Genomic DNA, 72,089 nt, shown 5'->3' on the forward strand with positions numbered 1-72,089 from the left:
TTCATAACTTTTATGCTTTCTAGCCATGAATCTGAGGCTTTATATGTCCAACATCAAAACTATTACTTCTTTTATGTTTCTTTTCTAATTCTAAAGCTTATCTTCTTCATCAGTTTAATAATAGGGTGCAAATGAGTTTGCCTTATGTTTATCTTTGGTGAGCATGCTCAGAAATATCCTTTGGTCTTTATTGTTGTCTGCAAAATTTTCAAGTAAAGTTTCTTAATATATATAATTCTCTCCTCTCCCTCTCATCTCTGTCTTTTAAGTATTGAAATTATATAGAAAATTTCTTGATATTTTCCCATGTTTCATTGAGATGTCAGGCATATTTGTTCTATCTTTTCTATATATTCTTCAATTTGGTCATTTCTATTCATGTATTCCTCAACTTACTGATTTCTTCTGAACAGTTCAATCTGTTGTTTGCTTATTATGTACAATGATTGGAAATACATCATGTTGCTTTATTTGTAAGAACAATTATGATTCAGGGTATTACACTACACTCTAAAGTTGTCAAATCAATTATGCTTATATAAAATATCACCTATTACTTAATATATATATATATATACATATATATATATATATATATATATATATATATATATTCTAGACTAGTGAAGTTTAATGCCAAGTAATTTTACCACATCCTATTCTAAGGGCAAACTCATGTTTAGATTAGTCTTTCTTAATATTATTGTCAAGAATGCTGTCCATACTCAAAGTTAGAGTAGTTTCTAGGCAAGTGGTTTTGACAGCATTTACACATGTACAGTAAAGAGTAAGAAACTGCTGTCTATACACTGCTTATGCCACATATTTCTAAACATTGTGATGTTAATGTTTCACTAGTGAATGAGGCATAATCTTTAGGAAATATCTAAATAAATAAACATACACAAAGAAATAAATTAGGAAAATGGTACTATTCATAATTGCCTTATAAAAGATCTCTGGACAAATCTAACAAAGGAAGTGAAAGACTTGCACAGTGAAAACTTTAAGATACTGAAGAATGAAATTAAAGAAGACACCAATAGATGGAAAAATTCCTATGATTATGGATTTATGAAAGTAATACTTGAAAATGGTCTTCCTACCAATGAAAAGTACAGAATGAGTGAAACATCTGCCAATTCATTCTTTGACCAAAATCAAATTTAGCCTACACTTTGCATTACTCTCTTAACTTTCTTTCCTCCTCCCTCTTGTGATCACTCTCTCTCTCTCTCTCTCTCTCTCTCTCTCTCTCTCTCTCTCTCTCTCTCTCTCTCCCTCCCTCCCTCCCTCCCTCCCTCCCTCCCTCCCTCCCTCCCTTCCTTCCTTCCTTCCTTCCTTCCTTCCTTCCTTCCTCCCTCTTTCTGTCTCCCCTTTCTTCCCATCATTTCTCTTCTTCCTATGTAAATTATTGATTAAAGGCATTGTCATATTTTTATCATTTGAGTCTAGATTTGTTTCTGATTTCATCAGGCTGGTGCTGTTTGCCATGCTCCTCTGTCCTCTGCACTGTTTATTCACTGTTAGTTAGATCAGAAACTTCTTCAGATATTTGATACTAAAGAATAGTTTGAGAAAAGTGGCATTGACTAATTTGCTGTGCTCCCTCCACATTTGCTGTGGATATTTCTCAGCTACATGTTCTTTATCTGGCATACTCTCCAGATTCTTTCCCTCCAGTAAAAGTGATATAACTCTAAGGGCTCCTGAATTCAATTCAGAAGCTAGAACAGGTAACACTGTGGATACTAATTATTTGTATTGTTATTTCACCGGAAGTTACCATGAGAGAATTTTGTTTGTTTTTGTGTGGCAACAAATGTGATGACTATACCAGTTTCTAAAGGCTGTGATGTTTCTCTATAATCTAATATATTATATGAAAATTTAAACCTTCAGGTAGAGAAAACACTAATAGAAATGATGAAGCCATGAAGCACACATAGCTAAAAATAGATTTATGCCATGAAGAAACATTGATCTCAAGATGGACCTTCTAGTTTGATTTTCCTCTGAATAAAACAAATACATTTGGAAAAGTTACATTGTGTTGTCAAGTCTGAGAAACAAGGCTTTGGATCATGTACTTTGTGTAAATTACTGACACGAGTGAAATTGATGTTGGTTGCTCCTAACATTTTCTTCTATTATTGGCAAAGTCTGTATCTATTTGAACAACACCACCTCAGTCACAGACTACTCACTCACCCTGGCTCTCCATCATTGGACTGTGACAGCCATCTGTGCAATAAATCATATTTCAGGCTTTTTGCTTATTCCTGTCTTGATATAAAAATCTATGTACTTATTCATGAATTTCTTTCTCCTCCCATAAGACCATAAGACCACATGTTAAGGCTCAGGATGACTTAGAAGCGGCTTACAAACTCTAAAGTTATCAGAGAATATTTTTTCTTTCTCCCCAATGGAGCTTACCTAGTAATGTCATTAAACCATACATATAGTCAGTATTGTTAAGATGCTGGTGAATTCCATTTGAGCTTACACAGTTTGTATTCAAAATTTAAATTTTGCTTTTTCTCACTCACTTGATCTGAAAAGGATGAGAGGAAAAACTTCAAAGTGTTCATAGGGAGCTTCTTTGGCTATTACATTAGGGATATCTGATTAACATCTGCTAAGGTCTACATGTTTCAACTGGGATGTATATACAAATTCCACATGAATAAGTCATTTTCATATTGACTTATTCCTAGACAAGTATGGCTATGTCTAGGAAATGGTTTAGGCCAAAGCTCATATATTTTTCCAATTGATGTTCCCTTTGGCATGCCTACATGCCTTTCCCAATGTGTATGATAAAGATGAGAGAATGTGATGTCTTGTGACTAAGTCATACCAAATATAAACTGCAATGTTTTTTCCTGGAAAGGAAATTTATAACCATCATCTTACATAGTAGAAATTTTAAGAGAAGAATAGTTTAGACAGAGGAGGGGTATAGAAAACATAGAAAGAGAATAGAAATCCTTACCTTCATCTAAAGTTACTTTTCATTAATAAGCCAACAGATCAAAACATATATATATATATATAGTTAGAAATTTACTGGCACTGAAATGGCATCTAAAGTATGGAAAGCACTGGATAATTGGATTTAAGTCTTTTAGTTCTGTGTACATCTGGAGATCCCAGGGATTGCATGGACTGCTGAGAATAAGTTTGGATAACTGGAGGAAAAAACAGTGAGTTATGACCCAACTGAAATAATGCAACTGTCATGAATATGCCTTACATTTCCTGGTGTTTGAAGACTCCAAACATTTTGAAGTACATAAAACTAGCATAGAGTTTTATGTATGTTAATCATAAATGATAAAATGATTTTAAACCTGAGTCTACCAGACAGTAAAATTTTCCACTTGGTAATTCATGGTTAATTGCAACAGAGAGGGCATTGTTTATTTCTAGCAGAGAAGCTATGTGTGTGTATGAGAAATTGGGTGTGAGGGAGAGAGAGGAATGGTACAAAAGTGTTAAATGATTGGACGGTAATACTTGAAAGCTATTCCCAAGCAAGGATCCATTCTCACAAAAGTACCTTTTCTTACACTGAAATAGCTTAAAATAAAGCAGTACCTTTGCCCTTTGAGGCTTATCGTGCAGTTTTGTGTTAAGATGCCTGTGGGTGCCAATAAATAGAGGCTGGCAGGACCCTTGAAACCCAGGCAGATCTGTATAATGACAGAACACGAGACCAGGTAATATTCAACATAATCATTTAAATGACACTTTCTATTATCTACCTTTTGGGTCTATTTAAGAAACTTATTCCTTTGAGGAAACAGGTATTGAGTCACAAATGAAAAAAAAGAGGTAGAGTCTGATTTTTTAGTGATTATTACAATTGATTGCAATGAGATATAAGGCAGTATTATTTTTAAATCAATTGTGCTGACCATCAACAGCAAAGGAAAAAGTATCAGTATGTATTCATCTATATCTGATATTGAATCTTAATTAATTTTAAATGTATTTATATTAGATCTTCATATTTCCATTCAAAAATCATAGTAAATTATGTTTCTACCATAGAGAGAATTTTGTAACTGTTTAAAAACTGTTTCACATTTTGTTTCTTTCAATGTCTAATTTTAGTGATAAACATTTTAACAATGTATTGATTGATAAGTTTACGAAAATACTAATATAAATTTGATATTATTTTAATTTCCAGCATTACATAGTTTATGGTATAAACTTTCATAAAATTTAATGAGCTCATAAATAAGCACTTTAGACAGCAAATTCTCCAAAGATACCATTCTATTCTGTATGTTATTGGAGAAACCTATGAGCAACTCCTAAACAGAAAATCCGATCTGTCCCACTGACTGTCTTAGGAAAAAGGTTGTTTTGTAGATCTAGGATCCAATGAATCTTTTACATTCTCCAAAGAAAGAGTTTGAGTTTTGAGAAAATATGCATGCAATGCCTTTTAAGCTTTCTGCATGTGCTATAAATATACAAACCAGGATCAAACATACATGGTGAGTTTTTAAATTTATCAGTACTCATTATGGCCCAATAACTTTTTATTGAAACAATTACTGCAAGAAAATTCTAACAACATTGCAAAAATGTTATTTCATAATCTAGGAAAATACTGAAAATCATAAGACTCAGGGAGCTCGATATAAATGGGGTGCTATGGAAAATTTTAAATTAATTTTGAGTTCCCCTTCTCATCTCAGAAATGGTAGACTAACTTTCCCAGTGTTAACCTATATTTCTTAAGAAAGTTTTACTCTCTCCCATCACTTCCTTTCTCCTTCCTTTCCTCAACTTTTAATTTTATTTTATTTCACCTTGCTGGATGGTTTAAAGAGCCAGAGTCTAATACAGCAATAGTCATATCTGAACACATCTGCATACTAGCTATTGACCCAGGGCAAACTATTCAACCATTCAATATGTGTGATGTCAAATTGTGACTTTTGAGCGTAACTAACTTAGATGTCATTGTCACCAGCAAAAAAGAAAATAATATGGGGGAAGACGTTACTAAGGCACAGAACCCTGAATTTTGTTGAATCTCTGACCACATTTGAGAAATTCTCATAAAGGATGTGCCTCGAGGTAGAAAGTCTCCATTTATCTCTTCAAATCAGTGGATAGACACAGAAAAGTCTATGCCTGTCCTCTCTGCTGAATTCCATAGAAGATCTTTGAAAACAACTTCCAGCAATGTAAACTCACAATAGCTATGAAATTGCTGTTTTTTCACCTATGGGTCCATGTAACTGAAATTCATCTTAATTCTTTTTTTTCCTGAATGTACAGTCAGATGCTGAATCTGATAATTCTTGTCTTCCTATTTTTCCTTAATACCTAAAGGATGGCCTATCATAATTATTGATCTAAAAGACTGTTTTTCACAATACTGGTACAGGAAAATGATAGGGGAAAATTTGCATTTACTGTACCAACTCTTAATAATTCACAGCGAGTTAGGAGATATCAGTGGAGAGTTTTGCCACAGGAATGCTAAATAATCCTACTTTGTGTCAACACTTTCTACAGCAACCTTTGGAAATAATTCATAAGAAATGTTCACAATCTCTTGTTTATCATTACATGGATGACATTCTTATATCAGATTCCAATAAAGAAAATTTGGAACTTATGTTTGAAATGGTGAAGGAAGTTTTGCCTCATTGGGGATTACAGATTGCCCCAGAAAAGATACAAAGAGGAGATTCTATTAACTATTTAGGTTACAAGATAGACTTACAAAGAATCAGACCTCAAAAGGTACAAATTAGGAGAGATTGTTATCAAACTCTTAATTCTCTTCAGAAATTATTAAGGGAAATTTCTCAATTACAGACAATTATTTGTATAGAAGGGCATGACTTAAAGCATTTAAAATGGCCCTTAAAGGTGATAAGGACCTAAACACTCAGAGAATATTATCTGCTGAGGTAGAAAAAGAGTTACAATGGGTAGAAAACAGAATATTGAATGCACATGTAGATCGGGAAAACCTTAATTTAGACAGTATTCTGGTTATCTTGCCATCCAGAGAATACCCTCTGGGATTCTGATGCAGAGGGAAGACACTATATTGGAATGGATATTTCTGCCACTTAAACAGAATAAAAAGTTGAAGACATATACAGAAAATATTTCTGATTTGATTTTAAAGGGAAAATTAAGACTTTGTCAACTGACTGGAAAAGATCCAGCAGAAATTATACTACCTTTAACTAATGAGGAAATTTCCTCCTGTGGAAGGATAATGAATATTGGCAAATAGCTCTTACTGACTTTTTGGGAACAATTAGCAACAACTATCCCAAAACTGACAGAATTAAATTCATAAAAAAGACAGTCTGGATTCTTCCACATATTGTAAGAAAAACTCCCATTTCTGGAGGTCTTACCTTCTACACTGATGCTAACAAATCAGGTAAGTCTGGTTATAAAGCAGGTGAGATAAGTAAAGAAGTTCAAAGTCCATATACATCTGTACAGAAGGCAGAATTATATGCAATTCTCATGGTACTTATGGATTTTTACAGAACCTCTTAATATAGTTAGTGATTCTCAATATTCAGAGAGAGTTGTGTTACACATTGAGACTGCAGAATTCGTTCCTGATAATACAGAATTAACTTCTCTGTTTTTACAATTACAGGAAACAATCAGAAACAGAAGTAATCCTATATATATTACACGTACCAGATCCCATACGGGTCTGCCAGGCCCACTAGCACAAGGCAATGACAAGATTGATTGTTTATTAATTGGAAGTATGCTAGAAACCTCAGAATTTCATAAGAAACATCATATAAATAGCAAAGGTTTGAAAAAAGACTTCTCCATCACTTGGCAACAAGCCAAGGAGATAGTGAGAAACTGTCCTACTTACTCCTTTTATAATCAAACTTCATTGCCAGCAGGTTGTAATCCTAAGGGCATTCGGAGAAATGAGATTTGGCAGATGGATGTCTTTCACTTTGCAGAGTTTGGAAATTTGAAATATGTGCATCATACTATAGACACATTCTCAGGGTTCCAATGGGCTACTGCTCTTAACTCCGATAAAGCTGATTCTGTTATTACACACCTGCTAGAGGTGATGGCAGTTATGGGTATACCTGCACAAATAAAAACTGACAATGCTCCAGCATATGTCTCCACAAAATTAGAACAATTTTTCAAATATTATAACACAAAGCATGTTACCGGTATACCACACAATCCTACAGGACAAGCAGTGGTTGAGCAATCTAATAGAACACTTAAGGAGATGCTCAACAAACAAGCTTGGAAGACTAAAGCCCCCAAACATAGGTTGCATAAGGCTTTATTAACACTGAACTTTCTTAATGCCAATGAGAAAGGACAAACAGCTGCAGAAAGACACTGGACTATGGAAAAGACTGCTGAACTCAATCAGCCAGTATACTTCAAAGATGTACTACCCTTTGTATGGAAACCAGGACATGTGTTACATTGGGGTAGGTGTTTTGCATTGGTTTCTACAGGAGAAGAAAAACTTTGGATACCATCAAAGTTGATCAAGATTCGAGTGGAAAAGGAAAAACCTCTCGACGAGGAAAAATGACAGATATTCTATGAGAGCAAATCTCATAAACTAAATAGAAACCTCCCAAAGGAAAGGGAAGTGTTTTGCTTTCATTATCACAGGAAAACTCATCTCCAGAAGGCAAAGGACACTGCATGGTTAGATGCTTAAGAAGAAAAGGTACCTATAACCATCAAAGAAAAGGAACGTGCCATATGGTAAACTTTACAGCTGTCTCTCAGAGAACTCTATTTCTCTTTATTTCCTAGTCCCTATTCAATTAAACCATTGCTGTATTTAGAGGTGGATTTGGCTTTCCTCCTCTAAAATCCAAGCACATTATTTAACTAAACTTTAGAGTTTCTGTATTGTATCAAGAAGCCAATTGATGTAATACAGAATAAAAGAATCTGGGGACTGTCTTTGTCTTTTCTTGGATCTTTCTTTCAAGGTGTACACCCTCTCATAATCGTTATTCTCCGATGGTTGCCTTTCCAAGTATGTGTACATCGCAAGCAAACATTTCTGCTAACTGTTTATGTTTGAGTCCCAATGAAGCCAATGAAGACCTGCCTGACAGAAATCTCTGGACACCCTGGAAAGAAAATGGGCCAAACCTCCTCGCCTGCACTGGATCCAACTTGCTCCATTTCAACTAACACTCCTGCCAGAGCTTCGGGTACTGACTTCAACCAAGTTGAGGAGTTCAAGCGAGATCTTCAATCAAGCAAATCCCATCTAACATGGACTGGATACAATTCATTCAAGACTTTTACTATACTAACATTTTCTTCCTACAGGACCCCACAAGGCTATCGTCATCCCATTTCAGCAGGAAATAACTTGGAGGATGCTACACCCCCTTTCCCCATTGTTGTCATTTAGGATAGTGTATATACCTAATTAGGGATAGCTTCCTATTGTTTATGGTTGGGATTGAAAGGAGGTGTTCAGGCTTGGACACCTCTTTCAGATGACTTTAGGATTTAGTTAAAATAGATAGTTAGGATGTGACATAAGCAGATTGTTGTATCTTCTTATATTTCACCTTTATGATTGTTAATTTTGGATACTTTACACTGTTAAGTTTTAATCTTCCTTTAGACTAAAAGTGGAATTGTAGGGGAACCTGTAGCCACACTTGCTTAGGGACTGGCTACAGGTCTGCCTGACCACACCTGCGAGGGCGTGGTCAGGGTGATGTAGAATGAGAGGTTCAGGGCTTTGTTTCAGTTTCGTTTTCCCTTTTCGGCTTGAGTACAGACTGCTACCACACTGGCTGGCTAGGTCGCTCTGTAAGTAAGACTTTTCCCTATTAAATACCCTTATATTTCTACTTGGCTCCATATTGGTAATTTCCCACTTTACTTCCTGGACCCATGAATTGTGCAATTGTGTGTTACTTAATTTCCATGAGTTTGTAGGTTTTCTGTAGTTTGTGTTGTTGTTGAATTCTAATTTTAAAGCATAGTGGTCTTATAAGACACAGGGGGTTATTTCAATTTTTTTGTACCTGTTGAGGTTTGCTATGTTGCCAAGTATGTGGTCAGTTTTAGAGAAGGTTCCATGTGGTGCTGAGAAGAAGGTAAATTGTTTTGTATTTGGATGCAATGTTCTATAGATATCTGTTAAATCCAATTGTGCCATAACTTCTATTAGTTCTTTTGTTTCTTTGTTAAGTTTCTGTCTGGTGTTCCTGTCCAGTGGTGAGAGTGGGGTGTTGAAATCTCCCACTATAAGTGTGTGCAGTTTTATGTGTGATTTGAGTTTTAGTAATGTTTCTTTTAGACACTTGGATGCCTTTGTATTTGGGGCATAAATGTTCAGAATTTAGACTTCTTCCTGATGGATTTCTCCTGTGGTGAGTAGGAGTGACCTTCTTAATCTCTTTTGACTGATTTTGGTTTAAAGTCCAATTTGGTAGATATTAGGATTTCTACCCCCACTTGTTTCTTGGGTCCATTTGATTGGAAGATCTTTCCCCAACCCTTAATTGTTAGGTACCTTCTGTTTTGAAGTTGAGGTGAGTTTCTTGTATGCAGCAGAGGGAAGGATTCTGTCTTCTTATCCATTCTGCTAATCTGTGTCTTTTTATAGGGGAGGCAAGACCATTAATGATGTTGTATATTGATGACCATTGATTATTGTTCATTCTTGTTTGTTTTTGATTTGGTGATGGTGGCGAGTTTATGTGTGGCATTCTATCCCTTTTTCCTTTTGGCTGTTTGTAAAGTAGGTTTATCTATTGCTTATACTTTTCTGGTTGTAATTAACTTCCTTGGGTTGCAGTTTTCCTTCCAGAACTTTCTGTAGGGCTGGATTGGTGGATATGTATTGTTTGAATCTGGTTTTGTCATGGAATATCTTGTTTTCTCCATCTATAATGATTGAAAGATTTGCTGGGTCTCTTAGTGTAGGTGTTCGGATCCTGCTGCCGAACTCCTACATTCACTATTGAATTTACCCTCCTAACACCTACCAAAAATAAGACTCTAGTTAAGTCACTGGGAAATAAATTCCTTCCTCCTCTGCCCCCACTACCAAGACAGCCTTAATGGCTTTATTTGCTTAGTACATTTGTTTTCTAGAGAAAACAAATGGCCTCAAACTGCCTCCTTGTAGGTGGAGAATTCCTATCCCGCAGACACTGTCAAATAAACACACTGAGGCTTATATTAATTGTAAATGTTCTGCCACTACCTCAAGTTTATTACTAAAAAGCACTTTTTTTAAGTTAACTGGTATTCCTTATTTACTCTGTGCCATGTGTCAGTACCTCATGCTCCCTCTGTGCTTGCCTGGTGACTCCTCTGACTCCACCCTTCCTCAACCCATCATTCTGAGTTTGGCTTTCACCCTAACCATATCCTATTCAGCTCTTGACCAGTCAGCTTCTCTATTAAACCAATCACAATGATATATAGTCACACGTTATACAGAAGGATTATTCCACAACACTTCCTCAACTTCACTTTTCCATGTAATCACTCCATGAATAGGCAGCAATGGACAATCGATAGTATAGCATATACTAGAGCATCCTCCATCTCTGTTTATACTTCTGATAGACATTGATGATGACAGAGTTGTTAGAATTGTCAGTACTGAACAAAAAATCAGTAATATCTGGTAAAGGAGGAGAAAATGTTGCATTTCAGATGGATAAGTGGGAAGAATTCTCTATAGCAGATATTTGAGCTGAGTTGCAATCTGAATCGGAAGGGGCTGACTATGAGAAGGCCGGCCAGATGTCAGAGATTTCAGTACAGAAGATGTGAAAAAACAAGCTCTGAATTGGACCATCTTCAACATACATTGCGTACTCAAGCAGGAACTTTACTTCTGGCTTTTGCTCAACATTTTTTTTAACATTATCATCACTGATTGTGTGATTACATCACTGATTCTGGTGAATGCATCACTGATTGTGATGACTGCATCACTGATTTGGGTGATTACATCATTGATTGTGGTGATTACGTCACTGATTTTGGTGATTACACCACTGATTGTGTTGATTACATTACTGATTGTGATGCTCCATCACTGATTACTATCACTAATACTTTTCTCACCTTGACATCCACATTAACACTCATTATTTGCATCTAGATTAAAATGCAATTCTCATGTTTTCTTTTCCTCCCTGTCATGTGGGGTGAACACCTTCTTGGGACTCTAACTATATTCTATTATTTTATATGACTATCTTCTATAAGTAAGGTATCATTTATATTATTAACACATATCCTTATAAACTATGTTTTCTGAGGACCAAGATAAGCAATTAAAAACTGCCAAGAGAGGGAGAATTAGTCTTCTCTAGAGAAGAGCCTCCTAAATGGTTATCCAATCCCAAGTTGTCAGCCCTAAAAAAAAAAATTAAAGCTATCTTAAATGGGCTAATGAGTTTAATTTATATATTCATATATTCACATATATAAGTATCAGTAATATTAGAGAATAAAAGACTGCAAATTTGAAAATAAGTGGGGGTGGGACATGGCAGGGGTTTGAGGGAGGAGGGAAGTTATGGATTATAGTTTAATTAAAAATTAATTCATTAATTTCTCAGGATATTTTTGCATTGCAGAGAAGCAGGGCCATTCCCAATTAATTTTTGCCAGGTGTGGAAGAGAGCTACATCTTTAACTGAAAAGCCGTATAAATGTGTGTCTGCAGTTCATCCTCTTTCACTTGAGTGACTCCTCTGGTACACTCTGATGTTCTACAATCTTGTCTGCTGTATAGTTTACTTTTCCATATTGATTCATGTACTTATGAAAAGATATTGTCTCCCACTTTATTATACATTTTAAAACAAATTAAACAAAGGCAGATGAGTCCCTCAGATATTTTACATTTTAAATTATAATACATTTGACACATAAAACTGAAATACAGCTGTCTGTTCTTAGCAGTTTAGGCTAACAATGTTAGGTATATTTAGAGAAAATATGCAGTTACACTGATTTATATATTTGGCAAGAAATCTTTTCTGAGTGATCAATAAATTTCAATTCATGAAAAAATAATGGTTATGGGGGCACTATTTATTATAGGTAATTTTAAGATGTATAGCTGATTTCAAGGAGGTCCACTTCCACCTAGCAGCTAATCAGAGGACTGTAACTATATTGTGACCATGGCATATGGGTCTTCACAGAAACAATAAATTTATTCAAATTTCACAAGGCAATATTTTGAACTGTTAACTGGGCATTTCCAGACAGGAAATACCTTCAACAGTCTCTTCTTGAAGAGCAGGTTTTAGTGCTGTTTTTATGTCATTTTAAGACATTTAGCAAACATGCCTATCTTTATATGATACATTTCTTTCACAAAGCTATTTTAAATCAAGCCAAGTACTGTCTGCTCTGCCTGAGGAGGAATTGCATCAGAATACATATGTTCTTGCTGTACAGTGCCTGTGATGCTGAAGAGGGCTCTTTTTAGTGTATGCTTAAGTACCTAACTATGGAGTCAATGAAAGCACTGATTTTTTGATTGTACCCCAAATAATTGAATTGGTAAGTACAAAGAAAGCAGATTAACCCATTTTTTTCACTCATAAACACATTCTTGGTACTGATTTTGTTTTATATTTATGTGTATGTACATAAATACATACACGTATGTCAATTTATATTAGAGTAAAAAATAAATGATTTGTTTCTAACAAAAGAATTCGTTCAGAAAAACAAGTGAACAACTTTCTCCTACAGGGTGTGTGGTGCAATATCTTGAACACAAAAAGTTACACAAAATATTTGTAGAACTTGTGTAAAACATTTGTTTATAAGCACACACTGTAATGTATTGAGGTATAGTGCACATAGATTGTCAGCTTCTAGTAGAATATGTTCAGTTTGCTCTGCAAACTGCTGTTTGTATTCTGGCTGCTCCCTTTGACTCTGAAGCACCACTTTCTTACTTGCATTATTAGTCTTGTTTCTCTATCATTCGGACATATTGAATGAGTTTCTCATTTTAAAATATTTTGTAATGTTATATACTTTATTTTATTATATGAGCATTCTGCTTGTGTGTATGTATGTATGTATGTATGTATGTATGTATGTATGTATGTGTACTATGTGCATTCCGACTGACAGTGGAGGTCAGAAAAGGCATGTGATCTCCTGGAACTGGAGTTATAGATGATTGTGAGCCACCGTATGTATGCTGGGAACTGAGCCCAGGTCATCTACATGGGCAATTAGTAATTTTAGCTTCTCAGCCATCTCTTCAGCCCCCAAATATTTTCATTTTTATTAAATGGTCATACTGTTTCTCAGTATTTGTTGTTGCTCATGCCACCCTCTGCTACCAACTCCACCCTCTTGGTTGTTTCCAAGGGCAGTCATCTAGCTATTCCCTATGGCAGCCTAAACATCAGGTCTTTCAGGCATCCTGTCTTTATTTCTATGCCAAAATAAAAATGAAGTCTACTTCATGTGTGAATCCAGCCACATACTTAAACCTATAATAGTATAGACATACCATATTATTATGTATGCATATTTTTGTATTTATTGTGCCCAATGTGCTATACAATTCTGAAGTAGGGTAATAAAATATTTTCTATGTTTCTAGCAATACCTTAGATCTTGGCTTGTAATATCCATCCAATAAGTAATTTTGAAAGAATAAATGAATTAAACAAGTGTAACTTAGACAAGAGTGTCTTTTCTCATGTAGTGCATCCCTGGTACCTAAAACATTGCTTAGAGTTCTGACTAATGCTCAAAACCTTTTTGTTTTTAGATGTATAGTGTTTGGAACTCAGTGAGTGTTTGTTTGAGTGACTAACCCAATCTTTACGAAATTCATTACATTACAATTTTTGTTTATAATAATAAAAGATATTCATGGTATACACAAATGGTCAGAAAGTGGATGATGGGGATGGGAAAAAGATGAGCAAAATGGAAACAAGATTAATAAAAATGTTCTACAAATAAATAATGTTTTTAGAGAACACTTATATAAGAGCATGATATCCCATTCTCTCAGATTTTGCATATGGTCATTTGTTCCAATGAAAATTAAAGAGGGAGGGATAATGTAGAGTGCTATTTGGGACAATTTTCAAATTGCAAGTCATATAGAAACCATCTTTTTAAGACATTATACTCAATCTAATACTTTCAATTTGTGTCTCATCAATTGATTTTCATCCACATAAATCATGCAGTAATTCTTATATCCATATAAGCAATTTTACACTTTTGGAGTTCCTATAAGCACCATTTAACATGTGAGTCCAAATAATAATTTATACTTATTGTTAAATCCCTTATTCCTGTCAGCTCTCATCTCTCTCTGATCACTATCACCCTCCTCTCCTCCCATCAGTGCTTTTCCCAGATTCATGACTTGTGATTTTATTCTGTGACCTATTTAGTTTAACCAGACCCATCTATACAACCCTTGTATCAGAAATACACATTGAAACTTTATTGGATCACAGATGGATACATAATTGATGTCTGTAACTATGACTTTTCCAGGACCTGACTGTAACAAATAGCATTCTGGTATAAATGCAATTAAGTACATAGCTTTAAAACAACAGTTAAATTTAGTTCTGTAAACCATCTTTGGAAAACTATGCTCGAGACTTTGTGATGACCGAAATAAATCTCATTCCCATTACAAGGTCAGAGTACTAATCAAATTGGAATAATACAATGACTATGGCATAGATTACATTACTATTGATTGGCAATAAAATAGCAAGTGCACTTTAACAACATTATTTTTTATAAGAATATTTAAAAGTCAACTTAAAACAAGTTGAGTGGAAAAAAGACCACAAATATATCTGTATCCCATTTGCTGGTAGAGGTAATCCCTTACTAACCCAAAAGGAAGACAGTATGGCTTCAGAGGTTTTAGAGTAAGTTCTGGGTGTCACCATGGGGATGAAGAATAGCACCCCTGGTTCAGCACCTTAGCTGAACAGACATTGTATTCCTCTTGGGAATATATCTGAGCTCATTGGGGAATGAGCTCTAATAACTTTCTCTATGGTAAATAGTTTCTCCTTTGGTAATAACTGGTCCTTGTTCCTCAAGTTCCAGCTACCTCTAGGACCATCCATCTGGCATTCAACCAGCATAATTTCCTTCCAATGCAGATCCTATGGCTAAGGATGGCTGCCTACCTTGTCATCCTTGATAAGAATACTTATTGAATCAATTTTTCATAGAGGCAATAACTGCTGCATAAGTTTTGTACCACACATTGAGGATTACTTATCACTACTGTATCTACCCAAGTAAGTTCTATAATTTTTTTTAGGAAAAGAGGACTAGGTTAATCACATCTCTGAATGCACAAGAAAATCAACACACACATGTTATAAATTTTGTGAAAATATCTTAAACGTTGACACAAGAATTTATAGAAATAATGTTTAGCACCCAAACACTAACCTCTGAGCAGTAGTTGGAAAACAACAACAACAACAAAACAAACATACAAAAAGAGCACATTCAATATACTCTTCAGCATTTTATATGAAAATAAGTTCTTAAAAACTTATTTCAGCATAATATGTTCATCATAATATTATAAATACCTATGTAAGACATAGAATAAAGGATTACCAGCCTACAATCCACAATGCCAAGAAGCTAGTAAACAAGGAGGACACTAAGAGAGACATACAAGCTCCCCTGGAGAAGGGAAAGGGACAAGATATCCTGAGCAAATTGGGGCCATGGGAGGAGGGGAGAGGGAACTAGGAGAATGAGAAGGGGAGAAGAGGAGAGGTGAGGAAGACATGATGGGCAGGGAGGTTGAGTCGGGGGAAGAATAGATGAAAACAAGAAAGGAGATACCATAATAGAGGGAGACATTTTAGGTTTAAAGAGAAATCAAGCACTAGGGAAATGTCTGGAGATCTACAAAGATGACACCAACTAACAATCTAAGCAACAGAGGAGAGGATACCTTAAATGCCCTCCCCTGATAATAAGATTGATGACTTACCTATAAGCCATCTTATAGCCTTCATCCAGCAGCTGGTGGAAGTAGAAGCAGACACCCACAGCTAATCACTGAACTGAACTGAAATCCAGTTGCAGAGAAGGACGAGTGATGAGAAGGGGTCCAGACCAGGCTGGTGAAACCCAGAAAAACAGCTGACCTGAACAAAGGGGAGCACTTGGTCCCCAGACTGAAAGCTGGGAAACCAGCATGGGACTGATCTAGACCCCAGGAATGTGGGTGTCATTGAGGAGAACTTGGAAATCTATGGGGTCTCCTGTAGTATATCAGTACTTATCCCTAGCATAGGTGTGGATTTGGGAGCCCATTCCACATAGAGGGATACTCCCTGAGCCAAGACACACAGACGGCAGTGGGTCTAGGCCCTATCCCAAAGGATATGATACACTCTGATGACACCCTATGGAAGGCCTTACCATCCAGGGGGGAGCAGAAAGGATATGTGATAGGTAGGGTTTTAGTTGGGGGAAGGTATGGGAGGAGAGGAGGGAGAGGGAACTGGGATTGGCATGTAAAACAATCTTATTTCCAATTCAAATTAAAAAATCTGCAACAAAAAAGTATTCAGCATAATATTATAAATACCTGTGTAAGTCAATAAATACAGCTATACTTAGCATTATAGTCTTTTAAATCAACATTAATGACTAAAATTCTAAGCAAATGACTAGTTGGACCTGTGTTGTTCTTTGGGGTTAGGGTATGCAAAAGTAGCACAAACACTCACATTGTCATCCAGAGGACAGATGGATTATGTGGCTGCAGTCCCAGCACAGTTTTCAGTAATTTTCACAACTTTTACTCTCATGTCTCAAAGTCAACTAACTACCCTTGAAATCTGCTGTTGTCCTATGATGTGGAATCATGGGGTTTTGAGCTAGGGAATAGCAGCAGTGAAATCCAATAAGAACAAAAACAAGAATTTACACTCAATGACATCCAAGACAGCAAGTAACACTGCCCCAGTAAAGTGAGCTAGTTGACTGGGAATAAACTTGTACACCATTCTGGAGGCAGCAGATCAAGGTACAGGAAGAAACAAAGGAAGGTGACCCCAGGATCTTTGGCACTTAGTGCTGTGACCCCAGGATCTTTGGCACTTAGTGCTGTGACCCCACACCTTAGAAAAGATCATCCATTAAAAACCACTTAAGTGCAGGATCCTTGAGTATCTGACTTTTGGTGAATCAGTTAGGTCAGAAGCAAACAGATTATCATAAAGGAAGACACTATATAGATAAATATAAAAACAGTAAATAAAGCAAACAATGGACATGTATTAATAGCTATTTAATTTAGGACTGCTGTTTATATATATTGCAGATGGGAAATTCAGCTTCAGTCTTAAGTTCAAATCTTATCTCTGTCATTGATATTCATATTCCCTTGCCCAAGTTTTGTGGTGGGGATTGAATCAAGGGCCTTGTACATGGAATCATAAGTAAGCACTTTAGTACTAAGATACATTCTTTATTTCATTTCTTGATTTTTAAAGTAGGGAAAAAAAGAATATCTAACTCACATTGGACTTGTAAAGATAAAATGAAGTGATGACCACTATTATGCAAATTAAGGAAAGCCAATATACGGATATTTATAACCGGTCATCATGCAGACAATAAGACACTATGGAGTACTTGGCTTTAAATGGGGCATCTATACAACACTCTTCCCTACCGCCAGGGCTCAGCACTGCATGCAGAATATCATGCAGAAAGAATGTAATTGACAATGGTAGAAGAGGACTGCTAGAAAAATTTGACAGATGTTATAAGGCTGTTGTAGACATGGACTCACAGTATCAGAAAATATGTACAATATTAGTATGGATGAGGGAGGGTCTTACGAAGCTCCACACCTAGCTGAAATGTTATTGATAATTGATGGCTGCTAGGGAAGGAAGAATGGCAGTTTTCTCCAGGGGTATATCTCCTGTCTATGCTCCAGTGGATGGCCCTGCAAATACTGGCATCAGTAAGTGGACTCAGTGGGCTTGAGAAGAGAACATGAATTTGGGAGAGGGAGTACTTCAGGGAAGGAGGGGCACATGGCAGTGGATGTGACAAAAATACATTATATGCTATATGAAATCGTGAAACAATAAATTTTAAAGGAAGGAAAAAATCAGCAAATATTGATTAAAGGTAAAAATAAGAAGACAGTTCAGCAATTAGGATCACTTGTTGCTCTTGCAGATAATGTAGGTTCAATTTCTATTGTGGCTCACAACTGTCCATAACTTCAATTCCAGGGAATCTGATGCTCTTTCTTTTCTCTGTCCTCTCAGGTCGCCAGGAATGCATGTGGTACACATAAATAAAATTATAAATATAAAATAAGTAAATTTAAAAATAAAATAAAAGGTAAAAGTAAAAACAAACAAAACAACAGAAAATAGAAAAGCAATTTGCAGCATGACATGGAAGTTTCATTCCCAGAGCAAAGCCAAAGTTCAGCTCTCTTACTACAACTAGTCAGGACCTGTCCCTAGCTACAGATCTCGTGAGTAACCAATGCTAATTTGAGAGCACTAAATTGAGATAATGCTTGGATAGTGAGGACACTGCTTGGGTGGGGGTTCAGAAAAGTTACAGGACAAGGAGAAACACCAGAAAATCTGTCACATTGAGTTTTATCCTCCAGAAGACAAAGGAATGGAGATTATAATGAATTTACAATTTCATTAGGTTTCAGGAGACCTGAGAGATACACATGTTGCACTCATAATATGACAAATTTTAACAATTACAGAAACCTGTCAACTTCATCTGTTATATAAAATAAGGTAACTGAACTTACTAACATAATTTTTTTAATAAACTTAGTTTTAACCATCAAATAGTCTTCCATTTTATTTTCAAGGTTTGGCTCCTGATAGGCATTCAATTCAGATGTTACAACATGTGTTTGTGGAGAGAAATTATACTTACACAAAAATCTGTTTCCATCAGTATAACAGAGAAATGAAGGGCAACATAGTGCCACCCATACAATCTGTATTTTTAAGTGTAAAGCTTAATATTGTTCTGAAATTAGAGTGACTCCCCCAGAAGGACAGAAGTAAATGCTATGTGAACATGTAATTCCCAGTGTGCCGCAAGGCTTCGGGGTCAATCCTGGGGAAGCAAGGTCTCCCTGTTGTCATTTTAAATAGCATTTCCACACTATGTAGGTCTAACCTTTGAAGATTTATGTATTTGATAAAAATGAGAAAATAGACTTTAGAGTACAAGTTCTATTTTTACTTCACGAGAATAGAGCAGACACATATTAAACAGTCATTAACCTGTATCTATGCTTTAGAATTTCTAAAAATGGCCTCCATTTACTCTCCTTCACTTGATTCTGAATGTCCTCTGCTGAGCAATGCTTATTTGGCTTTGATATTTATTATCAAACTCAAAGGCACACACTTTTTAACTTTTCATAAGCATTTTGAATAGCTCTCAACCAAACAGAAAAGGTTACAATACATGAACAAAGTAAGCTAAGATGGGACCAGGGGAAGCCAGCTGTTCCACAACAGGAGGTCAGAACCCTGCCTTCAAGTGGAAGACAAACTTTAGAAATGGCATAATCTTTGGACTTTCGGCTGCCAAAGATGAAGTTGTTTCTTTTCTCCATTTGAAAGGCAGGTCACTGAATTTTGTGATCTTTCCCTTGGAACACCTCACAAGATCAAGGCTTCCAAGAATAGATATTATAATTCTCCAGCCATGGATCACTCCTGTCTTCTAGGGGAATACATTTTTTGGTGAACAATTATCATCACTTATATTATAGAGTGGGAAAAGTTGTAGGTTGACTAGGGCAGACATTGAGAGCCACTGCCTGACTCCAGACTGGCTGGAAACCCTAATTCAAATACCAGGAGTAATTTAGATTATGAGAAATGTCAGCAAGTTCAGCTTCAGCCTCAGAGAAGATATTATAGAAGTACCTCTCTTGTGCAGCACTTCTGACTATCACAAAATGTACTCCTTGCCAAGAAAGCAGTTTCAGAAACAAGATCCTCCTTAAATCATTTTATACTGTATTTGTTCATCTGAGACTGGAAGCTAGTTTGTCAGGAACACTTTCGGTTGCATGTGACTTGAGCATCTGATCACTGGAAGCCACTCCATAGCATCCATTCAGGCCTAGGAGGGAATCTACTTCCCTTTTTTTTTTTTTTTTTTTTTTTTTTGGTCTTTTACCATCCTAGATCATTCTGCCTTCATAGACCCTATCCATTCTGCCTCCTGAGACTTCATGTTATCACAGCCATTGATAACCCCTTGCAAATGAAAATTTAATGTTTTTCCAAAGAAATTTCCCTGGGGAAACAAAATATTCTTAAGGATCCTTTGCATATATACTATGGATTATAGTTTAGTGTTTTTATGAGACTTTTCTAGTTTTTGTGCCTTCTCTTTTTTATTTATTCTTTAATTACTACTCATATCTACATATCCATTCCCCCTTGCTCTCCCATATTCCCCACCAATCCTCCCACCCAACCCTCAACTCTTCCCCAGGGATAGTGACGGGGGACCTTCAAAGTCCGTCATATCATTTGGGGGAGGGCCTAGGCCCTCCTTGCTGTATCTGGGCTGCAATAGTATCCCTCCATAGGGAATGGGCACCCAGAATCCATTTGTGCTCTAGGGATAAAGACTGGCTCTATTGTTAGATGTACCATATACTGTCTTGGCCTCTTAGCAGGCACCCTCATTCAGAGGGCTTGGTTTGGTCCAATGCTGTTTCCCCAGCTTTATGACTAGGATCTCCATGTTATCAGTAGGTCAGGTCCACTGTTTCTGCTGGGCTCTCCAGCCCTATCTTGGCTCCTTTGCTCATCCCTCCTCTCTCTCCACAACTGGATTCCAGTAGTATACTTCAGTGCTTAGGTGTGGGTGCCTGTTTCTGCTTCCAAAACTGCTGTATGAAGGCTCTCGGAATGGTAACCAAGGTAGGCGTCAATCTCATTATAGGGGAAGGGCATCAATGGCATTTTCTCCACCACTACCTGGTTTCTTAGTTGGGGTCATCCCTGTGAATCACCTCACATTTTCCCTGTGTCAAACCTCTCTCCATACCAGTACTGTCTCCTTCTATCAAGGCGTCTCCTTTCTTGACTTGCTCTATTCCTCCCCTGTCTCAGTCCTCTTGTTCTCCTCCCCCTCCCCCTTTTCCCTTCCCACTTCCTTCCTCTCCCCATCCCCGGGCTCCCACTTTGTTCAGGGGTTCTTGTCCCCATCCCCTTCATGAAGGGACTATGCAATCTTCTCTTGGGGTCCTCCTTGTTTACTATCTCCTCTAGCAGTGTGGATTGTAGACTGGTAATCCTTTGCTCTATATCTAAAAATTGAAAACAAGTGAGTACATATCATGTTTATCTTTTTGTGATTGAGTTACCTCATTCAGGATGGTTTCTTCTAGTTCCATCCATTTGCTTTCGAATTTCAAGATTCATTGCTTTTTGTCCCCCCGCCCCCGCTGAGTAATGGAGTTTCCATTGTGTATATGTACCACATTTTCTCTATCCGTTCTTCAGTTGAGGGGCATCTAGGTTGCTTTCAGGTTCTGGCTATTACAAATAATGCTGCTATGAACATAGTTGAACATATGACCCTATTGTATGAGTGTGCATTTTTTGGATATATGCACAAGAGAGAAACTGCTGGATCTTGAAGTAGACTGATTCCCATTTTCTTGAGAAACCACCATACTGATTTCCAAAGTGGTTGTACAAGTTTACACTCCAACCAGCAATGGAGGAGAGTTCCTCTTTCTCCACATCCTCTCCACCATAGATTGTCATTGGTATTATTGATTTTAGACATTCTGAAAGGAGTAAGATGTTATCTAAGAATGGTTTTGAATTACATTTCTCTGATGGCTAAGGATGTTTAGCACTTTCTCAAGTTTCTTTTAGCCGTTTTGGATTCCTCTGTTTAGAATTCTCTATTTAATTTTGCACTACTACTTTTAATTGCATTGTTTGGTGTTTTGGTGGCTAGCTTCTTGAGTTGATTGTATATTTTGGAGATCAGGCCTCTGTCCGATGTGGGGTTGGTGAATATCTTTTCCCGGTCTGTGGGCTGGTGTTTTGTCTTGCTGACTGTGTCCTTTGCCTTACAGAAGCTTCTCAGTTTCAAGAGGTCCCACTTATTAATTGTGGATCTCAGTGTTTGTGCTACTGGTGTTATGTTCAGAAAGCAGTCTCCTGTACCAATTTGTTCCAGGGTATACCACCTACCTTCTCTTCTAGGAGGTTCAGTGTGGCTGAATGTATGCTGAAGTCTTTGATCCATTTGGACTTAAGTTTTGTGCATGGCCATAAATATGGATCTAACTGCAATCTTCTACATGTCTGAATCCAGTTATGCCAACACCGTTTGTTGAAGATGCTTTCTTGTCAGTTTGTTTTATCCTATTCCAATGTGTTAGCATTTGTTTTAACTTATTATATTATTACCCCCTAGAAGCCTGTTTATTTTCTAATGAGAAACAGAAAGTGGTTGGAAGCCCCTGGTAATAGAGCTGCAATCAATTATGATCTTCCATGCAGCTGCTGGGAATCAAACCTAGCTCTTCTGGAAAATCCAGTGCTCTTAAACACTGAGCAATTGCCAAATAGTGGTGGCTCAAGCCTTTAATGCCAGTACTCAGGCAGCAGAGGTGAGCAGCTCTCTGTGAACTCAAGGCCAGCTTGGTTTACAGAGCTAGCTCCAGGAAAGTCTCCAAAGCTACACAGAGAAAGCCTGTCTTGAAAAACAACAACAACAACAACAACAACACAACAAAACATCCCCAAAGAAACAAGAAAGCAAACACAAAAACCAAAAAACAAACAGAACAAAACAAAAACCACTAAACATTTCTCCAGTTTCAAGTAGTATTGTTTTACTTATCCTGTTTCTAGTAGACTGTTGTATCTGAACATTATAAAAACAACATAAAAACTAACCTTATTTTACTAACTGCTGGCCTAAAACCACTGATCAACACAGATACTCTGGTGATCAACAGAGAAAGAACAAAATAAAATCAGGATGTGAGTTAGTTTCCAGAGTTTAATACTTGGAATAATGGTTTAAATAATAAAAAAAAGGAATTTTAATGAAACCATTGTGGGACTCCAAGGAGGAAAAAGAGCATTGAACTCCTAGCTCCTGATTAACTGAGACACAACCTCTGTTATGTCACCTGCTCTCCAAATCAGCACATTTTTTCATCTCTCCTCCAACAGCAGCTCTCCAGAGAGGGTGGGGCATGTCACCAGCCACATCAGAGCACAGCAAAAGCATTTTTTCAGTTTCCTCTTTACATAGTTAGGCGTTGCCATGCTACTTTCAAATGTTATTTTTGTTCCTATACAAAATACAAACACTACGGATTTTGGAAGAGTTTTCTTTGCACACAATTCAGTTCAGTACACTCATTGGCTTAGCATATTGAGTTCTTGACGTTAAGAAGAGGCTAAGTTGAATCTCATTTTCTTCTATGTTGCCAAGCTACTGAAAAGTAAACAACAAAATAAATTGGAGAAACAGTGGTTGACTGGCCATCAAACAAATGCATAAACCCCAATTAGTTGTTTCCTATTGCCTGAAAATGAAGTTTAATCTTTATAACCACACTTATGGTTATATAAAGAATCAAGAAGAGGATTAATTATTTTTATGAGGTGCTTTTCAGACACTCCATTCAGCAGGCTCTGAAGTCTGTTATGGAAACTTTGCAACCACAATTTGAGATGGACCACTTATTTCTCTTGGTAAAGGAATTCACTCCAAGTATATATATTGAAGTTTTATAGTGAATATAAAAATTGAGTGGCTTAACAATTAAATCCAATGAATAATAAAATCCATTCTTGATAAAATAAATGCACAGTGTTATTATGTTCGTATTACAGTCTTTTATTTCTGAGAATTGCCTTACTTTTTTTTTTTTTACTTCACTTTCTTCTATAGTGGGAGCAGTGATGCTTTTATTGTTTGATCTTATCCTGCCACACACACAATGTTTCCCAAGGATGGATCTCCGACTCATATTAGTTCTTTTTCCAGAAGGTTGAAGCCAAGCAATCTTTACTGCATGTCCCCGAAGAAGACAGGAAAACATGGGATCTTGGAATTTGTTAGAACCATGCTTTTAAACCACACGGACCTGATACATGGAAGAAAAGGGAGGTAGTGTAAGATGAAGAGATTTCCTAAAATTCTAAAGTGTACATTTACTTTCTTCTTGATATCCCACTGAATTGCATAAAACTAGCATAGTATACTGAAATTTATTTTCTATCTAAATTCTTTGAGGCTTTATTTATGTTTTCTGAAACCAGAAGAATTCTCACTAGTGCTTACTGTGATTCCACTGAATATTTGGAAATAAATAAGGACCAACATCTACCTATGGAAGGGAATATTCTCTCATCTTTTACCTCAGTATTTCTAAGAGATTTTTATTATTAAAAGATACTATGCTATTTAAAAATTTAAAAACTTACTTGAACAAAGTTACAGTATCTATTTATTTGTTTAGCATGTGCTTTCTAGATAATTATTTCTTGTGTTTCAGAGGTATCCTCGTGGTACCAGTTGTCTTCCATTACAAAATATTGACAATAAAAGCCATCTGTATGTGTGAGTCTGAGACAGTATAGAATAAACCATTTTCAACCTTAATTTCACCATTTTGTTCAATTTGTCCCAACAGAGTTCATGTCTAGAGATCAGGACCAAAATTTATTTTTCAGACTCTATCCACACCCATTATAATATGTTGTATTTTATCAAAGACAACAGGAGAGAGGAAACAATATAGAAATGGCTCAAAAAATTCTTAACCTTGAAGTACATTCCAGCCACTCTCCCCAAGGCATCATACTTGTGAGGCCCTGGAGAATCACCTCAAACACATGGCTGCACAGCTGACTGAGGAGGGTACATTTGAGCTTGAGACTCTTGATTTACTTCCCTCCAGTGCGTGAGTTTCAAAAGGACACAAGGCTGCTTATCTTCACTATGCTCAACCCCAGATTGAGGGTGCTGCTTCTATTTTATGGTGACTCTAATAAGATGGTTTCAGTACCTGTGCCATGGAAACTAAGCAGTTGTTCACTTGCAATCTGTTCTAGTCCCATCCGTATGAGCCTTCTGAGCAATCAACAAGATATCAACAATTCTATGTCTACTATTTCTGCTTCCAACTAAGTCTAGTTTAGAGTATAATTAAGAAGAAAAGGCTAATTTAGTGATGTTGTGAGTTTTGAAACTGAATCTGAAACTGCAGTATGTATGGAAAGGGAAAGTGGCAGATGATGTATTTTGTGGGTATAAATTTTGTTTTTGACAATCTCATGGTGGAACGGGCCACACAGTCTCTCATACAGAAGATGGCTCGAGAGAATGGAAGGTACTACAGTTCCTGCAAAGATGCCAATGTGTGCTGAGTTTCGGGGTTTCCCAAAGCAAGAATTGTAAAATCCACTGAAAGCCTCTAATGATTCCTTTTAAAACATGTTATAAATGAAGAGTTCTTGGGAAACAAAACTGAAAATAAAATAAAAATAGTTTTACAGAATATAGTGTAAACACATGCCTATGATTCTCATAATTATATGTAGTGAATTACATTGCTGATGTACTTTAAGATATGCATGCCAGATAATGATATTAATGTAATAAAGATGCTTCTCTAAGTGAAAAAAATGACAAGAAGTTTATATATTAGAAAAATCAAAGGGATTATATGTTCAAGCTTGACATTACTATTCTTTTTTTTTCTTTTATTAGTTCAAATTAGGAACAAGCTTGTTTCACATGTCAATCCCTTCTCCTTCTCCCCCCTTCCCCCCAACATCCCACCTGCCCCTAGCCATTGCTCCTCCACTCCCCAGGCAGGGTAAGGCCCTCAAAAGGGGCTCGACAAAGTCTACCACATCATCCTGGGCCAGGCCTAGGCCCTTCCCCATGTTTGACATTACTATTCTAATAGAACTTTATTTTATTTAGGTTGTTATACATAAATTTCAGATGTAAATAAGGAAGAGAGAGAAAGACTGGCACAGATAGATGATAGATACATAGATAGATACATAGATAGACACATAGATACATATGTAAATACATAGATGGAAGATTATACAGACAGACATAGAATATGGGCAGGTTCACAGAAAACTAGTCAAAATGCAATATATGTCTTTTTAAATTTTTACCACAGAGTCTGAAGCATAAAGCTTACTAGTTACTTAGTCACCTAGCAAATTATTTAAAAGCAGAAAATGTTTTAATAACATTTGGAAACCAAAAGGGAGGCATTTATGGAAATCAAATTACTTTTGGCAAATATACCCTCAACCTTTACTGGATTTTGATATTAGCATATCAACAGAAACCACTTCAGACTGATAAAAAAAGAACCCTAAAGTCTTCCTTTTCTTTCCTATTATGTTTATAAAAATGAGACATTAGATGATTTACATTTTTATTGTGCCTTTCTTTTTTCCCCCTAGTTTTACTTCCCTTTTCTCATAAAACTGTGAGTTGTTTTTCTGGTCTTCCAAGAATAGTCATTACAAGCCTTATGTTACTTTTAAATATTGTCAAACATTTAATGTAAGCTAGCATGTAACCGGGAAGCAAATACACTGGCTCATATTGGTGACTAGAGGTTGTTATAGTTTACAAAACATGAACTATGTTAAAAGGCAGTAATAATATTTTACATAGATAACCTCCATTGGTTATTTTGAATCTTAGAAGAAAAAAAGAATGAATGGTGATGATGAATATGAGTATTTATCTATAATATGATAGTTTCAAAATACCCATAAACAGTGCATTTACATGGATGAATAGAAGACCCAGAGGATTAATTGCTTGCTCCCCAAGTGTAGATACTGAGTTTGATTCTGCAGAACCCAAGCAGACACATGTGCATTAGTATGCTTGAGAACATTATGCTTCAACAGCTACACAGGAGTCTGGGCAGGAGAATCTCTAGAAGCTTGGAGCCAGTTAGCCTTAAAACAAACTGTCTCCAAAAAGATGGAATCTATGGGAACTGAAACTGAAGTTGTACTCTGATTTTCATGTGTGCTGTAATATACTCATATAAACACACACACACACACACACACACACACACACACACACACACACACACACACACTGAATGTGTGTGATTAAAATACAAGCTGGTATTTCCAGTAAAGGAAAGATGGGGTGGCCACAGTCAAGTTACAATAGGTAGACACTGAGAACTCGAGCTTCATATTTTGTTTATCTCACACCAGTTGGTTATCTTGCCCTATAAATCTGCATCCTAATTCCAAATGTCTATTTTGCTTAGATACTGTCATCTTGTTACAAACACTCTTCAGAATCCCTTTCTCACTTTCAGTCTACATTCTACTTGTCCGTCATTTTAGCACAATTACAAACAGAATAGGTATATACTAGCCTTTAATTTATTTTATTTTTAATTCTTTTATGTTGCATTTTTATTTGAATTAGAAACAAGATTGTTTTACATGTCAATCCCAGTTCTCTCTCCCTCCCCTCCTCCCCTACAACTACCTCCCTCAACTAAAACCCTACCTATCATATATCCTTTCTCCTCCCCCTGGAGGGTGAGGCCTTCTATAGGGTGTCATCAGAGTCTATCGTGTCCTTTGGGATAGGGCCTAGGCCTACCCCTGTGTGTCTTGGCTCAGGGAGTATTCCTCTATGTGGATTGGGCTCCCAAAGTCTACACCTATGCTAGGAATAAGTACTGAACTACTACAGGAGGTCCTGTAGATTTCCGAGGTTTCCTCACTGAAACCAACCAACTATCTATAATCCAACCTGCTTAAAACATTATGCCATGTAATGACAATTCTAAATGTTGTACTTTTCTCCACTATGTGCAAAGTCGATGTTATAGCCAGAGTTTCAAAGAAATTTCTATCATTTTGGATTTATTTTGTAATTATTTAGTGAATACCAACTCTCTTTCATATGAACTAACTACCATCTCTCAACTAATCTTATTGTACCATGAGAGTGTGGAACAGATTTATTGTAAAATGCTTAGTCTACAATTTTGCTTTCACCTGAAATATTTTTCTCCATTTTTTTAAAATTTAAATTAGAAACAAGAATGTTTTACATGTCAATCCCAGTTCCCTCTCCTTCCCCTTCTCCCCTGCCCCCTCTCACTAACACCCTACCATACACTTTCTGCTCCCCAGGGAGAGTGAGGCCTTCCTTAGAGGTTCTTTGGAGTTTATATGCACACACACACACCATTTAACTGGAAATACCAGCTTGTATTTTAATCACACATGCATGGTGTGTGTGTGTGTGTGTGTGTGTGTGTGTGTGTGTGTGTGTGTGTGTGTGTGTTTATATGAGTACATACTCATATAAACTTTGGGATTAGGTCCTAGGCATTCCCCATGTGTGTCTACTTTCATCAGCTGCTGGATGAAGGCTATAGGGTGGCATATAAGTTAGTCATCCTTGACCATTCATTCAGTAAGTGATGGAAGTACAAACAGGCACCCATAGCTAAACACTGGACTGAACTGGAATCCAGTTGCAGAGAGGAAAGAGTGAAAAGCAAAGGGATCAACACCAGGCTGGAGAGACCCACAGAAACAGCTGACCTGAACAAGGGGGAGCTCATGGATCCCAGACTGATACCTGGGAAATGAACATAGGACTGTTCCAGACCCCCCTGAACATGGGTGTCTGTTAGGATGTAAGCAATGTATGGGACCTCTGGCAGTTTATCAGTATTTATCCCTAATATAGGAATGAACTTCAGGAGCCCATTCCACATAGAGGGATAGTTTCTCAGCCTAGACATATATGGGAGGCCCTGTTCCAAATGATTTGACAGAGTTTGTAGATCCCCCATTGAAGACCTCCCCCTCCCTGGGGAGCAGAAAGGGGATGGAAATAGATTTTAGTGGGGATAGGGAAGGAGAGGAGGAAAAGGGAACTGGGATTTACATGTAAAACAAGGTCATTTCTAATTGAAATAAAAAAATAGAAAAAAAGTCCTGACAACAGAGAAATCAGAGAAAACAAATCATAAAATTCTGTATTTCTCCATCATATTTTACAAAGTAGGTCAACATTTTATCATGTTGAACCTTAGATTAATTTTGTATATTTGATATGAATACATTATAGGGAATCATAAAGGAAGTTAAAATTCTAGAGGAAAGGAATGAGTGTCTTGCTATAAACCAGTCGGGTTTCATCTGATCCTTATATGATGGAATACCAGCGTTTCCTTAGGGATATTATTAGTTATAATAGGATTGGTTTTTATTGGTTTTTCAAAGAATTGGAATGGATTTGACTTTTAAGAAAGCCTGAGAAGCAGTGAGTGTGTCATCTAGAACAGATTCCCATGCATACCTTCTCATGTCACAGATTACTAGAGTAAAGAATTTCAGCATCTCAGCCCTCAGGTACTTTGCACAGCAAAGCAAAAGGAAGACAGGAGAAGCCTCAGTCTTGTGTCCCAGAATGCTGATCAAGCCTGTGAGCAGTGAGGTAGACTTTTGGTTACAAGACACAGATGCTTTCTTTTGATTTGCAGATCAAAAGAAAAAACACATTTTTAACATCAGGAGAAAACTTCTGATGATGTTTGGAACACACAGAATCTAAGAGCCCTCACAGATTATTAGATGAAAAAGAGAGTCCATTCCTTAGGGTGAGATCCGGTGTTCAGTGGCAATAGGGCCACGATATAATCCTGGTATGTGAGCTAGCTTGTTGGAACCCATTCCCTGTGGTGGGATGCCATGCTTAGCATTAAAGTATGGGAGAGGGATCTGGCCTTGCCCCAACCTATTGTGCCAGACTATAATGATCCTCATAGCAGTCCTTAGCCATAAGGAGGAATAAACTGGGTATGAGCTAGGGAAAGGGCCAGGGAGGTAAAGGGGAGCAGGGAGAAGGGTAGGAGGAAACCATAGTGAGAAGCCAAAGTGAAAACTGGAAGACATGAAAGCTCTTAAATGTTTGCTGTAAGCATGATAGATGCTCATAGAACAGAATGTTTTAGATGTTTTATTTTCTAACAAATTTCCAGAATTTAATTTACACACACACACACACACACACACACACACACACACACACACAATACAGTAAAGTAATTCCTTTATTCATCTGAATGTTAGCAATGCCTTCAAGATGATGAAGTACCTACTGCTACAACCTCCTGATTTTCACATACTCCTGATTTTTTCACATAAAGAGCCAAGGTCTATGTTAATATGAGCTCAATATGAGCTCAAATTTCATCATATACTTCTTTAAATGTTATTTTCAGTCTAGTGGTTCTCAACCCATATAGGATGGAATGAACTGCTTCCATTATGAAGGAAGTGTAGCAATAGTTGAGACATAATGGCAAGACTCATACACAGCAAGTGAAAGCCTTCTGTATCTTAAATGAATGTGGGTAATACTTTGTATGTTCTAAAACAGTGGTTTTCCACCTGTGGGTCATGACCCATTTGGGGGGTCACTTATCAGATATCTTGTATATCAAATATTTACTATATTATTCACAACAATAGCAACATTACAGATATGAAATAATAACAAAATAATTTTATGGTTGAGGGCCACCACAGCCTAGGGAACTATATTAAAGGGTCACAGCATTAGGAAGGATGAAAACCACTGCATTCTTCCTTTCTAAAGTATCTACTCTTCTTTTTATATAGAATTACACATTTTTTAGCTTATATAAATCCTTATTCACCTTTATCTCCCATTTGCTTATGATAATTCTCATGACACCAGGCTTTTTTTAACTTTTTATATTTTTATTTTAGAAGAATTTACACATCAATCCCCTCTTTCCCTCACCCTTCCATCCTCCCATGATCCCCACAGATTCCCCCCAACCCACTCCACAAGGATAGTGAGGCCCTCCAAAAAGGACCATCAAAATCCTTCAGATCATTTGGGGGAAGTCCTGGGCCCAATTTCTTGTATCTGCACTGTAATAGTATCCCTCCATAGAGAATGGGCTCCCAAAGTCCATTTGTGCTCTAGGGGTAAACACTGGACACCAAGGTTTGTTAAAAAAATGTAAAGCCAATATTAGCAACATGTCTTCTTTAGAATGAATGGCTGGATGGATATAGGGGCTCTGTTTTATTAAGGACCTTTCAAATGAGACAGGATTGTTCTGTTGTTGTTACTTATGCTTGTAACTTATGTTGCTTATGTTTCTGAAGCCCTCACACAATTAAGAATCTTGATCAAGATGTGCTCTGATTATAGCACTGACTAAATTCAAGGCAAAAAATAACTTTTACTAGATTTTAATCTCTAGGGGGAGCTGGGTTGTCTATTTTATTTGATACTCTTAGTGCAAATGATAGCAAGGAAATTGGTGTTGTCATGATTTCACACTTATAAATCATTTTTAGAGAAGAGTTCTCTAGAAAAGATCCATCTACCCTTCATATAGGTCTGATAAACACTGTTTCAGGTGATTTAAAACATCTTATAAGGGAATAGACAACAAAACCCAGTCCCATTCGTGTTCCTTTAGGAAAGAGGTTGGATTTTCTGTATTTGATAGTATGTCCCTGTTGTCTTCCCTACAGCTTTATACCACTCAGCTGAGACTCTTTCCTAGCTTGCACAGCCAGTAAGTACATCATTTCTTGCTAAATGTTTTTCAGAATCTCCATATAGCCCCAGGGTCTATAGCTTTCACAATAATGAAATTTAAATGTGAGTTTCTTTTCACAGCCTGATGATTAGGGGAAAAAATGTACTCTAGAAGGTACACTCTTCTAAATCATACTTCTACAAAAAGAGCATATCACAAAAACAAAGAAGCAAACAAATAACATGTCTCAAAAGTACTCGGGAAGCTTTATTTCATACCAAAAAGTCTGCTGTGAATCGATCTTTCCTAGAAATGGCTGCATAAAAAAGACTAGAACAATGGTAATACAAAAGACTTGTTAAAGTGAAGGGGGATTTCAAAAAGTCTCATCCCTAGACAAAGAACTACAGGCAACTAATGACTGCTGGGAGAGGGAGAATTGGACTCTTCTAGGGATGAGACCCCTGAGATTTCTTATTGATTGTCAAATACAGAGTGGCAAGACTTTAAACTATACATACCCAGTTATCATTTTAAAAATGCTTACATTCTAACTGGGTTAGGAAGACAGCCATATAAAGAACTTAGTTAAATTTCATTATAAAATTTCATTCCAGTTAATGGCCATTATTGTAAAAGTATCATTTGTATTTTCATTAGAACATCATGGTAACATTAAGCTCTTTTAGATGAATTTGATGTTGGAGATGGCTTGTACCATATAGTGATGACATATTTGTGATGTGACCACATTATGAAACATGAAGCAACTTGAACTATTAATGTCCATTCTTAATAATTGTTTTCAGGTGCATATTTTAAGATTATATATAGTGAGTTTCTCTGCAACCTCAAGATTTGGATTCCCAGTGATCTATATTAAAATCACCATCGAAGGTATAGGGTTTGTTGGTACTTTGTTGGTACCTAGTTTGTTAGCACCACCATAACCAGGCAATAAACTTGACAGTTTAACAAGGAGAAAGGTGTTGCTGCTTCATTATTCTTATTTTTGGAGTTCTAACACAAGGTGTTATCAAGTACTTGTGGGAAATCCAGTCTAATCTTGTAGAAGTTTCTGGAGTTGGAGTCGTTACTTTTTATATTTCTTGTCTTATTGTAGTAGCACTCAGACATGTGACCCCAGCTTTCCCTGGTCTTGTGTGTGAGCATTGCGTATTTAGAAGAACATAGTTCTATTGAATTACACTCGATCCCCACAATCTCATGTTACTATAACTACATTTGCAATATAATTACTCAAGTAAGGATGCATCTTGAGATACTGATGATTAGGTCTGTAACTTACAAATTCAACCCACAGCATTTATTGCATGTTACTTTCTTGCCTTTTGTTAGCCCCATTACTACCCAAGTCATGAAGAGAGTAATGTTCTCACTTTAGAGAACAAAAAAGAAAAAGAAAAAAAAAAGGGACTTCAGTGGATTAAGATATCACCCAGAGTTCCTGGGCAGTGGTGGCACACACCTTTAATTCTAGCACTCGGGAGGCAGAGGCAGATAGACCTCTGTGAATTCTAGTTCAGCCTGTTCTAAAAAGAGAGTTCTAGGACAGCTATGGCTGTTACACAGAGTAACCCTGACTGGAAAAGCAAACAAACAAACAGAAAAAGAAAAAAAAGAAATTACCCAGAGTCACTGAAGTGACAAATGGAAGATCCATTTGTCCAGCTGGATCCAAATCCCATGTCCTTAGAATGACATTTTGTTAACTTCTCTAAAAATACTACTTTCAAACAAGTTTCAGGTGACATGTATCTGAAGGTAACAATACTTATCCTCAAGAAGTCAGTATTCATAATGCAAGCACAGTAGGGAAATATAAACTGATATGAGCAATAGGAGGAGGGAAAGTAATAGGGTAGTGAGATGGTAAGCAGACACTTAAAAGGCAGGATTGCTATGTATCCCTCCAAGCTTTCGCTGACGACTTCTCTGTTGCTCTGGGATACACAGTAAATGAAAAGTAATATCCAAAGTTGGTTTTTCAAAGTCATCATTCACAAAGCCTGTTGTAACAGAGACAGTCTCCCAAATGATCACTGTTCATAAGACTTCCTCTATCCACACAACTTTTCCATCACCCTTTTTAAAACTTCTAGGACCATATAATTTATTTTTTGAGAATTAAGTATGGGGAGATAGGTAACACTGTAGAAACTTTCTAAGCAGTAACTTTTATTGCCAGCATGTAATATTCAGGTATTTCGCAAATGTATAACTTTGATCTCTCTATAGTTCTCATTATTCACATACAAAGTTGACTTTGGTCATGGAGGAACAGGGATTTTCTGGCAACATATCACTTAGTATTACATTAGTTTTCTCAATATTGCTTCTCATCTTTTACTTATCAAGGTTCCAAAGTGTAAGCTAGTTCAGAAGTACACCCTCATGCTTGTGGTTAGGAATCATCAAGAAAACCTGCTTCCTGGACCTATGGCCAAAATTACTGGGGAAAAATGGTTCAACTACTTGCTCTAACAACTACTTTGTTCTTGGAACTAAACTAGACCACATAGTTTACTTATTAAAACTAATGGCTTACTACTCAAGATTCACCCAAACTGTATGCCCATTCATGATAGTCAAAAGCTTTTCTATTGTAACTTCAGTCCAATCCTAGAGGTAAAATTATGTCCCCTTTGTGAACATAATGCTCAAGATACAGAGAAATTAAAAGCAAAATTAACTTTGGCACTATGTGAATAAATCCCGCAGATTTAAAAAGTCATGTTTATTATTTCGTGTTAAACTGTTCCTTTGATACAATATTGAAGCAGTAATTTACTACCTGGGTGACATATAATTTAATACTCTGCAAAAAAATCTACAAAGGAAAACAACAAATTATCACCATTGTGTATTTCATTATACCTTAAAAATAAGGATTGCATTTTCAACATTTTTATTGTCACTCGTTTTGTGGTGAGGTTGTTTTCTCTTTGTTGGCAAAGACTGGGTGGCATTCATTTGTTGCCTTTCACTGAAGAGACCTGGAAATAGGGACATGGCATATTGTCATATGTATTTGTTGAAAGCATGAATGAGTGAGTGGGTGTGTGAGTGAGTGAATGAATGAGTGGAGGGTCCTGAAAATTAAATGATATAGTTCATTGTTTAAAAAGAACACACTGTTCCACTGCATTCATTGTTAAATACTCATGTTTCTCATAATGATGCCTGTACTCCCTTGTCTTTTTGATCATATAATGCCCTTCTGTTACTGCCCATATTCCTTAAGCAGAAAACTAGCTTTCAACAGGCAGTCAAAAGAACAAACACAGCAGTAGTGATGGGTCATCACTCCTAGTTGAGAGTTTAGGGGGATAAAATAACCCAAGTTAATTTGCAAATAGAGTTAAATGGAACAGCAAATTCATTATCAGTCTAACTATATTTGTGGACAAATGTGTCATTTACCATAATGTTCATGGGAACACACAGTACAGCACAGGATATGGGTTGCAGCACTGAAGAGTGGGATACTTGGGAGAAATTAGAAATGTCATGCATCTCAGTAAGAAAGCAGCCAGAAACAGTTTCCAATTGTTCTAATAACTGAAAGTGATGCAGACTTTTGTCCCATACTTTGCTGTTCACTGATAGATTTTTTTTTTTATTGAGTCTAACCTCAGAAAGCCAGTACCATTGTTAAACTGCTCCAATTTCTATTCACCCCATTCTGCTTCCTTCCCTGTATACCAGCACTGGGGTGGGACTCTAGTATTTCTAAGGGCCTGTAAAACACTTTCTTGCTTAGTAGACCAGGAGCACAAACACTGGTACTTTTGTCTCTCTTGAGTTGAATGAGGAGACCAGAAACTTCCTCAACCCTTTAGTTAAACTTTTAAATTGGTCGTGCCAGGCTGTGCTGTGGAGTCTTTAAGTAAATGGGTGGTCTTGCTGACATGTGCTGTTAAAACAGTGCCAAATGCTCCTTCGAGACAGCTTCTTCCAGAGTAAACCCTTGTTGAAGGAAATATTTTAATTTCATCACGTTACCCTGTGTAATTAGCACACTCACGGTACCCAAGTGGACCATTTAAAGGGCCTGACAAAATGCTTAAGTGGCACCTTAGCATCCTAAACGAATGAATAAAATTGTTTCTTCCTATGTCTCTCAATGCATTTGAAAACATTCTCTAACTTTGTTTCTCACCTTATTCCCACAGGATTCAGAGGAGATACATGATCAGTTCTGGCATGACAACACTGAGTTCTTTTACCAGCTGTAAAGATCTCTGTGATTTTTTGTAGCATTTTTGAGTATCACAAAATTACAGTACAAAAGGCAGAGGTTGTGGAATATCCCATGGTGAAATGTAAAACAAAAACAATAATAAACCCTCTGTTTACGTGCACAACAAAAGATACACAGCTAGTGCTTCTACAGCTGTAGAGATTCATGAAATTTTTCCTCATGAATCTGGGCTTCTCATTTTTATTCACTTAATATATCGTGAGATATTTCTGAAATAAAAACTCCTTTTTGTTAATGTGATTTAAATATGTGTAACATTGCTACATGATTCAGGAAATCCACTTTTAAATAATTGTCTGTAGCAATAGTTTTGTAGATGATTATTTATGTTGAAATATTAGTCTTCCCTCATAATACATCCCAAGAAGAAGAAACTGTAGGTTGAAAGTATGCCTATGCTTGATAACTATTGACAAGATATGAATATATTGATGGAAAGAATTATATTCCATGACAACTCTGAGGATATGGCAATCAACCCATCTGCTGCCAACCTTAGATAAACACTTGAAAGGAATAAGAAAATTATTTCAAAGCTACACAGAGAAACCATATCTCAAAAAACCAAAAAAGAAAAAAAAAAAGGAAAAAGAAAAAGAAAATTACTTTAAGGTCTATATTTTCGTGTTCTAAGAGCATGACTGTGTTTGTTTCTAAACTTTCTATTAGGTTCTAAGATGTAAATTCTTGGTTCATAAATATGAATATCAAAATCGAGCTTTAAATCTCTTAATTGGAAACCATTATGCAAGATATTTTATTTCATTTTTCGTTCTTTATTAATTTAGAGTCATTTACAGTATTAAAAAATTACCAGAATTTAAATGGTGTTGAATATATTCACTATTTTGAGAGAATGAGCAGGCATATGTTTTATAATTTTAAACTTAAGAATGTAAAATAATTCTATAGTATTCAATTTTTTCTGTCAGAACAAACTAAATTACTGTATCTGTGTTGTTTCTATTTCATATTTCTTTCTAAGGGTTATATTTAAATGATTCTTGAGTATGTTCATCAAGTCCATGGACCTGAATACTAATATTCTGAAAATGAGCTTGTATTTCCAGTCAACCTTTCTACTGCATTATGAACTTATAACCATTGATTGAGCTAACATAATTGCTGGCATGCCAGTGTTCATCTAAATTCCAACTAGACAGGAATCTAATGTTCTCTTTTCTGCATACATAATGTCATCTATTTAGAGAATCTCCCTTGCCCAATCTATAATCTACTAATCAAACATGAGCCAGTATTTTTGACTTATGCCATATAATAACAAGATTTGATTTTTTAAGACTAATGGTCACTGCTTAAATTAGATTATAAGTTTATTCATTTGCTAAGTATCTCTTCCAAACATGCTCCAAAATATACACTATATATGAATAGGAACTTCTGTCTTTTGTATTTGTGATAATAATTCATAATAGAGGTTTTTGTATACATCCTCTAAAGATATACTATTTAAAAATATAAAGAAGTGCATTTTATTTAATATCATTTTATTTTGTTGCTATTTTACATTGAATTTCTTAACAAACATTTGTATGTATTCATACATATATTAATTCAAATGTTTGCATTAATTACTGATAATTTCTACTTTTATTTTTAGGTATTTAAACTTTCTCCACGTTTTTTATAGTAATGTCTTCACGGTTAATGTCAGTCTACTTTTAGTTTTCAGTTTTGAAGTACTGAACAAATATATCAGTCACAATGTTAGGCAGTATGAAACTGAGATCTTGTCATATGTAACATAACTAAAACATTTATAGTTTACCAATGAGTGAAATAACAGAGTCTTTCAAGGTTGATTGTACAGTACAGGTCTTAAATGTTTTTTATAGACTTTAACTTAATTTTTCACAATTTACGTTGTATGGTAAACATAATAGTCACCTGTTACAGTTTCTTAGTCCCTCCTACTCCTAGATGTTAGTGTTCAGGCATCTGTACTGGCCTGTCCTTGGGGTTCTGACAGGATAAGCCCTCAGGAGCAGCCAGTAAGACCACCACCTGTGCACATTCATTATGTTCCCTTTTAAAAGAGCCCTGCCCACCTACCTTCCATCCTTCACTCTCTTTTTCTCTCCCTCTCTCTGTCTGTTCCCCTCTCTTTCCCTCTCTTGCCTCTCTCTTTCCACCTCTTTCCTCTCTCTCTCTCTCTCTCTCTCTCTCTCTCTCTCTCTCTCCTGCTGTTCCTGTCTCTGGAGGCTGGTCTCCCCCTTCCCTGTCTCCCTTTTTTATCATCCCTTTCCCTAATAAAATGCCCTCTGCTTGAATCCTTTCACATGGTGTCTTCTTCTTATGAGCTGCTTTTCTTAAGTTACACACCTAGAGACCCCTTCTTTCTAACTAGTCCCCTTAATACTTTTGTATCTTATTTTTTTATATTATGAGGTCATAAATATAATATAAAAGACAGTTTGTCTATATATCCATTCTGCTTCATATGAAGAATAAGTTCCATTATAGGGCTTGTGAAATTCCCAGTCATAGATTATTTTTAACCCACTATTACAGTACCAAGAGCATGTTTCTTTTTGGACTAGGCCTCAAATCCAACCAGAGATGTCCCGCGCGATAGTCTCACCGGCAAGAACCACACAAGACATTCGGATCCTTCTGCAGTAAAGCTTTAATGCGTCTTGAGAGGAGAGCATAAGCTTACCAGAGCGGAGACCCCGAGCCAAGAATCCCGTCCCCTAATAAAGGCTGGCAACCGCCGCCTCGGACGTGTCACCCCATGATTGGCTGTAGCTCATCGGGCCATATGACACCACGGAATAGGCAGAGATCAAGGAATGGAAAATTACCCAGCGCCTGCAGCAATAATCTTGTTTACATTCGGTGCCTGCCAGATGCAGGCGCCATCTTGTAATGGAGAATGCAGGGACGGCTCCCTACATCTCCCCCTTTTTTATTAATTAATGATAAGGCTTCATATTTTTACAAGCAAATAGGTCACCCATATGTTGAGGGATAGAGGCAGAGGTTGTACCTTCCCAATCAAACATTAAGACTGTGTACAAGAGTCGCCATCAGGCTGTTAGCTTGACCCGAAGTGCTCTCGACCTGTCCTCTGCCGTTTTTCTGGGAAAGGGAGACTAGGGCAGGCAACCCTTATGCAGGACAACATGCCTCCCAGAGAAGCCTGCATTTGGGCAACTCTCTGTGCGATGCCTTGCTCGACATCCCTCATGGGCTGCTCAAGCCAGACACTCTACCCTGTGCAATGAGCCTAGGCTCCAGGTGTGCAAGAGCTGTCTGGCCGGCGGCCTATTGCTTAAGCATAGTTAGCCAAATATCAGTGGAAACCCCTTGTTCCAAAGCTACAAGTGCTTGGGCGATAACCACCTTGTCTCTCTTAGTTTGAGCCCTGAGCCTACAGACCAGCCAGAGAAGCAACACCAATCCGCAGCAAACGGCTGCACCAAACAATCCCATCCCCACCCATTCCTTAAAATAGGAGACAGCTGAAGCGATCCATGATGACAATCCCTCCGTCAAGGACAGGAGTTAATCTGGATAATAGTGGCTCTCAACTCCCGGGGAGAGGGTGGAGTTCCGACTTTTGAGGGTCCGAAGGGGCTCTTTGGGTGAGTCTTTTTGGGATCCACAGGGGATTCTCTTCATCCTGTGGAAAAACATAAATAGCTCCCCTGGATCTTATGAGAATAGGATCTGGGCCTCTCCAAAGACCAGTTAAGATATCTTTTCATTTTACCATTTCCTTTGGCCTTTTAGGTTCTGAGGTCTGGCGCTTGGCCACAGTATGGCCCTGAGCATCAATGTTTAGAAAATTAAGGGTAAAGAGTGCCATGGATATTGTAACTCTTGGTACCGAGGGTAAGGATGCTCCCATTCCCTCCTTTTGTTTGGTTTTCCCCTGTCAAAGACTGGGAAAGCCATCTGCAGTTTCCTCTGCTCCTCTAATGGTAAAAAGGAGTTGGTACCAAATTTTTGTTGTGACTCATATAATGGGGGTGCTGATGGAAGTACACCCGCTGGATTAAGAGGCGGTGGCCTCATATTTACTTTTACTTTTGGCAGCCGATATCTATCGGGGTGGTATCTGTCCTCTTTATATCGTGCTGCCTCCTCCTCTAGCTCTGCTTCCTCGCTAGAGTCTAAAATCTCAGAGTCTGAGTTGCTCAGCTCCAAGGCCTCTAGTTTCACCGTAGGGTAGAGGCTAGGTTTTGAGTCTTTATTTCTCTTAAATTTACCGGGGTGTGACTGGTTATTCCCTATTTTCTCTCCCCCTTTTTTTGTATCCTGGGGAGGGCCTTTTTCCTTAGACATGTCCTTCCTTTTTTGAGCTCCTAATCTCTCATCTCGTTCGGTTTCTGATATATTATCCTGTACCTCTTTAAGCGTTTTTTGACTCTCTGCTACCATGGGACAGCAAGCCTCAATCTCTAGACAGTTTTTAATTAGGTCTCTCTGTTTTGAAGAGCCCATTATGCTGGAGGCTACCTGGGGTAAGCTTGGTCTCGAACTGGAACACCAGCCACGGTGGGCACAATATAAGACCAATGTAATAAAGACTAGAATTAAGGCTTTTACTGATCCATCCCATAGTGGTGACAAATTAAAAGCAAAGTCAAAAAAGAAGGTGTCAGAATAAAGCATACCTCTCCGAACTTACCACCCTGCAGTTCTGAATCCGCCCCGTCCGAGGGGTCTCCGAGGTGCCGGTGATGTTAACAAGTTCCCGGGTTTCAGCACCAGATGTCCTGCGCGATAGTCTCGCCGGCAAGAACCACACAGGACATTCGGATCCTTCTGCAGTAAAGCTTTAATGCGTCTTGAGAGGAGAGCATAAGCTTACCAGAGCGGAGACCCCGAGCCAAGAATCCCGTCCCCTAATAAAGGCTGGCAACCGCCGCCTCGGACGTGTCACCCCATGATTGGCTGTAGCTCATCGGGCCATATGACGCCACGGAATAGGCAGAGATCAAGGAATGGAAAATTACCCAGCGCCTGTGCAATAATCTTGTTTATTAATCCGGCAGGCACCATTTTGTAATGGAGAATGCAGGGACGGCTCCCTACACAGAGAGCAATTGGTTTCTACCATAATCATTGTGCCACTGTTATGCCAGTAGGAAAACAATATCTTGAAATTTGTTTTTCAGTATTCAGGACATACAACCGTACTTGATGCCTTTTCTACTTCAGAAACCTGCAAAGCACCTTCTGACATTGTGAACACTAGCCACTGGGGTAAAGGCTAAGTAGCACATTTCTAGCTAGATTTCTCTGTGTGCCACATTGTAATATATGAGGTGTCTGAATCATAGAAACTTGCTATGTGGTTCTGCTAAGTGACTAAGAGCAATAACAATTAAATTCATTACTTTGGGAGCCTCTGAGGGCTCCTGGGCTAGCTACCCAGATAGTGTATTAGAGACAGATAGTATATTAGACGCCTGAATTTTTTGTAAGATCTGTGGTGTCTGAAAGCAACCTTTTTCACTCAGGCAGTGCACCACTGTTCAAGCTCTTTTAAAAATTAATTAAAACTTTGATTCACAGAAGCTTTTGTAGTTCATAAGTCCCAGTTTTTCAATTGTTCATCACATTTCCTGAGCAACTGGAGTTTTATTTTAAAAGTTTTTATCTTGGGCTGGAAAGAATACTCATTAAAAAAAATAAATGCTTTCAAGTCTGACAGACCGAATCCTAAACTTGAATCACATAAGTTATCATGAGCAGGCTAACTCAAGAAAACCTACCATACCACCTTTGCTGGCATGCCTTGGCATGTATGAATCTTCAATCACTTCAGCCCCCATACACAAAATAAACCTTAGAAATTTAAAGTCCATACTTATGGTTAAATCTTGTAGAGCAACCTCTAGCTTTTCCCCTAACAATATCAGAGTTTAGGGTTTTATGTTGAGGACTTTGATTTGTTTTGTGTTGTCTTTTATACAAGATGAAAGATATGCAGTTTCCTTCTTCTGTATACAGACATTTGGTTTTCACAACATATATTGAAGATGCTTTCTAAAACACATATTTTTTTTGTTTGAAAAAAACTATATGGCTGAAGTTGGTTGGATTTATTTTTAATTATTTTTTATTAGTTCAAATTAGGAACAAGCTTGCTTTATTTGTTAATCCCTTCTCCCTCTCCCTCCCCTGCTCCCAAATCCCCCAAACCCTCTCTCCCAATCCCCCACCTGCCCCCTACACCATCCACCCTCTAATCCACATGCAGGGTAGGGCCCACAACAGGGGCTCCCCAAAGTCCACCACATCATCCTGGGCTGGGCCTAGGCCCTCCCCCATTTGTCCAAGCCTAGAGTGCATCCCTTCATGTGGGATGGGTTCTCAAAGTCCCTTCTTATACCAGGGAAAATACTAATCCACTACCAGGGGCCTCCTAGAGTTCAGAGGCCTCATTAACATTCATGTTCAGGGGCCTGGATCAGTCCCATGCTGGCCTGCCAGACAGCCATCTGGGGTTCATGTGCTCCCCCTTGTTCAGGCCAGTTCTGTGGGTTTCACCAGCCTGGTACCGACCCCTTTGATCTTCATTCTTCCCTCTCTGCAACTAGGTTCCAGAGTTCATTTCAGTGTATATCTGTGAATGTCTACCTATTTCCATCAGCCACTGGATGAGGGCTCCAGGATGCCATAAAAAGTAGTCATCAGTCTCATTATAGGGGAAGGGCATTATGTTATCCTCTCCACCACTGCCTAGATTGTCAGTTTGTGTCATCCTTGTAGATCCCTAGAAATCTCCCTAGGGCCAGATCTCTCCTCAGACCTATAATGGCTTCCTCTGATATGGTATCACTCATCTTGTCCTACTCTAGTCTTCTCCCACCCAAAATTTCTGCTCCTCCATTTCCTCCTCTCCCCTCCTCTTCTCCTCATCTCATTCTGGAAGCTCCCTCTCCTCTACCCTCATGCTCCCAGTTAGCTCAGGAGATCCTGCCCCTTCCCATTCTCTAGGGTCCATGCATTTTTCCCTTAGAGTTCTTCTTGTTTCCTAGTTTCTTTGGTGAAGAGGATTGTAGGCTGGTAATCCTTTGATCTACATCTAAAATTCATATATGAGTGAGTACATAACATGTTTGTCTTTTAGTGACTGGGTTACCTCACTCAGGATGGGTTCTTCTAGTTCCATCCCCTTGCCTGCGAATTTCAAGATTCCATTGTTTTTTTCTGCTGAGTAGTACACCATTGTATAAATGTGCCACATGTTCTCTATCCATCCTTCAGTTGAGGGGCATCTAGGTTGCTTCCAGGTTCTGGCTGTTACAAACAATGCTGCTATGAACATGGTTGAACATATGTCCTTGTTGTATGAGCGTGCATTATTTGAGTATATGTCCAAGAGTGGAATTGCTGGATCTTGAGGTAGACTGATTCCCATTTTTCTGAGCAACTGCCCTACTGATTTCCAAAGTGGTCTTACAAGTTTGCACTCCCACCAGCAATGGAGGAGTGTTCCTTTTTCTCCAGCATAGATTGTCATTGATGTTTTTTATTTTAGCCATTCTGCCAGTGTAAGATGGTATCTCAGAGTTGTTTTGAGTTGCATTTCTCTGATGGTCAAGGATTTTGAGCACTTTCTTAAGTGTCTTTTAGCCATTTCAGATTTCTCTTTTGAGAATTTTTATTTAGTTCTGCACCATAGTTTTTAATTTCATTGTTTGGTGTTTTGGTGGCTAGCTTCTTGAGTTAATTGTATATTTTGGAAATCAGCCCTCTTGTTTGGTTGTTTTTTTTTTCTTTAGACTCTTTAAGAAAATTACTATTTCTTGAATTTCTTTGTTTTTTTCTTATATTTCTTTAAGAGATTTTCTTGTTTCCTATTTAAGGGTCTCGAACATCTTCATGAAGTAGATTTTTAGGGCTGTCTCTTCTTCTTCCTCTGTGTTGTGCTTTCCAGATCTTGCTGGTGTGGAGTCCCTAGATTCTGGTGGTGACATATTGATCTTTCTGTTGAGTGTGCTGTTATTCTTCCTTCTTCCCATCTCTTCTTCTGGTAGGTGTTGGTGGGGTCTCTCTATCTCCTCTTGCCACCCGGTGGTGTGTGGGGGCCAATACTTCATGTATGCCGATATGAATGGTTTTGCCTCTCCTGGTAGTCTCGTCACTCAGGAGAGATTGGGGCAGCAGAGGGGGAAGGAAGAGGAAGGTAATTCCAGACTCCCAGAGGTCCTTCCTGTCTGGGTGGGTCCACTCTATGCAGGTTGGTTTGCTCGCTCCAGTCCTAGGCCTAGAGAGATCCTGGGTTTATGGGGACCTTAGGCAGGAGTAGGGCTCAGGAGAGGTCAGGGAGGCGAGGGAGAATGAAGAGCACAGGTTGGATTTTTCTTTTCTGACAGGTCCTTTGAATTTCATAAAAATATGGTAGTGGTTCACATGTGTCATATATATATATATATATATATATATATATATATATATATATATGTGCTTTTATTTAGTTTGTAACTAAAAATATTTGTGTGTATTAATGGGCATTTTAAATACATACTCTATCATGTTAGACTTTTTTATTTTGTTAATTGTTATAATAGTATTTCCATTTTAGGTGTGAGTTTTAACTATGCTGTGATAATGTTTTTCAATGCCTATAACTTCCAGGTATTTCTAATATTTCTAATAATTTACTCTATTTGGGTGTAATTCTTCAAATGGTGGGAATGACATTGGAGACCATTTTCTTATTCCAAACAATAGAGAAAAATTTTCTATTTTCCTATTCTATTGCTAAGGAATATGCTTCATTTTGTTTTCAGATATTTATTATCTTAAGAAGCTTTCTTTAAATTGCTTCATGTTGAGTTTTAATCTCAATATGTGTTGCTTATCTTTCTTTTCAAGCAACAACTTTATGGCATTTTTAGAGGTAACACTGTTTCTTTTGCTTGCCTGCATCTGACATGGTATGTGCTAGTAGGGGTTCATATCTGAAAATATTATAATCACTCTGGGATGAGTCCTTAACCATCACCCAAGTCATTCAAGCTTTCCTATATAATTTAATATCATAGCTCTACAAGCTTTATATAACAAATTATAAAGAAACCTTTCTATCACTTTGCTTGAAATACATTTATATAAAAACACTTTTGTTCTCAATAGTTTGGAAATTTTTCAAGTGATGATTTGATTTATATTCATTTCCTTGTTATCATTCTATTCAGGTATTCTAAAAGTTGGTCTTATATATTGTACATAAACTCATTCCTTTTGTCTACAATCTTAAATATATTGGTTGCATCATATAATGCATTCTTTTAAAATTTATGGTAGTATATTTGTTCCTTTAGGGTAACTCCATTCCAGTTCTCCCCTCAGTATTACCTTTTTTCATCTTTCCTTAATTTATTCTTTTCTCCTACAACACACCCTGACCATAGTATCCTCTCCCTCCACTCATCCCAGTCCCCCCTCCCCTCTCCTTATTTATCTCTCTCAATATTCCTTTTTCTACCTTGACCTTTGGTTCTCTGTTTCAAATTGACCCTTTTAGCTAGAGTATTTCAATGTAACCTTTATATCAGTCTGTTCTTATCTTTTCACTATCTGAGTCTCTACTTGTGACTCCTTAAACTTTTCCTGACTTGTATGTGTGTACCAAATTAAACACACATATTTGAAGAATATGACATAATGTCCTCAAAATGACAAAAAACATGTGACCTCTGTCTTTCTGGGTAAGATTAGCTCAGAAAGTATGATTGTTTTTAGCTCCACCAATTTAGTTTTTGATATTTTTTTCTTAATAGCTGAGTAATATTCCTTTGTGTAAATATATCACATTTTCATTATTAATTCATCAACAGATGGGCATGTAAGCTGTTTCCATATACTGGCTTTTTTGAATTGAGAAGCAAAGAAAGAGGATGAGCAGATATCTCTGGCATAGAGCACAGAGTTCTTTAGGTATGTACCTAAAAGTGGTATAGCTGAAATACATGCTAGGGTTACTTTTAGCTTTGTGAGTAACTTGCACTCTGATTTTAGTGTGCCTGCTTCAGTTTGGATGCTGAACAGCACTGGATAGTGTGTTTCTTCTTTACTCCCATGCCAATGTTTCTTTCTTCTTATGTTTTCTTTTCCTTTACTTTCTTTTCCATCTTAGACAATCTGACATGAGTGAGATGAAATTTCAGAATAGGTTTAATTCACATTTCCCTGATGGCTAAGGACTTTGATCCATTGTTTGCTTTCTGCTCTTGATTATAGATATTGTGTGATGCATCGCTTCAAGTTTTCCTCCTCTAGACATCCTCCTCTTGACTTCACAATGATGGACTGTAACCCAGATTGTGAGACATATAAATCTACTCTCTCTTAAGTTTATATTATCAGAGTATTTTATCACAGAAAAAGGGAATAAAACTAAGACGATTCTTCCTTAGTGTTTAATATTTCAAAGCATTGTTTACTTTTCCTAAGTCACCATCTTCTCTCATTCTGACCATTACCTTAAATACCCCTACATAGAAATACCACAGAATCATTGGTTGAAAGAAGAGTCGCTTGATCTATTGGTACAAAGGAGATAATGAATCACTAGTGCTTTAAAGCTATGTAGATATGGGTAAGTATAATTATGTTAGCTCAGTTACTATTAACAAATACAATTACATTAAGTTTGAAATGCTGTAATTTCTTAGTGACTACTCACCTTAATGCTCTTAGACCTACTTTCAAAATGCTTCTTAAAATATACTGTTGTACTTTAATGTCTTTTACCATATCAGAGAAAATAACTATGAAGGAGAGAGATTCTTTTTCTCTTGAAATTTACCAATTACCTATAGCTCTTTAATCAAGATTTGTGGCCTTATGAGACATACCACCCCCATCCATATTGCTGTTGTCATTGTGCAGTTCTTGTTTAGGTGATCCATAGTGTATTACATATTGGATCTTTGGTTATTTGAGTTTGCCCATGCAACATGTTCTTCATGATGCCTTAGATGAGGTTTAAAATATCCTAAGTATTTGTGTCTGTTACAAAAGGTTACACTGTATTCCATCTTCTTAATTTTTACCCTGAATCATAAACTGAGTCCTTAATATTTTCTAATGTAGGTTTATACAACAGCTACTTTTAGTAGCAAGAATATTGTTCGGTATGTCCAATATCTATGTTTTATTTACTTATAAATACATGTTAACTGATAGAACTTCAGTAGCATTTTCTACTATTTATTTATGTGTTCTTTTTAACGAAAATGCCTCTTAAAGTTTTGTCAATAAAGATATCTATACTCAGCAAATAAATTTAGTAGTTACAGATTAAGCCATTTCTAGATCATTGATGTTAGCTCACGCAGTTATGATGAACTATTGATTCCTCACATTATAGCTTATAGAAGCTCAGATGTACTTTCTAGAGCTCTAAAGTATTTTATGGTATTTGTCTTAAGACTACATTAATTATAAACTTAGAAATTTCAAGTAATTGTCATCCCCCTATGCATAAATACAGGATTACTTATTATATCAAACATTTAAATAAAAAGCTAACCTTTATCAGCAAGCTTCTATACAGTAAGCATGTACTGGATAGTTGTGCCAAATTGACACAAGCAAAATTCACCTGAGAAGAGGTAACCTCAATTAAGAAAATGCCTCCATAAGACTAGGCTATAGGCAAGCTTGTAGAGCATTTTCTTTATTAGGTTGTTGGCAGGGGTACAGAGGCAGCACAGCACATTGAAGATAGAGTCATCCCTGGGCTGGTGGTCTGGGGTTCTAAAATAATACGTATTGAGAAAGCCATGGAAAACAAGCAAGTCAGCAATACTCTGCATCAGCTCCTGCTTCAAGGTTCATATCCCATTTGATTTCCTGTTCTGATTATTTCAATGATGAACAATGATTTGGAAGTGTAAACCAAATACACTTTACAAATTCTCTCCACCTTGCTGTTTTGTTACAATGTTACATGACAGCAACAGAAACTATAATTAAGATCTAACCCAAAGTTATAAAATTCTTAGTGAAACACTATAGATGATTCCTATGACTACTACATGGTATGTGGTATAACAAATATCAAAGATGCAGCAATAAAACACTGAACTTAGAGATGTCTGAAGTACTAATCTTGTTTATCAATTCTTAATAAGATTATTCCATTTTCTAGTTAAAGACAATACTGGTTCATGGACATCACTCTGTCATAGTTAATGATATTTACTTTTAAAAGTTTAGAATCCATTGATATAACATATATGCTTTTCTTATATTAGGGGATGATCCATCTATTTTCCTCCCATATATGATGATAATATGAACCATCTTTCTACAAATGTATTACTTTTAAATACTAATATTTTCTTAATTCTTTGGGGATTTGCAAAAATGTGCACAGTGTATTTTGTACATATTTATCACCCCTCAGCAGCTCCTCCTAAGTACTCCTGCCTTCATCCTCTTTTCAACTACATATTATTTTATGTTTTAAGAATTTCACACATGGATACTATATTTACATCATCTCCACCAAACTCTTTCCCCATTCTAAATCTGTCCATGTCACCTCTCAACTCTGTGTCAGTTGCATGACCTCTTTTTCCTTTTAACTGTTATTGTTAAATGTGTATCCATATATATATATATATATATATATATATATATATATATGTATATCCTGCTGCATCCACTCAATGTAGTTAATATACATATGTGTTCAGAGTTGAACACTTTGGACTGGATAAACTATGACGAGTCTTTTACTTTTACTAGAAAATACTGACTTTTCTTAGTAGACATAGATTACCTATATCTCTTCATCAAGGAGTTCAGTCTTGTGCAATTTTTCCCATCCATATTTGGATGCCAACTGTTGTTTTCTTGTGCAGTTCTAGTTTAGATGAACAATACTATATTATATACTAGATCATTGAGTTTATTTGGAGACTGTATGCAAAACATGTTTTTCAATTAGATTAGTCTGTTCTAAAATATGTTTTGATTGACACAAAATTACATCACTGTCTCTCTTTCCTTTTTTTTCCCTATAGGCCCTTAAGCTACCTTACTTGAGAAATTATGGAAGATAGCTTCCTGTCATATAGCCATCTTTAATTTTTTTAACAATCTTATTTATATACCAATCCCAGTTCCCTCTTCCCCCTTTCCTCCCACATCCCCATCATCTCCCCATCCCACCCCTTCCATTCCTTAGGGTAACGTCTCCCATGGGAAATCATCAAAGTCTTTCATAAATTGGGGTCAAGACCAAGCCCCCCTTCTGTAGCTAGGCTGAGCAATGCATCTCTCCATAGGGAATGGGCTCCAAAACTCCCATTCATGCACTACAGATAAATTCTTGTTCAACTGCCAGCAGCCAGCCCCATAAACTGTCCAAGCCCTCCAACTGTCACCCATATTCAGATAGTCTTTAAACCACTAGGAAATATTGCCCCTGTCTCATCAGTTATCAAATTATCAGGGTGTTCCTTAAATATACATAAGCACGAATATATAAATATGCATCATATAATATGTACCCAAATATACATATAAATTTTGTTTATATCTCCTACAAATATCAACACACACACACACACACACACACACACACACACACACACACACACGGCCTATGGGTCACAAAGCAGGTGTGGAATAGTGCTACTCAGTTTTCTGCAACCCATAATTTTTATATTTTGCATACTTAATTAAGATAATATGTATTCCTTGAAGTGTAAAACTCAAACAATGAGAAACAAAGAAATGTTCAACATCCTCAGTCATCAAAAAAATTCAAATTCAAACTACTTTGAGATTTCATCTTACACCACTCAAAATGGCCAAGATCAATGAAACAAGTTACAGCTCATACTGGCAGAGATGTGGAGTAGGAGGAACACTCATCCATTTCTAGTGGGAGTGCAAACCTGTACTGCCACTATATAATTCAGTGTGGTGATTCCTCAGAGAAACTGAGAAATTCACCATGGGAAGTGTTGTTAGATGTAACATTAAGTGAGTTGTGATGTATTCAGTCAGACCAGCCCTACCATCATTAAATGGTACTGTGTAATATGCACTCTGAAAATTTAATGACAAGAACAACTCTATACTTTAAGATATGATTATAAAGAAATTATTTATTTTAAATTGATTTTTAATCTTTCTTTTTAACTGATTACTTAATTAATTTGGTGATGGAGAATGGAGCTAGGGTATGGCCATATATACTAAGTAAGAATTTCTACTACTGAGCTGTATCTTGGCCCAAACTGACATTTTTTTTTGCTATAAATTAAGCTTAAAAATCAATGTTAAGAAGTACATTGTATGTTGATCTTGGCTTTGTTATTATTATCTACAGTGATCATTAAAACATAAACAGTTACGTTATTTTATCACTGCATAGTATTATACACTCAGATACCACAGAATACTTGTTGGAGAGAAGAATGAATGATTGATATTTATTTAATAAAATACTTTAGCAAACCATTACACTCTGTATAATGAGTACTACTGCACTTAAACACCATAAATTAACTCCACCTCAGCAACACTAGGTGATTTCAGTAGCCCACTTTCTCCAATAGACAGGACATCTCCAATAGACATTACAATAAGTAAACAGAAACATCAGAGTAACATCATACAACAAATGGACCTAACTGGTATCTACAGAACATTCCATCCACATGCTAAAGATTGCAAATTCAATTCAGCAGCTGAAAGAATCATCTCTAAAACACAGACACAAAACAAATATTCAAAAATTCATAAAATTGAAATAACAATATATCCAATATGATCACACTGTGATAAACTTAAAATCAAAAGAAAACAAATTTCTACTATTGTCTTAAATGAATATGTCAAAGAATGAATCAAGAAAAAATAAAAAAAATTCTTGGAACTAAATGAAAAGGAAAATATAATACAACAAGACTACTGGGACATATTAAAAGCAATTATACAAAGGTAGTCTATAGCTATAGGTATCTACAACCAGCATTTTACTAAACCAGCAAAATCCTTAATGATAATCCAAGTGTTTGTTCTTGTTCCCACAGATAAGTTTAGGCCTCACTCCCCCTTAAAGAAACTTCTTTTTGCAACAAATGGAGAACGTTACAGGAAGGTACAGCCAATCAAAAACAAACTTCTGATGGGTACATCTATAAAACAACCCAGCACCTAAGGTTCAAGAAACAATGCAGAATCAGTTCTTGAAACAGCTGCAAGAATCAGAGCACCAACGAGTTTGCGGTGAGACTGTTTCAGAAGCTACACCCATAGAGTCTCACCAATATTACCCCCTAAATACGAGGTGAACAAGGACAAAAAATATACACGCCAAAGTGGTTGGGGGAGATCCCATGAGGCTTCAAATCTACATAAGCAACTACAGGATACTAAGAAAAGCCAAGAGTGAGAGAAATAATCTTCTCAGGAGAGAGCACACCCATCACAGCCCTTAATGCATATTTATGAGGAGCATAATAGAAATGGAGTCATATTGAGGAATGTACAAAACAATTAGTGAAAAAAGAGACCATGCATTTGAACAAAAGCAAGGAAGGGTATATATCAGGTTTGAAGAGCATAATAGGAAGGGAGAAAGCTGTAATTTTATTATAATATCAAACATAAAAGAAAAATGTAAAGAAGGTGATGTTCTATAGGGAAGTAAAGCATTTCAACCATTGGGGAAGCTTACTTAGCTTAGGAAACAAACCCAAGTAAAGTTTTAGGAAGTCCTGAAAATCCACAGCCAGATGCTCTAAGCTCCATCCTCTCCAGCATATATGAACTGTAAATACTTTTAAGTGACTTTCAAATACCTGCGAGAAGCCAGCCTTCTCAGAAGAACCAGAGACCCATCTTTCTAGAACAGACTCAGACAACCTGGGCTGTCTGTACAGGACACTGTCCAACCAGTTTAACTGTCTGTAGGTTGTGCAGTATGCTTCCTGTTTCCAGGTGGGCCCTCACACTTGCTGAGGTAGACTTTGTTTTTGCATCATTTCTGCTGCTGTAGGTATCCTGTACTCCATATTCCTGCAAGTAACCCCAATAAAACTTTTGGAATCAATAAGTTGGACTTTGGTGGTATTTATAATCAGAACTATTGTTGATTCTTTCCTGGGATGCATAGATGCTGTCCATTGTTATATTTGCTGTCACAAATCATGGCATGAATTAAAATTCCCTCAAGATCAGCAGTGGATATAACCATTTATTTATTTATTTTATATGTTCATATATAACATAGACAAAAATTTGAAACTACTGTTTTTAGCTTTATGAATCTATTCATCTTTATATGTTCAATAATTTTCCTTTTGTGACTTGATCAAATTACAATTCTTTTGCTTATTTTATTTGATCATATTTGTCTTCTTTATTTTTCATTACCTAACTCTTTTTAATTTTATTTTTATTATAAAGAAAATTATTTTACATGTCAATTCCAGGTCCCTCTCCATTCCCTCTTCCCCTGCCCTGCCAACTAACACCCTACCTATCCCATACACTTTCTTCTCCCCAGGGAGGGTGAGGCCTTCCATAGGGGTCTTCTATATCTGTCATATTCCTTGGGATAGGGCCTAGGCTCAAAACAACTCTGAGATACCATCTTATACCTGCCAGAATGGCTAAAATAAAAAACACAGAATGGCTAAAATAAAAAAAAACACCAATGACAGTTTATGCTGGAGAGGTTGTGGAGAAAGGGGAACTCCCCCGCACTGCTGGTGGGAGTCCATACTCGTACAGCCACTTTGGAAATATGTATGGTGATTCCTCAGGAAAATGGGAATCAGTCTACCACAAGATCCAGCAGTTCCACTCTTAGGCATATACCCAAAAGCACATTCCTACAACAAGGACATCTGTTGAACTATGTTCATAGCAGCATTATTTGTAATAGCCAGAACCTGGAAACAACCTAGATGCCCCTCAACTGAAGAATGGATAGAGAAAATGTGGTACCTTTACACAATGCAGTACTACTCAGTGGGAAAAAAGCAATGTAATCTTGAAGTTTGCAGGCAAATGGATGGAACTCGAAGAAACCATTCTGAGCGAGGTAACCCAGTCACAAAAAGACAGGCATGGTATGTACTCACTCATATGTGTATTTTAGACATAGAGTAAATGATTGCCAGCCTGCAGCCCAGGCTGACGGAGAGGCTGGTAAACAAGGAGGGCTCTAAGAGAGACATACATGGTCTCATGGAGAAGGAGAAAGGAACAAGATCTCCTGAACAAATTTGGACTATGGCGGGAGGGCAGAGGGAACTAGGAGAACGAGAAGGGAAGCAGAGGAGGGATGAGGAAGACATGATGGGCAAGGGAGTTTGAGTTGGGAAAGTACAGAAGAGAGCAAGATAAGAGATAATATAATAGAGGGAGACATTGTAAGTTTCAGAGAAATCAGGCACTAGGGAAATGTCTGGAGAGCTACAAAGATGACACCAACTAACAATCTAAGCAACAGAGGAGAGGCTACCTTAAATGCCCTCTTCTGATAATGAGATTGATGACTAATTCATATGCCATTGTATAGCCTTCATGCAGCAGCTGGTGGAAGTAGAAGCAGACATCACAGCTAAACCTTGAACTGAACTGAAATCTAGATGCAGAGATTGAGGACCAATGAGCAAAGGGGTCCATACCAGGCTGGTGAAACCCACAGAAACAGCTGACCTGAACAAGGAAGAACTCTTGGTCCCCAGACTGATAGCTGGGAAACCAGCATGGGACTGATCCAGACCCCCTGAATGTGGGTGTCAGTGAGGAGACCTTGGAAATCTATGGGGCCTTTTTTAGTGGATCAGTACTTATCACTGGTATAGGAATGGACTTTTGGAGTCCATCCCACATAGAGGGATACTCCCTGAGCCTAGACATATTTGTCTTTTTAATGAATAAGATTCTTACTGTTTAATTAAAAGATATAGAACACACAAAAGTGTCTGAAAAATAAAGACCTATACATATTTTCATTATGTAATTATTCAACATATATATTTCTTTCTCCATTCCCACCTTTATTTCCTTTCTCATTATTAATTTTTTTAAAAGAGAAACAATTGAACTTACAGTAACTTGGGATATTTAGCTATGGAGTTTATACAGTTAACTTTCCTTTCTGTAATTGTATGTATAATGTACACTCAAGTATATGATTTTAATGGATTATTCCTAGTTTAGAATTACCTATCTTTGGATTATAATAAAATAACTCTGAGGCTAAATAATAAAGATTTTGTGGAACCAAGTTATATGAAGAATCGAATTTTAAATAAATAAGATTCATTGAACATTAATAACTAATATTTGTATTTTTCTACAGAGAATACTTTATTGCTGGTTGTATTTGTGATAAATATTGAGTAGCCAACTGAGATTCAGTTTGCTTTCTTAGAATGCAAAACATCAATATTATTCATACTACATTTCCGATGCTGTAATTTTAACAAAGAATGACATTTAATATTGTCTATGACATTATCCAAACTGCTGTCTTTACAATATAATGTATAAGCTACTATCAAAAATCACTTTAAGAAGCCTTAAGAACTATTACTTTATTTTATGGAAATGATAGAAAATAGAGCTTCATGAAGGAAGAATAAACACAACTTACTTTAAAGTACTCTTAATAACTTAGAAATACTTTCTTAAATGTTCTTAGTTTCTTGATACACTCACATATTCATCCCAAATGTTTTTAATCATCTCTTCATTTTCCCCCAAATATAAGCACTCACTAAGAGAAGTCTTTGTTCTTTCTAGTGTCATATTAACTAAAATTTAACTACTAATCAAAAAACCTCCTAAACAAATTAATTTTAAGAGCCATTACTCTTGTGCCTTCTCCTGGGGCTTGTTTTCTTTTGTTGGTTTACCATTGTCCAACTTCAATGAGATGATTTTGATTTATCTTACTATATTTTATTTTGTTACATTATGTTGTTATCTCTTAAAAGCCTGTTCCTTTCTAATGAGAGACACAAAGGGAGTGGATGTGCATGGGAGGAGAAGTGGAAAGGTACTAGGAAGAGGAAGTAGAGAGGAAACTGTAATTAGAATTTATTTTATGAGAAAAGAATCTATTTTCATTAAAGGGGGGAAAACATAATAAAAAGAGTGGCTTGATTTTCTTACTTGATCAGTAAGATTTAGTTAGAGATAGAATACAATATTATTATATTTTGTGATGATGGAGATAAACCCCAAAGTTTAATGTCTGCCAGGAAAAAAATCTAAACCACTGAACTACACAGTCAGTCATTTTCTGTCTTTCTGACCTTCTAAATTCTCTGTATGTTGTATTCAGGAAAGAAAGTGCTATTTTTTTTCAAAAAAAAAGGTTGTCAAAATTAAGTCACAAATATCTAAGTCATTTCATGTGCCAACTGGTATCTCCAAAGTGGGAAAGTTCTCTTTGGAAACAAAGAAATCCATGGTATAAGAAAATCAAGACACAGAGAGAAGTGGCCTTTAGTACTGTCTTGTTCACAACCCTAGCTTAGTTCTGCCAGAACACCGATTCCTAGCAGCTTAAGCCTTTTTGCACATGATCATTTTTTAAATGACAGTAACACTGGCAAATCAATACTGTACCTATGAAAAATAGAAATATATAGAAGCAAATGAATATGAGGGATGTTAATAAAGCAGTTTATGTCTATAAAGTAAGGGGTGATTTGTTAATAACACAGTTCATCTTAGGAACTTAGGGTTGGATCCAGTATTTATCCCTAGTGTATGAAGGGGCATTTGGAGTCCATTCCCTATGGAGAGATACTCTCTCAGCCTAGATATAGGGGCAAGGGCCTGGGTCCTGCTGAAATGGTGTGATATACTTTGATGAACCCCCATGGAAGGCCTCACCTCTCTGAGGAGTGGATAGGGAGGTGGGATGGGGAAATGGTAGGGGAAATGGGAGGATGGGAGGGAGAAGAAACTGGTATTGGTATATAAAATAAGATTGTTTTTTAATTTAAATAATAAAATAGATTTTTTTAGTTGTTTTTATAACATGATGATGGGAAAATACAGAAAGACTACTGATGGATGACATTTTGTAACATTAAGATGAACATTTACATTAAGTGTATTTCTTAACTCAATTTTAACCAAACATATCAATACATTGTATTGAGTTACACTTATTTTTTGTTATCAAAATGCTTTTCAAACTGTAACCTATTTGACAGTTGGATCTCCACATTTCTAAAGACCTAAGACTACTAATATTGCTGTCAAATTATTAATTCCTCCTTTTGTGTGAGAGAAACATAGTAAGGGAAAGCTTAAGATGATTTCCACGAATTTGGAAACAAGAGTAAAATATTATTTCCATGCTCATAGCAACAAAGAACTAAAGATAATACACTCAGTATTGCTAGTATTACATGGGGTGAAAAACAACAAGATCTTCAGGGAATAGGAATGTTTATTGAGTTTATATTTTTCTGACTCACATGTTTAAATGATTTTATTTTGTAGGTCATTTGATTGACATATGTAAAAAAATATTCCACTACCTGTGCTGATTCTCTCTGGTAGAATGAGCTTTGTTAAAAAGCTGTGCTCCTATACAGCATTGTAAATGGCAAATTGAATTGACATTAAAATTATTTGTGTGTCAAATTTGAAACTGCAGTGTTTAATGGGAATATATTGGTGGACAAAAGTATCAAAAGTCTTATTCAGAATCTTATTTTTCATTTTTTAATTACTCATGAAGTTCAAAGTATGAATATATGTCTTGCATTAATTTAATCTTTCCTTTTGTATGGGTTTTGTAATAAAGTATAAAACTAAGCTGAATTGACATAAATCTGTCTTCAGAAGTTATTTAGAATTAATGGAAATAATTATTCTATTTCTTTCCAGAATGTCGTGATAAATTGTGAATTGAGCATAATTCATCATTGTGTTTTTTTCTTCATAACGAAACAAAGAAGCTCCATGTTGAAGTCAGTTTCCATTATTCAGCTTTCTTTAGACATTTTGCCACATTATGAGCTCCAACAGGGAAATCATTATCGTTCTTATAAGGAAAAAATGAGGCCCATATTTCAAAAATTTAAATGATTTAAAATGTCTGTCCTGGGAGACCAGTGTATTTGCTTGTCTGTGCTTTTGCAAGCACCATTATTCTTAGCTATAACTCATTTTTGAAAGGCCAACAATGAGGTAGAATAATGTTTACCAGATTTAACCTCATTCATTTTAGTGGTTAGATGAGTCCATTCAATATGTGTAAAGGAGATGAATATGTCCATTCAAAAAATTATTACAGTAGATTTCATGTAGAGATTTCTGTTCACACTTAGTCATATTTATTACCATGACTTTGAGAGGCTTAAATACTACGCTTATCACTGATAAGTATTAGGTATCAAACAATAGCAGTAATACATTTGCAATGACAAGTTAATGCAGGATCTGTATGAACTTTAGGGTTCATTCATCTTGATTTGGGGGAGTTAAGAACAATGCAAACCCTCTTTTGGCATGTACAACCACACCATGAAGGATAACTTACAATCATAACCTTGGTACCATGGTTACTATGCTCTACTATTCAGATGTTTATGTGGGGATTGACTTTTTATTCTCCTATCAGTTCAGAAATTTGTCCAGGATATGATCTCAGTTGCTCGTCCTTTCCTGGACTTACTATCATGTAAAGATTGCTGTCTTACCCAAAGTTGTTTCACTCTCTAAAGTAAGATAACCTCAGAGGAAGAAGTCAAGATAACTGACAGACACCTTTTTGTTTTTAATCTGTCGTAGTAATAGTTGGAAATATTAATCTGGCCCACATATTAAGTGATGCTAATGCTGTTAATTGGATGAAACCCAAAGCAGAGAAATCATAGGCTAATGGGCAAGTGATCTGGTCTCATATGACATTTGTGTTAGCTTTTGGCATACCATAATGAGAGAATTATTATGCAGACTCCTATGATTCTGTTAGAAGACGATGATGTCATAGAGAATATATTGAGCCAAATAAAGTATGAAGTCAAAGTTTGGTTCACACATATATCAGCTTAGTGCAGCTCTGCAAATAGATAATCTGGAAGAGAAATGTGAAAGGGACACTTCTTATAATCAGGTCACCTACTTTGAGGGGAGAGAATATATCTTTTGGGTATAATACATATGAACTCATAAGCAGTAATGGAAGACTAGGATATTAAATCAAGAATGGAATGGAAGACTTGGAAACTGCTAATGGATTTGGGCATAGACTTAAGACACAATTGTTAACATTTACCTCTAAGAATACCCATCACAGAGCATCCACAAAGGAAATACTACCAAACAACATGGCCAGCAATGTGTGATGCTATGTGTAATCAGCCAGTCCGGTGATGATGAAAAGGGCCATGTATAAAATGCCCCAGGTGTTACAAAGGAGCCTGAGCTTGTCTAACAGAATGAAATTCTTACTCCAAGTCTGTTCAACTTTCAAAATGTCAGAATAAGGTTAACCCTACACTTCCAAAATAACATCAGATCCAGATACCTGCAACATTAACACCAATTTATTTGCTTTATTTTTAAGATTTATTTTATGTGTGAGCATGTATGTTTTTTGAGCATTTTCCATTTGTATATGAGTGCAAGGCAAGAAGAAGCTGTCATAGCCCCAATAACTAGAGTCCCAAGTAATTGTGCCCAGTCTAATATGAGTATTTGGAAACAAATGTAGCCTTTTGTAAGAGAAGAAAGCATTCTGAGCCATTTGTCTAGCCCCTTAGGTAGCAATTTAAACTCACACATGCAGTTATCATCTTCATATAGCAGAGCATCAGTTAACATCATTACTTAGATACTTAGATTTATATTCACTAATTATTTATCCATGTAACACATGATCATTAGGCACACTCTCCAAGAAAATGAATGTGGCATGATTAAAATGCAGGTATTTAGACCCTAACACTCACTGTACCATTTAGAAACTGCTTACAGACTAAAATGCTGAAAGAATCTTTTGAAGGTGCAACTAATGTACAGTAGCTCCATGAAGTAAAGCAACTATTCTCAGTAGATGAATGGCTATTGTACTGTGCAGTTTCCCTTCACAGATAAAATCCTGAAATCAAAGAATTCTAGAGTAGAAAATATGGTCTGTATATCATACCCCCAAACTCCCAGAAAACCACTGTCTGAATTTATAATTTCTTTCTTTGTGACTCCAAAATCTGGAAATCTTATATTTCAAAGAGGGTAGGCTTGCATTGTGTGGATTCTAAATTATATTGAACATAAAGTAAAGATGATAGTCATGAAGGTTTACCTTCTAAGAGGGCCAAGAAAGAAGAATCACTGTCCTTCATTGAGGCTAGGATGATTGGAAACCACTGTCCTCAGGAAGTAGAACTCATATTGCACAACGATGATACGAAAGTTTCCTTGGCATCCATGGGAACCAGCTGTTTGTCCTGGAGGATTCATTTATTCTGTTTTCTTGGAAAATGGACAGATACAGATTTAGCTTGAGAATAGCATGCTAACCACCAACTTGGGCTTCCCAAGGAGTAATATTTGGCTCAATTGCCAAATAAGGAACCTGGTCCAATAGAAGTATCAGTTCCATTGTTTTTCCCCCACTAAGTAGTACTCGGTTGTGTAAATGTACCACAATTTTTCTATCCATTCTTCAGTAGGGGGCATCTAGGTTACTTCCAGGTTCAGGCTATTGCAAATAATGCTTATGTCAACATAGTTGAACAGATGTCCTTGTTGTATGAATGTGCATCTTATGGGTACATACCTAAGAGTGGGATTGTTGGATATTGTGGTAGACTGATTCCCATTTCCCTGAGAAAAAGCCATACTGATTTCCAAAGTGGCTGTATGAACTGGCACTCTCACCAACAGTGGTGGAATGCTCCCATTTCTCCACATCCTCTCCAGTGTAAACTGTCATTGGTATTTTTGATTTTACCAATTCTGACATGAGTAAGATGCTACTTCAGAGTTGTTTTGATTTGTATTTCCCTGATGGCTAAGGATGTTGAGTACTTTCTTAAGTGTCTATCAGATATTTTAGACTTCTCTATTGAGAATTCTCTATTTAGTTCTGTACCCCACTTTTTAATTGGATTACTTGGTGTTTTCAAAGGCAAATGGATGGAACTAGAAGAAACCATCCTGACTGAGGTATCCCAGTCACAAAAAGACAAACATGATATGTACTCACTTATATGTGGATTTTAGACATACAGCAAAAGATTACCAGCCTACAATCCACACCACCAGAGAAGCTAGGAAACAAGGAGGACTCTAAGAGAGACATACATTGTCCCCTGGAGAAGGAGAAAGGGACAAGATCTCATGAGCAAATGGGAGCATTGGGGAGGGGAGAGGGAGCTAGGAGAATGAGAAGTGGAGAAGAGGAGGGGAGAGGAGGACTTGAGGGAACAGGAAGGTTGAGTTATGGGAATAACAAAGGAGGGCAAGATAAGAGATACCATAATAGAGAGAGACATTGTAGGTTTAAAGAGAAATCAAACACTAGGTCCAGATATCTACAAGGATGACCACAATTAACAATCTGAACAACAGTGGAGAGGCTACCTTAAATGTCCTTTCCTGATAATTAGGTTGATGATTACCTTATATGCCATCCTAGAGCTTTCATCCAGCAGCTGGTGGAAGTTGAAGCAGACACCCACAGCTAAACACTGAACTGAACTAGAATCCAGTTGCAGAGAATGAAGAGAGATGAACAAAGGGGTCAAGATCAGGCTGGTGAAACCCACAGAAATAGCTGACCTGAACAAGGGGGAGCTCGTGGACCCCAGACTGATAACTGGGAGAAAAGCATAGGACTGATCCAGACCCTCTGAATGTGGATGTCAGTGAGGAGTCCTTGGAAATCTATGGGGCCTCTGGTAGTAGATCAGTATTTATCCCTTGCATATGAATGGACTTTGGGAACCCATTCCAAATAGAGGGATACTCTTTCAGCCTAGACACATAAGTCCTACTCCAAAGCATATGACAGACTCTGAAGATCCCCTGTGGAAGGCCTCACCCTCCCTGGGGAGCAGAAAGGATATTGGATAGGGAGTTAGTGAAGGCCAGGGGATGGAGAGGTAACTGGCATTGACATGTAAAACAATCTTGTTTCTGATTTAAATAAAAATGGGGTGAAAACAGGTATCAATTCAAGGAGAGGGGAATTAGAGTAGACAGTAGAGGAAAAAAGAGTATTAGCTTCAGCCCTGTGAACTGGTACATCAGAAACTGTAGTCTGTTCCATTAAGTTTCTTCTCTGTGGTTCCTTTGAGATAAAGAAATCCAAAGGGTCCCATTAAAATAACTTATAAAACTTACTTGAAGGGACTGAATCCTTGCATCATTTGGCAAGATTTTCTGACACTCAACTCTGCTTTAAGAAAGACAGATTTAACTTCCCAGCTCCTCAAATTGTTGCCAGCCAATGAATTCTAACTGCCAATCTCTAAGTATTCTCCTTAGTAAAGAAATTATCAGTACTGATCAAGGGAACATCATATAACCTAAGGGCAACTACATTGCAGTGACTCATCAGTGTGGTAGCCTCAATCACGATATTTTGGAAGGATCATTTCTTCCTCGGTAGTCATCTGAGGTCAATTGAGACTGAGCTACTACTTGACTTTCTTTGTCTGACCACTTCTGCTCCATCCCTCCAACATAAATATTGCTTATAAGAGTCCTCCAGAATATGTATACTTGTACGCTTATGCATTCTGTGTTCCATATATTGATCTGTAGAAATGAATACTCATATCAACATCACATTACTAGCCCTTGATAAAAATAGCTTCTTCCCTGCTTTTAGTTTCCTTCTGAACACATACCAACAGAGAAGTTATGTAGCATCTTTTAGGCCAATAAGACCTGAGAAGATCGGGTGCATTTTGGCTATATGCAATTCCAGCTTCATTCTTTCTTCTGAATTTATACAACAGAATTTTGTATGTTTTCACAGCAAATATACTATTTAAGTCCTATTCTTTCTTACTTACCTGAACATCTTCTCCTCTTCCTTATTTTTGTTGATTTACTACTTGTGCTTATGTTGTTTATCTTAATATTATGATATAATTCTACATGCAAAATAACTTTAAGAAGAGCTAAATTACTTTTGTTTTCATAAAGGAATCAATGAGGTAACAGTGTAAATATATAAATCACAACAAGAATGAGATTTGTGATAAGTGGTTTTGGCTTATTATCATATTATCAAATAGTTTCTTAAAAGTAGTGTTTCTCAAGATATTTAAAGCTGACTTTTTAATTTTTTTTTGTTTTTCAAGACAGGGTTTCTCTGTGGCTTTGGAGGTTGTCCTGGAACTAGCTCTTGTAGACCAGGCTGGCCTTGAACTCACAGATATCCACCTGCTTCTGCCTTCCAAGTACTAGGATTAAAGGTGTGCACCACCACTGCTTGGCATTAAAGCTGAACTTTTACTTAAAAAACAAAATATGAAAGCAGGGACTAGTTATTGATACATACTATAATTCTCATGTGCAAGTTTGATTGAGGGCACATCTGTGAAAATAATGTGGTTCACTTACAAATAAATCCTCAAAGAAATTTCCTGTGCTCTTATCAAGGCCACCTTAGAGCTGAGCAGCAGGATTTTCAATTCAAACATTCCTATCCTTATTTCCTGGTATATGGAACATTCCTAAACTCTTTTCCGGGTATATGATCCAAGGACAACTGAAGTCAGTAAGGAGTCTGTGGAAACTGCAGAAGACAATCAGTTTTCTACTTTACAGATAGACACAATTTAAAAATAGGCTAAACAAAAAGTAAAATATATAATCTTGGAAGAGATAAGTAACAGGCAAGTAATGAGATTAAACTGAAACAAAGATAGGCTATCATTCGAGGTAGACATTTAGATTAAATATGTTTGCAGTTTGCCATGGTCACTGTTCCTGGATATTTCTCTAAGTCTAAATATTCAAACTTAAAGCAGAACTATCTCATTAACTAATTCCTTAGCAAATCTTTCAAATTCTATTTATTTTTATAATGTGAAAAATGAATAAACAACACCTTATTTCCATGTTTTAGAAATCTAATACCTACTTTTCTAAGTGATAGACATGTAAGTGTTAGCGATTAGATGATGAATACAGACTGATTTAGAAAGGGCAAATGGTATCCAGATTAAATCATCAATAGGTATGTTACATATATGTATCTTTTGTTCTACAAACAAATACCAAAATTATAGCAAAAGCACAATGATTCTGTTCTACACAACAGAAAAAATCAAGAGAAAATATGTGGTACATGTGTAATAGTAACATTAGGTTTTGTTAGATGCTATATTGCTATGCTATACTCTCAGCCATATAAGATTTAAAATTAAATAAAACATAATTACTATGTAATGTTTTGTTGTAAGATGCAGCAGTCATTCTCATGAACTTGACTTGGGGCTAAGACACTGGGAGCGCTGATAAGGTCCTTTTTGGCTTTTAAGATGTATAGCTTGGAAGGGAAATACAAGTATCAGACTTTTTCTTGAAACCATTGGTATTCTGAGTGAAGAACTAATTTATATTTTGCTGTAAATTATTTGTTTAATATTTTATTCTATTTTAAACTCACATATGTGCGATTTACAAAGATCAACTGTGTTTCATGGAAACTGTTCCTAAAGATGAAATTTATTTTTCTTAGTTTTCTTTCTTCCTTCATACATACATTTCCCTGATAAACCTGTACACATTGTGAAGCAAGAATTTTAAACTTCTCAATAAGTTAATAACCTGAATAACCTACCAAAATTTTGATTATTGGATTACATTTTTAAAATTCAATTTCAAATTCATTTTCTTTCTCCTGCCCCAACACTTTCTATATTCTCCCTACCTAACAACCCCCAAAATTTTATGTTCTCTATCTTTATCTGTCTCATAACAACAACAATGAAAAACAAAATAAAAGAAAAAAGACCAAAACCAGGCCAAAATAAAGCAAAAAGCCCACAAAATTAATATGGACTTCTTTTTATGTTGGCCAACTATACCTGGTCCAGGGCCTACACTGGAATGTGGTTATATACCCAGTGACACTCCATTATAAAAAAAAAACCTGACTATTCCCTTTGCTACCAGGCAGCAATTGCAAACAATTGTTTGGTTAGGGGTAGTACATCTCCTACTGTTAGTTCTGGGACCCCCTTTGACTTGATTCTAGCAGGTGTTGTGCATGCTGCCAGTCTTTTGGGTTCATATGCGCACCAATCCTGCTGTGTCTGGAAGATGCTGTTTCCTGGAGTCATCCATAACTTCTGGCCCTTACAGTCTTTCCCCCTCCTCTTCTGCATCCATCCCTGAGCCTTGAGGTGAGAGGTTTGAAGGAAACATCCCATTTAGAACTGATTGTTCCAGAGACTCATTCTCTGCCCAGTAATTATTGCTTTTGTAACTGCTAGTACATTTATTGTCAATTATTTTCTTTCTAGAATAAACCACATATTTACTTGAGAATATGAAATAAAATTCTTTAAATGAGCAGTTTATTTTTTTCTGAACAGCAACAACAACAACAAAAAACTTCTAGTGAACCAAAGGAAGGATTTTGTATCAAGGGACAAAATCTGTAATTCTAGAACTGAGGAAGGAGATAACGGCTGAAGAATTGAAACCTCAAAGCAAGGCTGGAGTACACAACAAGACAGGGAGAGAACTGCGGATAACTAAACAATAAGCACAGTTATGTTGTGTTTTCTGACCTTCCAGTATCCTTCAAAGTTAATGTTGCCATTTATTTTTAACAGACTTTGCTCTCCTACTATTTTGCTTTCTTCTATGAGGAGATAGAAGTATGTAACTATCTCAAGTGAGAATGAAATGAGAACTTTACCAGTGAGCATGCCAAACTGGATGGAAAGAAGCCAATGAGGCCTCAACGCACAGAAAACTACAGGCAACTGAGGATCTGGGGAACTCAAACAGTGACTTTCCTAGGGAAGAGGAAATCAACTGGTTCCTGAGTCCAAACAGTCAGCCCTGAAAACATACATGCAGACAGCATTATTCATACCAAATAGGTTATATTTAGGATTATATATGTATATAAGTAAATGCACGCAATAGCAGTTAGTAAACAAAAATGACATGAGTGAGGAGTGATAAGTGAAAAGGTTTTGATGGATAATGGGAGGGGAGAAATGCTGTAAATAAGTTAAAATTCTCCCTCAACATTGAAAAGGCAAAAGAAACAGAAAAAATAATTTGACTTGGAGGCTCTCAGTATTCCCCTAGTGTGCATCTCTGTCAGGAAACTTTAATTTTGTTGCTGTTTTTGTTTTTAGAAGAAATGAGTAGGATTAAAATTAAGGATAACTTAAAAGGCTACATTTCTACAGAAAGAAAAGACAGACCCAAGCTTTTTACCTAGATTATTGAGGTCCCAAACGTACTCAACTATGTTTCACTGTTCTTCTAAATACATAAAGAGTTTGGATTTACAAAGACAGTAACATATGGAACAAAAATAAATTATAATGAGGTGAACACATATATTCAAAATACCTGCTCTGTTAGCAGGTGGATTTTAGCAAGTTGAGATGCTCAGACTTATATCTTTTAATTTCCTGTAACTTGTCATCATTTCAGTAATTTACAAAATTCTATACCCAAAAACCTCCCAGAAATCAATTACATAAATAATTTCTCATGATTCTGAAATACTATTCTTGTATCTATTGTAAGAGTTTCATGGGTACTATATTCTGAATATAGTATACTATACTCACAAAAGAAATAGCTTTCTCAACTGCTGCAATTTCAGTATAGGTAATAAAAAAATAACAATGAGATATTTTATTGATACAAGTAGTCTCCACATAAAAGACATTTTAAAACTTCAAGTTGAACATGAGACAACAAGATTGGGATTAAAATCACATACTAAATTTAAAACTAATTCATAAAGTAGAAGTAACCAAAAGTAAGTTTCATAAAAGTTATGTGGTGGTAAATGGAAAAAATTAACCCCTCAAAGTAAGGTGGAATTAAATAGATTCCCTTGGGTACTGGAATAAAATAGAGTTCCCCAGATAATGTATAAAAAATATCAGTTCTCTATAAATCTGGGCCACAATTTATACTCCCCCTTCCCTCCTCCATGGCAAATATGATGAGAATTAAATTTATGTCTGGTCTGGGTAGATAATGTAAAGTATTGAACCTGTAGAACAGAAAGGAAAAGTTCCATAAACCGGAATAATCTATTTTAAACCGTTTCATAAAACATGAATTTGAAGTAAAGAACATGCAGTACTTGTAGAAACAAATCAATATGAGGGAGGGCAGGAAAAGCAGACACTGTAAGAGTGACGATTAGTCTGTTATAAATGAAAATGTAAACTGAGTATTTTTTAAATGCTTAAGAAAATGCTAGTATTCAAAAACAATGACACAGGAAGAATTTAAAATTCATTTTTAATAAAAATAGAATTCCTTAAAGAAAAAGTCCATGTAATGCTTAAAAGAATAAATAAGGCAGCCCTTGAAAGTGAATGAAGCAGAAAACCCATATAGCAAGATATTATCAAATGACTCTTTCAAAAATATGGATGAGAATAAATACTCCTGGAAAACAGGGAATAAAATTTAATCAAGAGATACTGCAATAGAATGCTGTAAAAGTGAGAAGTAGGAAGGGAGGAAAGAAAGAAAAGAGAACAGACAGAGGGAGGGAGGGAGAGAGGAAAGGGATGCGTGCATGCACTCAGTTCATAGAACACAAATGCCCTGAGAAAAATCTTAGAATAAATGAATGAGTTTTCCCTTATAAAACTGTTTCTCAAGCAATAAAAGATAAACTATTAAGAGACAATCAGAATTTAACTACTTAGGCAAAAGTAATGGTCAATTTAATCTTGTTTGCCTAGCTGAGCTTTCTTTTAATACTTTAGAAAAAATATAGAACCATAATGCCTAAATATCTTCCAAAGGAACTTATAAATTATACATTTCAAGAAAATATAAGTCAACTAATAGCAAATGTATAAATCAAGTAAGCAATACACAATAAATGTGATAATTCTCAGTAAACTTTCATCTGCATACTTCATACAGAAATGCTAGTAGTGGGAAAATTGTCATATGATACAGAGCCTAATTTATTATAAAGGTAAGAAGGCTCTTATCAATTAATTTCAAATCATCAGGAATACATAGGAAGTCCAAATTTGGATGTTTATAATTGTATAATGTTGATATGTTGAAACATCACCACCTAAAGGACAGATTTAATAGATTATAGCAGATGCCAACTGAGATCACAAGATGAAAGGGAAACAAAACCCAAGATTTTGACTTCATGGGTCTCTTCACCAGATGCCCAAAGTTTGGATGAGTCCAGCTACTTAAGGATGCAAATACTGGGCAATACAAATACTGGACAACAGCTCACTTTTCTGAATGCTGTTTGGACATATATATATATATATATATATATATATATATATATATATATATATATTTCTCTTTCTTGACCCTTGCCTTTATGCCTGGGCCAAATAAGCTCTCAGAGATTCTTATATTTGCTTTTCTTTATTTTCTGCATGCAATCTTATAAATACAGTTGCATTTAACTCCTTTGATACTGATACCTTTTGACTGTTCTCAAGTACTTCTTGTTATTACTCAGATAATTTAAAATAGTCTTCTAGACACCTTCACATTTTTTCTTGGGTATCATCTGGAATGAATTTCTAAACACAGAATCAGATAATGGAAGGGTTATTTCTCAGTAATCTCATCATTAATAAAAAATGGTACAAATTATTTTTATATACTTAACTCAGTAGACATCATGGTTTAGCAATGTTTTACAAGACCATAGATGGTGAAGTGTGTGCCTAAGATCCTCACCTCTGTCCTTGGCGAGGAAAGTGAGGCGCTCACTTGTAATTACAAAAAGCTTTAGTATAATGTCTATCAACAGAACATGTTAGTCATCTTTTCATCATGCAGTCTGAACCTTTATGAAAGCCAGTATAATCAGGATGAATAGTGCAGAATTGGTTGTATCAGTAGCATAACACAAGATTTACAATTAATCATATGATTATTGAGCGGAAAATAGGTTGAAAAGTATATACATCTGGATTCCTCTCTATATAATAGATTTCATATCTGTGGATTCAACCACTTTGGATGGAAAATGCATTTATGAAATGCTTCTGTATTGGCTATGAGTAGCACAAAGGATAGGTACAAAGGGGACTGAAAGCATGTCAAGTCTTTAAGTTTGATTTTTGCATCTATTTTCTTTGTCAAAAAAGTATTTTCATAGACAAATCTATTTTACACATCGTATTTTAAATCCTATTATTTTACTTATATACTGATGGCTATTTGTGGTTCTGAATCTTAAATTCTGCATTATTCTCCAAATGGGTATTATGTCTGAAGTATTTAATGTGCATAGAAAACAACAGTGCATTATGTATAATTGTTACTGATGCTGGTTTTGACCAGAAACAACCACAAAAATATAATTATCAATTAAACTGAGCAATAAAATCATACAATGACTCATAGTTTACTTTTTCACCTTCTAGTATCTTTCAAGTTATATTTGGCAAAATTAATGAGTCTGAAAAAAAAATGGTTACACATGCCCTGAGATCTGAAATCACCATAAAAGCACCGTTTCCAGAAAGGAGAGAGGGTGACTGGACTCTGGCCTTTCCTAATGTTTATACTCAACTATTTCATGAAACTTATAACATTAAGAAATGTTTAAACATGTCATAAAATTGCATCTAAGTGAAAGGAATTTTAAAAATATAATGTACTTCAGTAGTATAATTAAATTTTCAAGTAACCACAGCTACATAAATTTATATAAGAAGTGTCTTCAGGAGTCTAATTAAAAGAATTCCTGATTATAGATATAAGCCAAAATGTTACTCTAAGAATGTAGTTTCCTAACATGTATGTCAAAGTTAATAATTTGCTCCTTCATAAGATGAGGATGTGTTCTGTCGATCATCTACTCTTTGGATCGAATGACTTGGAGAATATTGGCATGCAGAGTAAATCAAACAACTGCAATTCTAGTACCTTCAGGCAGGAACCCAAGGGAAATTTTGCTGTTGGCTATTAGTTGATATGGTCTTTCCCATGTTTAAGTAAGTCTAGTTGCAAGGATCAGATGACCTCTCCTGGCCTCTGTGTCACCAGGCACACATGTGGTACATAGGCACACATGCAGACAAAACACCCATATATTATGGTAAATAACTAATGCATGGCCTGTAAGGTCAGGATATTTTTAATAGGTAAATGCCAACCAACAGGAAGACAGAGCGTGCCAAAGCAGCAAAGAAAGAGAGCTACCATGTGCCTTGTCTGTCCCTTTAAACCTCTCACTTCACCCTAACATCACCTTGCCTACACCCTAACTGGCATGGTCCGGCACACCTGTAGCCACCCCTTAGGAGGTGTGGTTATGGTGTTTCCCTACACCCATACTTAGAAAGTACAAATAAATATTCTTTTAACGTAAACAGAGTATAAAGAAACTAGTCGGCTCCTTTGGTGTCTACAAAATTGACTTGCATTAACTCTTTGGATCTCTGTTTAGTGTGACTCTGACTCAGCTTATATTTGTGCCTTTGTGTGTTGAGTCTGACTAAATCTGAAATACAATTTCAAATACCCAGAAGGTAAATCATATTAACCACTTGCAGATGTTCACTTTTATAAAGGTGACCTCTGAGTGCTTTGGGCTAATGGTAGAACTGAATTTATCATTCAGTTTGCAATTAGCTCATTGACTTAGATACCATGAGATATTGCAGTTTGAATATCAAAAGTTGCAACCATCTTCTAAGAAAGTGTGGATTTCTCTCACATGTTGGAATTCAGAAATTCAATTATTCAATCAGCTGACATTTATTTTCCATGCATTAATTTTTCATGTATTGAGTTAGTTAATTAACATTCCAAATCATACTTTGACTATTAAGCTTGATGCCTATAGATGGCTGATACAGTTCTTGATTATCCCAATGTTCAGTTAGCATGAAATTTTCTCATTCAATATTGTAATAAAACATTCTTTTTAAAAAAATATAGGAAGATACTGGACAGTGGTGGCACATACCTTTAATCCCAGAACTCTAGAGGTAGAGGAAGGTAGATCTCTGTGAGTTTGAGGCCAGCCTAGTCTACAAACCGTATCTTGAAATCACTGGGTGTTGGTGGCAAAGCCTTTAATCCCAACAATTGGGAGATAAAAGGAGGCAGATCACCAACTTTGAGGCCAGCCTGATCTACAGAGTGAGTTCCAGGGCATGCAGGTCTACTCAGAGAAACTCTGTCTTAAGAAAAATAAAGCAATCCAACAAAGAAATAAAAAACCAAGAAGTCTTTAAGTTCACAAGTTACAGTATTAGTAACAGATGTTTTAGAAAATGCAAGATACAGAAAGGAAAGTGCCAAGCTATAGGAAGTAATTAATGAACCTGGGATAGGAGCTGGGTGCTGTGTTTCAAGCCATGCTTTCTCGGGTGACTAAAACATACTCAAGTAGATTAGAGTGCTTAGAGGATTTGCAGAGAAAGAAGTAAAATTTCTTTTTTTGTTTCCTAAATTGCCTTCTAATTAAATTATGTATTGATTAAATACTAAAAACTGCTTTAAAATTAGACATAATAAAATAGAAAACAGTTTAGTTTTGTATGTCCATGGGCCCAGAAAAATGTGCTTAAGTAAACACTTTCAAGATTTACCCTCAGATTTAAACCAATTACTGGTATATTATTTGTATGATATGAATATATCAAGAATATCTCATAATTAATGAGGTAGTAGTTCTTACGATCCATGACTTATAACTCACAGTAAGCAGACTCACAAAACTGATATGAATTATTTGTGTCTTTACAATCTCCTATACAATGAAAGGATAATAAAACATATGCTTCTTGTATTTGCAGAAAATTAAACATGAACAGCCATCCAAAACAAACATGTTTTCATTGACTTAACAAAACGGAAAGTAATTTTTAATTACTTAGATAAATGAATTGATAATTCAAGGCTGCAGTATAAAATAAATCAAATGACAAACAGCATAAGAAGAAACAGGTAAACTAATAAAACTACCTATGTACATCAGCAGCATATTTAAAATTAAACAGATGCTCAGACACATAATCTAGCCAAGAAAGGAAAAACTGCCAAAATACCCATTTAATTATTATCATTGTTTTGATGGTGAGTTTTTCTCAGCGTGGGTGCTATATTCAACACCCATAATAGAAAAACTAATTAAGTCAACTTTGTGTCTTCAACTCTGGTAGAATGAGAATTGATGCCAATTATTTGCAACATTATTCTAAGAAGTGGCAGAATTCCATCCTTCTCCTTGATTTATCAAGGACCCTCAGTATTCAATACAATATTACATACAATTGGCTGATGTCTTCCTCTTAAAAGGAAAATGTTCATTCACTTTTGGATTATAAATACATATATTTTGGCATTCCCTACTATCCCTAAAGGTATTTTAAGAATGGACGTTAAATTTTCTTCAATATTTTGTCTATATCTCTTGAAAGAGTCCCAAGATCATGTGTTGGCATCTTTGTTGATATTGTGGGTTACATTTTTAATTATCCACCCAAAATGAATTCTTGCAGTAAACATGAATATAAAGAATATCCAGATTCAATCACTGATATTCTCTTAATAATTTCTCCAAGTGCATGGAATCTATTTATATCTGCTTTTTAAAATTAATGCCTTTTTCTGATTTTGTATGTATACTATTGTCCTTTTAGAATAAATTGGAGAATATTTCTTAGCCTTCTGTTTTTTGAAAGAGATTAGGAAATTACTATTTATGAGGAATATTCATGAAAGTGAGGGCCTAGACTTTAAAGTGTGGAGAATTTTAAATAAAGAATGTAATGATTAGGATCATTTATGATTTCTGAAGCATACTATCTTTTCAAGATACTCCTACTTTTTATCTACACTATCCAATTTGATGACATTAAATTGTATCTTAATATTATTTTAAGTTTAGTAAAAAGAAAC

At 36.3% G+C, this 72,089-nt stretch overlaps 1 long non-coding RNA gene across 2 annotated transcripts; it reads left to right on the top strand.

The window, feature by feature from the left end:
- The first annotated feature begins 8,810 nt into the window (after positions 1-8,810).
- LOC103159978 lies at positions 8,811-52,278 on the top strand. Of its 2 annotated transcripts, XR_004772559.1 has the most exons (6): positions 8,811-8,853; positions 31,704-31,747; positions 45,821-45,920; positions 46,224-46,306; positions 46,485-46,581; positions 51,041-52,278. It is a non-coding gene; the product is annotated as an uncharacterized LOC103159978 (long non-coding RNA). The 2 variants fall into 2 exon arrangements; XR_003480257.2 differs by lacking the exon at positions 46,224-46,306 and having other exon boundaries at positions 51,041-52,277.
- The last annotated feature ends 19,811 nt before the right edge of the window (positions 52,279-72,089 follow it).

The sequence above is a fragment of the Cricetulus griseus genome (genome assembly GCF_003668045.3).
Source record: "Cricetulus griseus strain 17A/GY chromosome 1 unlocalized genomic scaffold, alternate assembly CriGri-PICRH-1.0 chr1_1, whole genome shotgun sequence".
Taxonomy (NCBI): domain Eukaryota; kingdom Metazoa; phylum Chordata; class Mammalia; order Rodentia; family Cricetidae; genus Cricetulus; species Cricetulus griseus.